This window comes from Malaclemys terrapin, chromosome 5 (genome assembly GCF_027887155.1).
Source record: "Malaclemys terrapin pileata isolate rMalTer1 chromosome 5, rMalTer1.hap1, whole genome shotgun sequence".
Lineage (NCBI taxonomy): Eukaryota > Metazoa > Chordata > Testudines > Emydidae > Malaclemys > Malaclemys terrapin.
Window position 1 is genome coordinate 141,879,427 of NC_071509.1, and position 71,929 is coordinate 141,951,355.

The window sequence follows — 71,929 nt, forward strand, 5'->3', positions numbered from 1 at the left end:
TTGGGCTCCATTCCCCAGCTGTACAGTGATGGGCTCTGGCCCCAAGCTCACCCGCCCATCAACCCTGGCCCCTGCTGCCTCCCCCAATGTCCCATCGCCTTTGGCCCCCACTGCCTCCGTTCTGACCTCCTCATCCAGGACTTAATCTGTCCCCAGGCTTGCTGGGGCTGAGTAAGCCTGCTGTTAAAATAGGGTTACCATATTTTGTGCCTCCAAATGAAGGACACTCCACGGGCCCACGGCCCCACCCCCTCCCCAAAGTCTCCGCCCCCTCCCCTGCTTCCCGCGAATATTTGATTCGCGGGAAGCCTGAAGCAGGTAAGGGGGGTGTGGTGGGAGGAGGCGCGGCCCAGGCTGGCCCCCCGGCGTTTCCAGCCTGGGTCGGCTCGGGCCCTGGGGTGCCGGCCCCGGCCCCTGGCCCGCCCAGCACTGGCGGCCCGGCGCACCCCCCGGCTCGCGGGCCCGGCTCCCCGGCTCCCAGCCCGGCTCCCCGCCCCGTGGGCTCAGCTCCCCGGCTCCCAGCACCGCGGGATCGGCTCCCCGGCTCCCGGCCCGGCTCCCGGCCCCGGCTGACCGGCCCCGCGGCCCCGGCTGACCGGCTCCCCGGCCCTGCGGGCCCGGCCCGGCACCACGCCCCCAGCTCCCCGCCCGGCCCCGCGCCCGGCCCGGCACTGTGACCCTGGCCCGGCACTGCGCCCCTGGTTCCCGGCCCGGCCCCGCACCGCCGGCCCCGCACCGCTGGCCCCGGCCGAGCACCACCGAGCCCTCCTGATTTTCCTGGACATGCCCGGCTTTTGGGGATTTCCCCCCGGACAGGGATTTGAGCCCCCAAAAGCCGGACATGTCCGGGAAAATCCAGACGTATGGTAACCCTAGTTAAAAGTAATATTTGCACGTTTGTTAATATCAGTTTTCACAGCAGACTGAGTAGCCAGCAAGTTGGGTTTTTTTAAAAACAACCAGAAAAGCAAAAGAAACAAGAACAAAGACAAGAATGTGTAAAGCACCTTCTTTGTGTTTCTATTCTGTTTAGGTCCAGTAAAGAACAGAGACAACTGTACATTATTTTTATTGACAGGTTTCAGAGGAGCAGCCGTGTTAGTCTGTATCCGCAAAAAGAACAGGAGTACTTGTGGCACCTTAGAGACTAACACATTTATTAGAGCATAAGCTTTTGTGGACGACAGCCCACTTCTTCGGATGCATTTATTAGAGCATAAGCTCTAATAAATGTGTTAGTCTCTAAGGTGCCACAAGTACTCCTGTTCTTTTTATTATTGAGGCTGCAAAAATAACCCCACATAAATAAATTACAACGCTGCTTAGCGCTTCCCCACTGCCCCAGCTGGGGTCGGGGCCGGTCCGCACCCCCCAGAGGGCAGCCCCTGGGCCTTACAAGCCCGGATTTGCAGCCGGGGGAGAGGAGCGAGGCGAAGCCGCTTGCCGGGCGCAAGGCGCCGGTGTGGGGCCCAGTCCCGCCCGGCAGGAGGCGCTGTCTCGGGCCGGGCTCTCCGCGTGGCCGGGGCCCGGGGAACGGAGCCGCTGCCTCGCGTCCCACATGCACCGACTGAGCCGCGCGCTGCTGGGGGCCCTGGCCCGGGCCCGGGCCCCGCCGCTCCGGCAGCCCCCGGGCCTCGGCCGGCTCCTGCCCGCTGCCCTGCGGCCGGCGAGCCCGGGCGGCCTCTCCACCCGGCCCCGGCGGGAGCCGCCCGCCGCCGCGCAGCGCCCTGCGGCCCCGGGGCCGGACAGCGAGGCGGAGCAGTTCGTCTTCCCCGAGTACGTGCCCGAGCCGGGCCCGGCGCCGGCCGCGGAGCCGCCCGCCGCCCCGAGCCGCCCGGAGAGGAGGCCGCGGGAGAAGCGGCAGCACCGGGTGACGGGGCGGCCGGACCCGTCGGTGCCGCCCAGCGGGGTGAGCTGCTCGGGCTGCGGGGCGGAGCTGCACTGCCGGGACCCCGCCGTGCCCGGCTACCTGCCCAGCGAGAAGTACCGCCGCCTGATGGGCGGGCAGCCGGGGGGCTCGGAGGGGCAGGGGGCCTTGGGGGGCTCGGAAGGATTGGGGGTTCAGGGGGCCCTGGGGAGGACGGGGGCACAGGAGGCCCGGGGAGGCTCGGAAGGATTGGGGGTGCAGGAGGCCCTGGGGGGCTCAGAAGGATTGGGGGTGCAGGAGGCCCTGGGGGGCTCGGAAGGATTGGGGGTGCAGGGAGTCTTGGGGGGCTCGGAAGGATTGGGGGTGCAGGAGGCCCTGGGGGGCTCGGAAGGATTGGGGGTGCAGGGAGTCTTGGGGGGCTCGGAAGGATTGGGGGTGCAGGGGGCACAGGAGGCCCTGGGAGGCTCGGAAGGATTGGGGGTGCAGGGAGTCTTGGGGGGCTCAGAAGGATTCGGGGTGCAGGGGGCCCTGGGGAGGTCAGAGGCGCACCGGGCCCTGCAAGGGGTGGTGTGTCAGCGCTGCTGGCTCCTGGTCCATCACCAGCAGGCGCTGCACATGGAAGTGTCCCGGGAGCAATACCGCAATCTGGTGAGTGCTGCCCTGCGCAGCCCCCCACGCCATGGACGCCGCCCCCTGGTGCTATACATGGTGGACATGCTGGACCTGCCCGACTCAGTGCTACAGGACCTGCCTCAGCTGGTGGATGCAGGGTCCAACATCCTGGTGGTGGGCAACAAGGTGGACCTGTTGCCTGGGGACTCTCCAGACTATCTGAAGCGCTTTCGAAAAGAGCTGCTGAGGAGCTGTGCCCGTGTGGGCATCCTCCCTGCAGTCCAGGGCACGGGGGGCCAGGTTGGCAGGACTGCGAGCCAGAACTTGGTGGATGTGCACCTGATCAGTGCCAAGACAGGCTATGGAGTGGAGGAGCTGATCTCCAAACTGCAGCACTCCTGGAAGTGCAATGGCGATGTGTATCTCGTAGGAGCTACCAACTCCGGCAAATCCACACTGTTCAATACCCTGCTGCAGTCTGACTATTGCAAGTCCAAAGCCTCGGAGGTGATCAACAGAGCAACAATCTCGCCCTGGCCAGGTGAGAGGGGCATGGTTGGGGACTTTTATCAGTATCTGTTTGGACTAAGCTTTTCGGGACAAGGAGTGTCTCTGAGGCTTTTATGTAGGGGCTTATTCCTGATTGTGGTCTCCTGGGTGTTATGTATATAATAACTATTCCGTAAAAAAGTTGGTAAAAGAACTTTTAAGGTTGAAAAATCAAGCACTCCAAAGTTAACAAATGTCAGCTGTCCCTTAATTCGGTCTCCTTGTGCATTTGTATTATGATACAGGCTTATTAAATGGCACAAACCTTTGTTAACATAGAGTTACAGTTGTCTGGTGGTAGCTCAGGCCTTTCCAGAACTTCAAGTTCAGCAAAACTCAAACCAAGAAATACAGCCTTAACTCAGCCCTGTGAAGCTGGCAATAGCCACTGGAAATCATCTGCATACACTCTAAGCATTAGGTGTAGCTGTATTTAATGGGGGAGGAATGAGCTGGGACAGTTGGAAGAGCTGTGATTGTGATATGAGGAGATTTGCGGCTGAGTACCCCCATGTGGGTTTTCAGAAGAAAGAGATGCGGGTTCCAGTCTGCATCCATTCAGTACAGCATTTTGTAGGTTGTAGCAGGGCAGTGGAAGCTTCTTGACATGGGCATTGTCAGTGGTGAGATGTTATGTGAGAGCAGCTGTGTGTGGATTTAATGATGGGTAGGGGAAAGTCCAGGTTTGGGAAATATCCTGTGTGCAAGTGTCAAGGGATTGTGAAAGGGTATGAAGCAGTTGTTAAATTTCACAAGTGTGATATTCTGTTAAGGGAGTAGGCTCATGTTTGAGCATAGGGTAAGTGCAGATAACACCTGTCTATTAGAGGAAAGGCAGAGTGCCAATATTTGTGTTACTGGTGTGTTGGGGCAGAGTTAAGGGTGTGTGGGGTTTTACCTTAGAATCATAGAATATCAGGGTTGGAAGGGACCTCAGGAGGTCATCTAGTCCAACCCCCTGCTTTTGTTTCAGTCTCCTTCAAGTATCCGGGGGGGAGGGTGGAGAAGCTCCTTCTTTAGCCAGCTGAAGACCAAATGGAGGGGTCTCCCACGGGTTTAAATAGACTCTTGTGGGTGGGGACCCCCCTCCTCCCTCCTATGCAAAGTCCAGCTCCAAGATGGAGTTTTGGAGTCACCTGGGCAAGTCACATGCCCCTGCATGACTCAGTCTTTACAGGCCGACGCCATTGTCCACATGGTATCTTGCATGTCTCCAGGAAGACTTCCCATGTGGATTGGAGCATTCCAAGATGCATTGTTCTCCAAGTGTTTCCTGATCAGATACTTAACCTGGCGAATTCCTTCCTAAAGAAGCTGACCAAATGCCTCCCAAAGCTTACTTAGAAACCAAGCCAGCATACAGCCCATATTCTTCACCTCAAGTAGAAAATGATATATATGTACCAATAAGATGAATAGATATAGTAGACCATAACCTTTACGGAGATATGTTACCTGGCACAGGCAGCACAAAACATATTCCAATTATGTCATACATACATTTATAAGCACCCCCTCCCCATAAAGCCTTATGGGGTACACTGGCACATCCACCACCTCCCTAGGTAACGCATTCCAGTGCTTCACCACCCTCCTAGTGAAATAGTGTTTCCTAATATCCAACCTAGACCTCCCCCACTGCACCTTGAGACCATTGCTCCTTGTTCTGTCATCTGCCACCACTGAGAACAGCCGAGCTCCATCCTCTTTGGAACCCCCCTTCAGGTAGTTGAAAGCAGCTTTCAAATCCCCCCTCATTCTTCTCTTCTGCAGACTAAACAATCCCAGTTCCCTCAGCCTCTCCTCATAAGTCATGTGCTCCAGACCCCTAATCATTTTTGTTGCCCTCCGCTGGACTCTTTCCAATATTTCCACATCCTTCTTGTAGTGAGGGGCCCAAAACTGGACACAGTACTCCAGATGAGGCCTCACCAATGTCGAATAAAGGGGAAGGATCATGTTCCTCGATCTGCTGGCAATGCCCCTACTTATACAGCCCAAAATGCCGTTAGCCTTTTTGGCAACAAGAGCACACTGTTGACTCATATCCAGCTTCTCGTCCACTGTGACCCCTAGGTCCTTTTCTGCAGAACTTGTACCTAGCCATTCGGTCCCTAGTCTGTAGCAGTGCATAGGATTCTTCCGTCCTAAGTGCAGGACTCTGCACTTGTCCTTGTTGAACCTCATCATGTTTTTTTTTTTTGGCCCAATCCTCTAATTTCTCTAAGTCCCTCTGTATCCGATCCCTAGGCTCCAGCGTATCTACCACGCCTCCCAGTTTAGTGTCATCTGCAAACTTGCTGAGAGTGCAGTCCACACCATCCTCCAGATCATTAATAAAGATATTAAACAAAACTGGCTCCAGGACCGACCCTTGGGGCACTCCGCTTGAAACCGGCTGCCAACTAGACATGGAGCCATTGATCACTACCCGTTGAGGCCGATGATCTAGCCAGCTTTCTATCAGCTTACAGTCCATTCATCCAGCTCCTACTTCTTTAACTTGCTGGCAAGAATACTGTGGGAGACCGTATCAAAAGCTTTGCTAAAGTCAAGGAATAACACATCCACTGCTTTCCCCTCATCCACAGAGCCAGTTATCTCCTCATAGAAGGCAATTAGGATAGTCAGTCATGACTTCCCCTTGGTGAATCCATGCTGACTGTTCCTGATCACTTTCCTCTCCTCTAAGTGTTCCATAATTGATTCCTTGAGGACCTGCTCCATGATTTTTCCAGGGACTGAGGTGAGGCTGACTGGCCTGTAGTTCCCCGGATCCTCCTTCTTCCCTTTTTTAAAGATGGACACTACATTAGCCTTTTTCCAGTCATCCAGGACCTCCCCCGATCGCCATGAGTTTTCAAGGTTGATGGCCAAAGGCTCCGCAATCATATCCGCCAACTCCTTTAGCACCCTCGGATGCAGCGCATCCGGCCCCATGGATTTGTGTTTGTCCAGTTTTTCTAAATAGTCCCGAACCACTTCTTTCTCCACGGAGGGTTGGTCACCTCCTCCCCATGCTGTGCTGCCTAGTCCAGCAGTCTGGGAGCTGACCTTGTTTGTGAAGACAGAGGCAAAAAAAGCATTGAGTACATTAGCTTTTTCCACATCCTCGGTCACTAGGTTGCCTCCCTCATTCAATAAGGGGCCCACACTTTCCTTGACTTTCTTCTTGTTGCTAACATACCTGAAGAAACCGTTCTTGTTACTCTTAACATCTCTTGCTAGCTGCAACTCCAAGTGCAATTTGGCCTTCCTGATTTCACTCTTGCATGCCTGAGCGATATTTTTATACTCCTCCCTGGTCATTTGTCCAATCTTCCACTTGTTGTAAGCTTCTTTTTTGCGTTTAAGGTCAGCAAGGATTTCACTGTTAAGCCAAGCTGGTTGCCTGCCATATTTACTATTCTTTCTACACATCGGGATGGTTTGTTCCTGCAACCGCAATAAGGATTCTCTAAAATACAGCCAGCTCTCCTGGACTCCTTTCCCCCTCATGTTATTCTCTCAGGGGATCCTGCCCATCTGTTCCCTGAGGGAGTCAAAGTCTGCTTTTCTGAAGTCCAGGGTCCGTATTCTGCTGCTCTCCTTTCTTCCTTGTGTAAGGATCCTGAACTCGACCATCTCATGGTCACTGCCTCCTAGGTTCCCATCCACTTTTGCTTCCCCTACTAATTCTTCCCTGTTTGTGAGCAGCAGGTCAAGAAAAGCTCTGCCCCTAGTTGGTTCCTCCAGCACTTGCACCAGGAAATTGTCCCCTACACTTTCCAAAAACTTCCTGGATTGTCTGTGCACCGCTGTATTGCTCTCCCAGCAGATATCAAGGTGATTAAAGTCTCCAATGAGAACCAGGGCCTGCTATCTAGCAACTTCTGTTAGTTGCCGGAAGAAAACCTCGTCCACCTCATCCCCCTGGTCTGGTGGTCTATAGCAGACTCCGACAACGACATCACCCTTGTTGCTCACACTTCTCAACTTTATCCAGAGACTCTCAGGTTTTTCTGCAGTTTCATACCGGAGCTCTGAGCAGTCATACTCCTCTCTTACATACAATGCAACTCCCCCACCTTTTCTGCCCTGCCTGTCCTTCCTGAACAGTTTATATCCATTCATGACAGTACTCCAGTCATGTGAGTTATTCCACCAAGTCTCTGTTATTCCAATCACATCATAGTTCCCTGACTGTGCCAAGACTTCCAGTTCTCCCTGCTTGTTTCCCAGGCTTCTTACATTTGTGTATAGGCACTTAAGATAACTCATCGATCGTCCCGCTTTTCAGTATGAGACAGGATTCCTCCCCTCTTGCGCTCTCTTGCGCGTGCTTCCTCCCAGGATCCCATTTCCCCACTTACCTCAGGGCTTTGGTCTCCTTCCCCCGGTGAACCTAGTTTAAAGCCCTCCTCACTAGGTTAGCCAGCCTGCCTGCGAAGATGCTCTTCCCTCTCTTCATTAGGTGGAGCCCGTCTCTGCCTAGCACTCCTCCTTCTTGGAACACCATCCCATAGTCGAAGAATCCAAAGCCTTCTCTCCGACACCGTCGGCGTAGCCATTCGTTGACTTCCACGATTCGATGGTCTCTACCCAGGCCTTTTCCTTGCAGAGGGAGGATGGACGAGAACCTTAACTCTGTATTAACTGATTATCAGAAGTTTGAGTTTTGCTGAACTCAGCTTGTGTCCCTCCAGAATGCTATCGCCAGATAACCTTAATTCTGCGTTAACGAAGATTTTTGTCAGTGAATTTCTTAGTTTTTTAAACGGAAATGTTTGTTGGTAGGAGGCAGTGGTCATTTGGGCAGTTGTCGTTTTCACTTAGGTTTGCAGTTGATATGCTACTGTGGTTAATAATAAAAAGACTTAGCTTTTATCTAGTGGTTTCATCAATAGATCTCAAAGAACTTTACATATTCCCATTTCACAGATGAGAAACTGAGGCACAGAGATTAAGTGACTTTCCCAAGATTACCCAGCCAGACGGGGCAGAGCTAGGAATAGTCCCAGTCCAGTGGTCTTTCCACTAGGCCACTCAGTTGCTATGTGATTCCTCAGTGCTCCTCCCCGCTCCTGTACGTTTTGTTGTAGTGGAATGGGGATAATGGTCATGCTTTGAAACATTTGCAGTGTGTAGCTGCTAACAGGGCCAGCGAGAGAAATCTCATCCGTGTTCTATGTCCCAAAATCTTGACAGTTTTATGACATGGTTGTTATAGCAATTTTAAGCATGTGAGGGAAGACTCGTGTGTCTCTCTCCTTCTCTGCCCCCTGCCACAGCATTCCCTGCAACATACAGTACCCACCCTCAACATTTCCAGCTCCCCCTCCCATCCCATCAAGCCAGCAGATGGCACAGCATGCCAGTTCTCAGGGCCTCACCTTTGTCTCCTCAGTGTGTTCTTGGCAACAGAGGGTCCTGTGGCATCTTTGAGACTAACAGAAGTATTGGGAGCATAAGCTTTCGTGGGTAAGAACCTCACTTCTTCAGATGCAAGTAATGGAAATCTCTAGAGGCAGGTATATATCAGTGTGGAGATAACGAGGTTAGTTCAATCAGGGAGGGTGAGGTGCTCTGCTAGCAGTTGAGGTGTGAACACCAAGGGAGGAGAAACTGCTTCTGTAGTTGGAAAGCCATTCACAGTCTTTGTTTAATCCTGATCTGATGGTGTCAAATTTGCAAATGAACTGGAGCTCAGCAGTTTCTCTTTGGAGTCTGGTCCTGAAGTTTTTTTGCTGTAAGATGGCAACCTTTACATCTGCTATTGTGTGGCCAGGGAGGTTGAAGTGTTCTCCTACAGGTTTTTGTATATTGCCATTCCTGATATCTGACTTGTGTCCATTTATCCTCTTGCGTAGTGACTGTCCAGTTTGGCCAATGTACATAGCAGAGGGGCATTGCTGGCATATGATGGCATATATAACATTAGTGGACGTGCAGGTGAATGAGCCGGTGATGTTGTAGCTGATCTGGTTAGGTCCAGTGATGGTGTTGCTGGTGTAGATATGTGGGCAGAGTTGGCATCGAGGTTTGTTGCATGGGTTGGTTCCTGAGTTAGAGTTGTTATGGTGCGGTGCGTGGTTGCTGGTGAGGATATGCTTAAGGTTGGCAGGTTGTCTGTGGGCGAGGACTGGCCTGCCTCCCAAGGTCTGTGAAAGTGAGGGATCATTGTCCAGGATGGGTTGTAGATCACTGATGATGCGTTGGAGAGGTTTAAGCTGAGGACTGTAGGTGATGGCCAGTGGAGTTCTGTTGGTTTCTCTTCTGGGCCTGTCTTGTAGCAGGAGGCTTCTGGGTACACGTCTGGCTCTGTTGATTTGTTTCTTTATTTCCTTGTGTGGGTATCGTAGTTTTGAGAATACTTGGTGAAGATCTTGTAGGTGTTGGTCTCTGTCTGAGGGATTGGAGCAGATGCGATTGTACCTCAGTGCTTGGCTGTAGACGATGGATCGTGTGGTGTGACCGGGGTGGAAGCTGGAGGCATGAAGGTAGGCGTAGCGGTCGGTGGGTTTTCGGTATAGGGTGGTGTTAATGTGGCCATCGCTTATTTGTACGGTGGTGTCCAGGAAGTGGACCTCCCGTGTAGATTGGTCCAGGCTGAGGTTGATGGTGGGGTGGAAGCTGTTGAAAGCATGGTGGAATTCTTCCAGGGCCTCCTTCCCATGGGTCCAGATGATGAAGATGTCATCAATATAGCGTAGGTAGAGAAGGGGCATGAGTGGACGGGAGCTGAGGAAGCGTTGTTCCAGGTCAACCATAAAAATGTTGGCATATTGTGGGGCCATGCGGGTGCCCATAGCGGTGCCACTGGTCTGGAGGTATATATTGTCACCAAATTCGAAATAATTGTGCGTGAGGATAAAGTCACAGAGCTCAGCAATAAGTTGTGCTGTGTCATCATCAGGGATACTGTTCCTGACAGCTTGTATTCCATCTGTATGTGGGATGTTAGTGTAGAGAGCCTCTACATCCATGGTGGCTAGGATGGTGTTTTCTGGGAGGTCACCAATGCATTGTAGTTTCCTCAGGAAATCTGTGGTGTCACGGAGATAGCTGGGAGTGCTGGTGGCGTAGGGTCTGAGTAGGGAGTCCACATATCCAGACAGTCCTTCAGTGAGAGTGCCAATGCCCGAGATGATGGGGCGTCCAGGACCCAGTGTGTTCTTGGTGCACGCACCCAGCATGCCTTTTTAAAGCTCTCCACCCAGAAGGGCAGCGGGGCTTCCACAGATCCTGGCTTACATGGCAGGGCAGAGGGGCAAGAGAAAGGGGCTAGACGCCTCCAGAAAGGTAAGAGGTCTCCAGAACCTGGTTCATATGCGGAGGCAGGGAGAGGGGTCAGACCACCATAGATGGGCTGAGCCCCTAGATCCTGGTGCACACACATAGGAGTAGAGAGAGGGGCTCAAACAACATTGTGGGGACAGGACATCCAGGTACCAACTCACATAGAATCGTTGAAGATTAGGGTTGGAAGAGACCTCAGGAGGTCATCTAATCCAACCCCCTGCTCAAAGCAGGGCCAACCCCAACTAAATCGTAGTGGGGTGGACCCTCACATCCTGGTGTTCAGACATGGAAGGGGATAAACCTCTGCCCTATTCTTCCCCATCCCTCTGCCACTCATTCTCATATCCCCTTCCCATTGTTCCTCTCCTGGTCGTCCCCCCCCCAGTCTCCCTCAATTCTTCTATCACCCATCCCCATTTCCCCCCCCCCTTTGCTGCAGCCCTAAGCCCCTCACTCTTATTTCCCCCTCAAATGCCCTTCTCCTGCCTGCAACCATTCACATTTCTATTATTATTATTTTTTTTAACAAAACTGCTTTGATTACATTCCCCCAATATAAAAAACAACCAATTGTGCCTCTCTGGTGACACAAAGCAGCTGTTAGACCTGGTTTAACTGGCCAGTTAAATTAGCTTTGCATCTAGTTTGCTTCACTCTGGTAGCTGGAATAGGCTAGTGAATTTGCCTTCTGAAAGGAATTTACCTTTCTTGATTTCCATTGGTATGTTGTGGTGGTGCTCAGAGCTGTTTACCTTACAGTGGAGAATGATGTCAGTCTTCAAGCAGTGGCACATCTGTTAGTTGTAGTCCAGTGCAGAACTTTTACATTTCTAGAGGCTTTCTTGACAAACTGAAAAACCAAAAATTAGCTCTTCTCTGCACCCAGCACGGGTGGCTTATGGGTTTCTCTGCTGTCAGTTCAACCATTATCAAATTTGCAGGTGGCATCAAAATTGGAAAAGGGCTAAGCAGTCAGGCAGCAGGACAGAACCAAACTGCAAAGTGACCTGGAGAGAACAGAGTACTGGCGTCATGTATTTTACTGCTAGCCCTTGTGGTTTGCAAAATATCAGACGTTAAACCTCTTCCTGGTCCTTCAGTCTAATGGGGCTCTTTTTGGCACTGGCCTAGGGCTGAATATAGCAAGTCCTGTGTCAGTGTTATTGTCAGTTTCTCAATATATTCATAACTCTTAAACTCCAGTTTATATAATTTGGCCAAATATTTGTCTCAAAATCTCTTTGGGAAAAATAATGTTTTGCGGTCTTGTCCAATACTGAGTAATATTCATTGAAACAGAGCTGCCTAGCTTTCAGTGTCATTATTCAGTGAATCTGGCACCTCTGGAAGGTGACCTTAGCAGTGGTGGCAGGAGCCTCCTGTTGATATGCTAGAGGCACAAAAGTAACAACTCTTGACGCTCTTGTATTGACCCTCCTCAAGGGGTGAAGTTAGTTCAGTCTTCATGCTCATTGATGCCTTTGCCTCTCTGCTAAGACCATCAACAGTAGTTAGAGATAAAATAATTTGGCTGACCTTCCATTCCCCCATAAACTTCACCTTTGCCAGCTAATACATTATAAATTATACAATTGCATGGTCTACACAAAGGTTGTAAAATGCATTCCAGTGTGTTAGGTAACACATTTTTAAAAAACATCTTCCTTCCTAGCCTCAACAAGGCCGTGGTGTCTTCCAGGAAAAAAACTGTAAAAAAGACGTGAATTTCTAAAGTTTAAAAAAAAAATCAAATTTAAATGTCCACAGCCCTATTGTTTTCTTTGCACATCACCTTTAAAGGGCAAATTGAAAGAAACACCAGGTTTTACTCTTACAAAATTCTGTTTGCTTTCAGTAGTCCTTGAAAGACATTTTTCACATATAGTTTTTATATTTTTTTTTTCAGTAAATGGAGAGCCATAAATAAGAATCATAATAGCAAAATGGGATAGGTCTTAATTGTGAAGTAAATAAATATCACTGCAGAATTTTGCCGGTTTTCATGCAATTACACAAGTAAAGTTTCTTTGCAAAAGAATGTGTTCATAGGCATAATCCTTTCATATCTTGCTCAGCACACTCTCTTCCTAGAACTCCTGTTATTCCAATCCCGTCCTTCATTCCTTTCTCCAGTCCACCTCACACACGTTCAGTGTTCTGATACTAACAGAAAGGTAATGCTTTAAGGATTTGGCTGAGCCAACACCATGTGCACTGCACTTGTGGCAGCAAGAAAAATGTAAATCACTTTGCTGCAGTTGTTGAGAGAGACTTTCATTTCTAACCAGCTGTTCAACCCAAATGCTATTGACCTAATTCTGGGCCTTTAAAATTAAGAAGAGTTTTGCCCTTGGTTTTAATGAGACCAGGATTTGGTCTCCAGTGGCCTAGTCTACACTATGTCTGAGTACAGTTGCCAAAAATTGTGTTTTGTGACTCGAGTCTAAACATGTTTTGGCAATTTTTAATCGCGATGAGCTGATGCAGTGCTGAATGTGGTTTGCTCTTGTCTGCTCTGCATGCTAAGTAGTGTTCATCATCAGTTCAGCAAACACGACCGCCGACAACCGCTGTCCAACATCACAGTGAGGTCCTAGCCACTATGGCAGGTAATTTCTGAGAAGAGCCATTAGCTTAGCAGTTGACTTTAGTTTTGTTGTTGTTGTGATTGCTTTTCTGTTTCATAACGAAGAATGAGGCTGTCATACAGCCTGTGAACTTTCTTCTGCATGTGGCTTTTTTCATTGTTTGAACCTTAACATATAATTGCTTTTATATACACTGTGTTCAGTTTGCATTGTCACAGACCTGGATAATGTTGGAATTTGTTTTCCAGGCACAACTTTAAACCTCCTGAAATTTCCAATTATTAACCCCACATCTGACAGACTGTTCAGGAGACAGGAGAGGCTAAAAGCAGATGCAGAAAAAACGGAAGAACAACTTAGTGATGATGAACAAAAATATCTTAAATGCCTTAAAAAGCAAGGTTATTTAATAGGTGAGTATTACCTGAGGAAGTGTGTCACCATTTGTTCTCAGATGCAAATACTGCATTATACAAAAGACTCAATTAAGCTTTACTGTATGGTAAGTCAGTGTCTACAGTGAACTCTTAATTGGTAAACATTGCTAGCCAACATACATTTATGATACATTCTAATTTGGGTTACTAGCGTACGTGATAGTAGAACAGCATATCAGAGTAAGAATTCTTTCAAATATATATTAATAATCTTCTGTAAATCCTTATTCTTGATCTTATTAACAAAAAGCTATCTTAACAAAAAGCAGGTTAAGGGCCGACTTGATTACAGTCTATAAGTACCTACATGAGGAACACACATTTAATAATGGGCTCTTCAATCTAGCAAAGAAAGTTATAACATGATCCAATGGCTGGAAGTTGAAGCTAGACAAATTCAGACTGGAAATAAGGCATAATTTTTTTGACAATGAAAGTAATTAACCATAGGAACAATTTACCAAGGGTCATGGTGGAGTCTCCATCACTGCAATTTTTAAATCAAGATTGAATGTTTTTCTAAAAGATCTGCTCTAGAAATTATTTAGGAGAAGTTCTTTGGCCTGTATTATAAAGTAGGCCAGACTAGATGATCACAATGGTACCTTCTGTCCTTGGAATATGTGAATATCTAATATACAGGAACTCTGACTTTCTAAAAGTCATAACTTCAGATTTTTTTTTTATGTCACCTGCTTTCATTCTACCTGATAAGAGGTACATAAGTTTCTCCTGGACACCACACCAATGCATCAATTCAATTCAGTCCTTGTCCTTCTGGTGTAGGTGGCTTAATGGATTTCCAGGATTGCATCGCAACTCTTTCTCCTTTTCCAAAATAAAAAAGACTAATACACTTAATTGTATTGGCTATTCATTGGTAATATGCAAACTGATAGTGTGCCTTGTAGAAATGAGCTAAAAGACTACAATTACCTTCAAAGAGAATGTCGTCCAAAGACACTTTAATATAGCTGGAGATAGGCCCAGCTACTGAGTTAGGTTTTAGATTTCCAACAAGTGCAGAAATGTTCAGATCTGGAGTTTTCGTTCAGGCATATCCCTATGTGACCAGGGTTCTAGGGGGGCCACGCTGAGATCGCTCAATCAGGGCAAACTGCACAGAAGGGGGCAGATGATCCCCCAAACTGGTAGTTATTTCTAATACTTAGATTCACCAAGCCAGCAACAAAACAGCTTCTACGATACCTAACTGGTTACCCAGAAGCCAAAACATAGCTCCCTTAAAGCAACCCAGCCTTGAGCTCCCACCCAGACAGCCAGTTCAAATATTATGATGATTACTGAAAATCATCTTCACCCTATAAAAAGTTATTCCAATCCCAAAGGATCAGATACATCACCCACATGGTCAGTGAATATTTCAGATCTTACCCAAATACACACTTACCGCCAATTCTTATTAACTAAACTAAGATTTATTAAAGAACAGAGAGTGGATATTGGTTAAAAGATCATCCTACACACAGACTTGAATAAAACTCTTAGGTCCGTTTCATAATAGAGATGGTGAGCTTTGCAGTTGCACAGAGTTCTTTCAGAATTAGTCCATAGGTTACAGTCCACTGTCCAGTATCAGGGAGATCCCGATGGGACTGGAGACCTCAGTCTTGGGACTCAACTTTCCCCTGACAAGCTTAAGCAGAACTGAGATAATAGGGTCAGGGCTCAAGAGTTCTTTTTATAGTTCTTTGGCAGCCTCTTGACAGCCTGCAGTCCTTGGGTGAACAATAGTGGCTTTGAAGTAACCTCCTATTTCTTAAGCATAATCAGTAATTAGCTACATGGATTAATGTAAAGCAGCTACCTATCTCCCGCCAATTACAGGTAGTTTACTACATACTTCAAAGAGAAATTAAGACAGTGATATTACTACATTCATAGTTCATCTAAATGTTAACATCGTCTTTTGGTCTCTGAAGTAACAGAATACAGCGATAGGAACCATTTAGTTACATTGTCAACTTCTAACAATATATTTGTAAACATATACAAAAACACAACTATTATCTACTAATTTATCTCTAAACGTTTAATCTGGGTCAATTAGCCTGCTAGTTCTGTAACCCTTTCTGGTGCTGTGTCACACCCTAATTAAAACACTTATTATTAATGCTATATAGAGAGCGAAGACTTAGAAAACATAAAAGAAACAGTTGTGTGCAAATGGATATATACTATATATATGTGGGCTTTCTTGATTGTAAGTCTGAACTAACAGTTATAAAAAAGAAAGCTAAGGAGGATAGTTAATGTTTTTCAGTCTTAAATTACCATATTGGGGGCCAACTACACCACAGTTGCAACCGAGTTAGGAACCCAGTTGTAAAACTGTTCCAGTTTCTAGTGTAGGCAAGATCTCCAGCCATGTTCCAAAACTGGGCTCCCATTTGAAAAGGCTCACAGTGAGATGGCGTATGTAAGTAAGGTGAGTAGAACATGGACTTGAGTTAATACTATAGCTACATGAAAGGCTTACACTGTAGAAAACCTTCTCCATAGAGCGATCTCAATACAGAAGCAGATTCTGTATTGAAATCTCTGCTTTTGCAGAGCTTATAGCTCTGTGCAGTTTGTAAGACTGTAATTGCTGCAAACCAAGGGCCTTATCCTGCAAAGATGCGCATGCTTCCATTTATACAAGCAGTTCCATCCAAGTAAATACTCTCACAAGTGGAGTTAAGCACATGCATAAGTGTTTGAAAGATCAAGGTCTTAAATATCAAAAAAAGACAATCTAATTTACAAAGTGTTTTGTGCAATGCCTAGAACAATGGGAACACAATTGGGGTCCTTAGGGTTACTGTAATACAATAATAGCACATTATAGCGGGTCCGTGATCTGGGGGACTGCTAATAGCACTGGATTTCTTGTTTTTTGTTGGACAAGAAGGAAAATTTAAATACAGAAACCTAAGTCACTTTTTAACATCCTGACTTTTGAGCATTTAAATTTGTACACCTCAATCACATTTATATTACTTTATCATATGTATTTTATTTATTTTTAAGTGTGTAAGAAGGAAAAATTTCCCGTTGAAGAAAATGTAAAGTAACATAAATTATTAAAAATACTTTTCCTTTTTAATGTAGGAAGAGTTGGAAGAACATTTCAACAACAGAAGTCAAAAGCTGTCATTGACTTTGATCCTGATGAGCTCTCTTTTAACATGGAAGAGGAGCCTGTCTTTTCATCCAACAAGCCTAAAGAGAGAGTGGAATTTACATACAATGAACTGAAAGATGCTCGCTGGTTTTTTGACACGCCGGGGATTGTAAAAGAAAATTGTGTAGGTGCTCTGTCTGCGTTTGAGAAGATCGGTATTTGGGAGAGGGAATACTGTCTTAGCTAACTGTGAGTGCAGGAATAGAGATTTTTTTATATCCTTATGAAATAAAAGACTCTCACATTCAGGTAATTATTTAGTGCCACCCAATGTATCAGAATATTGTGCAATGAATAGAGCTGAGTGAATAATGGATTTTATTTTACTTTATTTTTATTTTTTGTTCAGAGCTGAACCAAAATTTGTTGGGGGGGGGAAAGCCATTTTGAATCCCGTTTTATTCAAAAGTTTTCATTGAATCAAAAAACTTGAAATAAATTTGTTGCTAATTGACTGAAGTGTTTTGGTCAACTTGAAACAAATGTTTTCTAGTTTTTCAATTCAGCCATATTTACGGGGTTTTCACTCTTTTTCATTCATTTTGAAATGGTCAAAATGAAATTTTTTAACTTTTTTTTTTATATTTTTTCTTTTTTCAGCCAAAACTATTCATCAGATTCAATCTGAATTTGTAAATTGTTTTAGAGCCTCGAAAACTTCATTGTTTAGGATAAATTTCTATTTCCCCAAAATAATTCTCCGACTTCTAGTAATAAGGCCTGTTTTATATAGCAGAATTTATCACACTGGTTGGTTTTGCTGTAGCAAGTAGTGCCATAACCATCTTACAACACGGGTATTTACCAATGTAGATAGGACTAAGCACTATTTATAAGCATGTTAGTGAACTGTTTACAGACCAGTTTTTTGTAGATGAGCCCTGAATGTGTCTCTCTGTAGTAGTACATTTCTGTAGCAGGAATGAATGAGTCAGAATATTGAAAACGGGATCTGGTGGCAGGATATAAGATTATACCTTTAGCTCTGGTTTTGAGTGAGAATCAGATCACAAGAGATTAAAGGCTTGTCTGTTCTAAAAAAAAATTATATTGGTTTAACTGAATTGATTTAAAATCCATCTAGTTAAACCAATGCAACCCCCTAATGTATAACCTGTTAACCATTGCTTAAATAAATTTGCTTTGCATTGGTAATTTACCAAATAGAGCTAATCCCATTTAAGTGCATCTACATTAGGGGTTATTTAACTAAATCAATTTTTAAATAGATTTTAATGTTTAAACAGATACGATTTTTAGTATAAAAATACCTAGGACTGAGACTTTCAAAGCTGCTTAAAGGGTTTGAATGATAAATTCATGGGAATAAGAAGTTCAAATACCCTAGATGGCTTTGAAAGTTTTGGCTTTAAAATTAATAGAGCCACTGGAAATATGCTCTGTAGAAATCCTGCAGAGTTCTATGGAGTTACGATCTGTCTATGGATATAACTGTTTTCTACAGAATTGAAGTTAAACTTTAAAAAAAAAAAAAAAAATAGTCATAGTGGTTTGACTATCTAAGGCTAGTCTACCCCCAGATCTTGTACCAGTGTAACTCTTTTGGTTCGAGAGATGATACTTTTTTTTTTTTTTAACCAAAATAGCTAAACCAGTACAAACCCTAGTGTAGACACAGCTATATCAATAGAAAGGAGCCTTATACTATTATAGCGTACTCCCCAACATATAGGGGAATGAGTTTTATTGGTCTAAGCACCTTTATACCAAGATAACTATAGCCACACTAGGCAGTTGGTACTGCTTTAACTATACCACTATAATTAAAGTGGTTCAACTTCTATGTAGACACAAGACCTAATTGTGGGGATAGACTTTCAAATAATGTTAGACTGACTGACCCAAAAAACTCTGAGAGGTGTGAACTGCCCCATTCATCTCAGTAGCATCCTCAGTCAGACTTCAAAATTATTGTCTTGTTGAGATGTATAAAGGAGCTCACACCTTATTGTTACTCTCAGCGTCAGCCAGGCTCCGGGACTGTAATAACGTGGTTAGGTGTCTCCTGCCTCAGCCATCTCAACAGGGTAAAGATTCTGAAGCCTAATGCAGATGTCAATTTCACTGCTGGTCAGTTTAGTATATACATCTAGCTCAATCACAAGTTATGGGCTTGATGCCTGAATTACCAGGTGAAATTCTCTGATCTGTTTTATACAGGAGGTCAGAATAGATAGTTACATTGCTTCCTTCTGGCCTTAATATCTTTTAATTGAGTAGAAGCACCTAGCTAAGGTGTGTGGTTTCGATTCGCTTGAAACAATGTTTGATATGAGCAAGTTTTAAAGACACAAATGATTAATTGTACTGTGTCTAGCACAATGGGGACTTGATCATGATTCAGGCCTCGGGAAGGTAGTCAATAATGGCACACAAAATACTACATTGAAAGAGTGTTAAGGTTGCAAAATCAAGCATGCAAAAGTTTGGAAATGCCAGATTTAAGATTGCCCATGTAAACTTAATCCAGTCCCCTTGTGCGTATGCATTATAATCTGGTCTTTAATTACATGATCACACACTGTTTGAGCCACAGGACCCCACCTTATTCAGCATGTAAGTTGGACGGTGCTCAATGAATGAACAGCTTTTCTATTAATTTTAATTTTACCTTGGATGAATAACCTTCGATGAACAATGTGTGGCCCCAGGCCTTATTTACTGCACACTATTCCAATCCTGCTCTGAAGATAGGTTTATTAATTACCTTGTGGGCCTTTTCATCTTGCTCCTATAGTATCTGACTACTTCCACAAACATAAATTAATCTTCACAATGCCCCTGTGATGTAAGGGGGGGCATTATTCTAATTTTACAGAAGGGAGAACTGAGAGACAGAGGCATTCATATGAAAAATACACACTAAGTGGGATGCTCACTTTGAAATGTCTATGACCCAACTTTTCAGAGAACTTAGTGTTTTGTAGCACTTTATATGTTCGGAGAACAGTTGCAGTTGTGACCATTCAGCACGTCTGCAAATCAGACACCAGTAGTCTCAAGTTGGACACCCAGAACGTGAACGTATAGTTTTAGTGACCCCCTGTGAAAAGTTTGGATTAAGTGACTTGCCCAGTAGTTCATAGGACCTGTATGCCAGAGATGGGGAGAGAATCAGTTCTCCAGGGTGCTGTTCAGCTGCCGAAGCTATGACACCATCCTTACTCTTTCTGTCATCCATTGCTTCATGCACCTTCCAACTTCTGCAACAAATGAGGCAGGGGTCCTACAGACAACAGCTTCCTTCACTACATAGTGGTGATCATCCCTAAACACCATCCATCCTGTGCACTAAATGAGTCAGGGGTCCTGTGGAAAAACTAGTAAGTGATCATGGGATTAAATATTGCATCACAATGCATAGCTATAAGGGAGTCAAATTAAGGTTACACAAGCAATCTAAATTCTGGCATTTCCTAATTTTTGGGTACTTGACTTAGCAACCTTGACATTCTTTTAATATAGTTCTTGTATGTAATTTCCTAGGTTTTTAATATCAAACTGGGAGAAAAAAATGTCTCATGTGGAACCCTATTGGCTCCCATGTGGTTCATCAGCAGGATTCAGACCTTTAGAGCTACAGTAACTCCTCGCTTAACGGTGTAGTTATGTTCCTGAAAAATGTGACTTTAAGCGAAACGATGTTAAGCGAATCCAATTTCCCCATAAGAATTAATGTAAATTGGGGGTGGGGGGAGGGGGAGGGAAATTTTTTTCACCAGACAAAAGACTATATTTTATATATATGTATACACAGTATAAGTTTTAAACAATGTAATACTGTACACAGCAATGATGATTGTGAAGCTTGGTTGAGGTGGTGGAGTCAGAGGTGGAAGAGGGTGGGATATTTCCCAGGGAGCCTTACTGCTAAATGATGAACTAGTACTCAGCTGAGCCCTCAAGGGTTAACACACTGTTGTTAATGTAGCCTCACACTCTATATACAGCACGAATGGAGGGAGGGGAGACAGCATGGCAGACGGAGAGAGAGATGTGCATTGCCCCTTTAAGTATGCTGACCCCACTCTAAATACACTGCTTTTTTAGATCAGGAAGTTGAGACAGCAGCTGCTGCCTGCAAGCTCCCTCCAGCCTGAGCCCTGTCGTCTACCTTCCCCCTCCCCCCCGGCGCTATGGAGATAGGGTAAGCGGGGGGCAGGAGCAGGGGGGAGGGGGACACCCTGATATTAGCCCACCTCTTTCCCGCCTCTCCCACCCGCACAGCAAGCAGGAGGCACCCGGGAGCAGCTCCAAGGCAGAGGGCAGGAGCACCACAGGGCAGTGCGAGGAGGGACAGCTGAACTGCCGGCAATTGCTAGCCTGCTGGGTGGCTGCCGCACAGGGAACTTAGGGGAGCGGAGAGCTGATGGGGGGGCTGCCGGTCTACCCTGGTTCCAAGCCCCCCAGCAGCTAGCTGCAAAGGACTGCTCTTTTTGCAAGCAGTGGACAAAGCAGGTGGCTGCCAAACAACGTTATACGGGAGCATTGCACAACTTTAAACAAGCATGTTCCCTAATTGATCAGCAACGTAACAACGTAAACCGGGATGACTCTAAGTGAGGAAAATGAACGAGGAGTACTTGTGGCATCCGATGAAGTGGGTTTTAGCCCACGAAACCTTATGCCCAAATACATTTGTTAGTCTCTAAGGTGCCACAAGTACTCGTTCTTTTTGCTGATACAGACTAACACGCTACCCCTCTGAAAGCTGTCACCATTTAAGTGAGGAGTTACTGTACAGCACAGACCTCTGTGACTTGAGCTAATGGAGTAATTGATAGATGATGACAACCTACTACTGCTATGTGGACCATTTACAAGAGCAGGGGATGAGACATGTTTTGCCAGTGGGTCTCGCAACTATTTGCTGACAGCAGAGAAACATGGAGACTCAGAAATCCTAGGTTATTATATGCCAGGTTCCAAGAGAAGTGTGCTTTAGTGGTTACAGACCCTTCTGTCTCTAGCCAAAGCACCCGCCAGGCCTAGCTCCTCACCTCTCTGCATCCAGTCATGCTGATTGCGCCTCCTCATTACTGCCAGGGTGCAGCAGCAGGAGCATTGGGAGCTCAGAAGAATCTCCCGGCTCTCAGTTCCAGCTTCCTAGTGGTCCCTGGCTGCCAGGAATTGAATGAGCATAGGAAGTGAATGGACTTACTCGTGCTCAGTAACTTCCTGTAGATAGTTCTCATTTTGATTAAGCTTGGTGTGCCTGTGAAGTGGGGCAGGTATGAGACATGCCAAAGTTCGGATTGAATTTCCACTTGTCACGCTGTTCGTTTTGGCTGGAGAGGAGGAGGGGTTGTCTGGGCACCAATTTTGGGATGTGGAGCAGGAATTTTCAGTCTTTGCTTTCTGTACATTTTTGTGAGGGTTCGATGACATAGATAGATTTGCTAGTTCAGTCTAGAATTACTAAAGATGTTCGGCTTTATAAGGGAGCAAGAGAAAATAACTAAACTTCTAGAAACTGAAAGAAAGGGTTTTTGATAGCTGTCAAATTTAGCACTAAGCATTATCTAATACTCTGGAATATTATCTGTGGAGCTTGCAGTCTGCAAGGCTCCTACTGTTTCAGAATTGGTGCAAAAGTTGCTAAGATTTTCAGACTAAAGTTGACTCCATCTACACTACAGAAAGAACAGGAGTACTTGTGGCACCTTAGAGACTAACACATTTATTAGAGCATAAGCTTTCGTGGACTACAGCCCACTTCTTCGGATGCATAGAATGGAACATATATTGAGGAGATCTATATACATGTACAGAGAGCATGAACAGGTGGGAGTTGTCTTACCAACTCTGAGAGGCCAATTAAGTAAGAGGAAAAAAAAACTTTGAAGTGATAATCAAGCTAGCCCAGTCCAGACAGTTTGATAAGTGTGAGAGTACTTACAAGGGGAGATAGAGTCAATGTTTGTAATGGCTCAGCCATTCCCAGTCTCTATTTAAGCCTACGTTGATTGTATCTAGTTTGCATATCAATTCAAGCTCAGCAGTTTCTCATTGGAGTCTGTTTTGGAAGCTTTTTTGTTGCAAAATTGCCACCCGCAGGTCTGTCATTGCCTGACCAGTCAGGTTAAAGTGTTCTTCCACTGGTTTTTGAATGTTATGATTCCTGATGTCAGATTTGTGTCCGTTAATCCTTTTGCAAAAGAGATACACAGAAAGAGTGTGTGGAGACCCAGGCACACTATAGTAGTTGCTGACACAATTACAAAACAGTTCTGTCTTTTAATGCAGAGTCAAGACCAAACCATGTTGTAACCATGTTGCCAAACTGTAGTACACATTTGAATGTTAGCGAGGCTGTGGAATGACTTAGGCGCATGGTTAGAAGAGTTTGGTTCTGTTTGTGCTGAAAATTTCAAGTGTGTGAGACAGGGATGCTGTCTATTTGGAATCTAGTTAGTGCTTTAAAGTTAAAAGTTATGTTGGGTACTGCACCTGGGCCTGGATCCCACTGACATGTTTTGTGCCTTTCCAGTCACTTTTTCCTCTTTTTAACATGTTTTTCCTCTCTACTGTTCCTGTGTGTGAAAGACCCACATAGACAGGGGAAGCTCACTGTGTGGGGTTGGGGGGAAGTGAAACTGACTGCACACATAGTCCCATTAAATGTACAAAATATGCTGGAAAGTACCTTTCAGTTATAGTCACCATAGCATTACTTATAACAATAGTAGGAAAAACATTTCAGGCAGAAGTTTATTTTTTAAGCTGGAGTCTCTCACTGTGCCTGGGGCACTTTAGTGACACATCAGACACAGTAGTTCCTGCTTTTTAGGTGGGAACTCTGTTGCACATAAACCTATACTGAGGAGCTAATCTCTTAGTTATATTTCCTGAGAATTTATTCGCAAAGTATTTTTCCGTGGTAGAGGTGGAGACAAGAGATCTCTGAAACCTTAGTCAGTTTAAAACGATTTACAGTTTTATAGCAGAAAGCTTGCTAATACCTGAAATATCCTCCTTAAACTCAGAATTGCCATAATGCTAACTGTAAGAAATATTGATCCAAAATTCTGTTTAAGATACCTTGAACTGCTGGCACATTAAGCTTAACAAAATCTGCTGTGGTAGAGCAGGAAACAATTGGCTGATTATTATTAGTGGCTTCATAATAAAAGTGATGAATAGTAATTCCTGAATGGAGACAGTGAGAGTTCAGCACAATTGCAACATGTTTTTACTCTGGGGATCTCAATCTCATTTTAGGTTGTTCCACAAATAAATAGTATTTGTGTAGAAACATAGCAGGAACCATCTGCAATCTTCAGTGGTTAAGCAGCAGTTCTGCAGAAAAGGACCTGGGGATTACAGTGGACGAGAAGCTGGATATGAGTCAGCAGTGTGCCCTTGTTGCCAAGAAGGCTAACGGCATATTGGGCTGTATTAGTAGGAGCATTGCCAGCAGATCGAGGGAAGTGATTATTCCCCTTTATTCGGCACTGGTGAGGCCACATCTGGAGTATTGCGTCCAGTTTTGGTCCCCCCACTACAGAAGGGATGTGGACAAATTGGAGAGAGTCCAGCGGAGGGCAACAAAAATGATTAGGGGGTTGGGCACATGACTTATGAGGAGAGGCTGAGGGAACTGGAGTTATTTAGTTTGCAGAAGAGAAGAGTGAGGGGGGATTTGATAGCAGCCTTCAACTACCTGGGGGAGGGGGGTCCAAAGAGGATGGAGCTCGGCTGTTCTCAGTGGTAGCAGGTGACAGAACAAGAAGTAATGGTCTCAAGTTGCAGTGGGGGAGGTTTAGGTTGGATATTAGGAAACACTTTCACTAGGAGGGTGGTGAAGCACTGGAATGGGTTACCTAGGGAGGTGGTGGAATCTCCATCCTTAGAGGTTTTAAGGCCCGGCTTGACAAAGCCCTGGCTGGGATGATTTAGTTGGGGATTGGTCCTGCTTTGAGCAGGGGGTTGGACTAGATGACCTCCTGAGGTCCCTTCCAACCCTGATAGTCTATGATGTAACACAAAGTAGCAGTAAGCGGATTCTGTGAACGTTGCAGAGACAAATTGGCTTGGGCTGTTTAGACTGTAAAGCCTTAAGACTCATCTTGTTAGTTTGGAGTGTCCATGTTACAAGCTACTTTACGTCTGTATGTGTGAATTGTTAAAAAAGATGAGCCCTTTCTTGCCATGGCTGAACTGAATATGCAGTCCTACTTGTCTGTAATTTCTGTCTGAGATCATTTGAGACAGATATTCTCCATTCAAGGTATTTGGTCATCTTCCTTTTTCCCCATAAAGCAAGAGCATTGGTTTCATTGTTTTTGTAAAAGCATCCAAAATGAGTTATGGTTATCCAATTTGCTTTGCAGGTTTTAAATCTTCTAACAGAGAAAGAAGTAAAGCTCGTCTTGCCGACACATGCCATTGTTCCACGGACCTTTGTACTTAAGCCTGGAATGGTTTTGTTTCTAGGTGCTTTGGGACGCATAGACTATTTGCAGGTAAGGGAGAGTGGATTTTGTAATGTTCTGTGAATAAGATCTTGTTTGCGTTTTGTGGTGTTATAACAAGTTACAAAACACCTTCACCATCAGGCGATTTGTGTAGCTCTCGTCACCATTTCTTTGGCAGCGGCTGCTCTTAAAATTTCCACTAAGGAAACACAAACCTCGTTGTGTAAAGTAAAAAATGCTTTTGAAAAAGGCTGTGCCATATGATAGCCCAAAGTGAAGATTTTTGTACTGTAAAGGAGCATCTTGCAGCGTGTTACCAAGAGGTCCTGAGCTTTGTTCTAAACGAAACCGGAGAATTGCTTTGAGATTGACGGGTCACTAACAGAACAGGGGTACAAATCCTTGCAAGGTGGCTAACGGTGCTGGAGTGTAGCCAAAATTAATCCACTTTAAAGGGACAGTGTCCAGTGGTTCCATGAAAGAGCTACATAGGTAGGGAAATGAATTAAGGGCATTTCTGCTTTTCCCTCAACATTTATAAGAATTGTTTAGTCAAGGGAGAAAGGAAAAATGATGACACCAAACACTATCCAACAAACAAAGTAGAAAAAATAAACTGGAGAAATACTGTTCTTTGCTAATCCTTTTCACTCTCGGCAGTTCTGGGTAAAACCTCCTTCATATAGACGTGTGATTCGTATTGGGATGATTTCCCTGAAAGTTATTTCTGTTAGGTGGTGGTTGAGTCACGTTATGTACTTGTGCTAATTTCCCTTAGTGATGCTTTGCTTCATTTTGAAAAGAAAGGCTATTAGAACAGGGCAAGGAGTGAGATTTTTCAAAAGTTATTGTAGAAAAAAAGTTGATTAGTATTTCCTCCAGGTTTAAAGAAATATCTAATAGTAAAGGGCAGAGCAGAGGGGTGTATGTGTCTGGGGTCCATTCTCCCCTTTATGCACTTGCATTATTAATGGAACTTTTATTTATTCCATTTCTAAAATACAGCTGTCGATGCCCATCCAGTGCTCTGCATGCCTAGCACATAAATAAAAAATAAAAAAACCCACCAAAGACTGCCCATAAATAGATCCACCTCAGCCAACCCCTCCCCAACAGCCTTAGGCAAGATCTACTAGAGCGCTTTGCCTGTATAACTATATCCGTATACTGTCCAGGCAAAGCGCTCCTAGTGTGGGTGCAGCATGTACAGGCAAAACTGAACTTTTGCTGGTATAGCTTATTCTAGGCCCCACCATCCCCACCCCGAGTGAAATAAACTATATTGGTAAAATCACAGTTTTGCTGATATAATTGCCTCTGCACTAGGGGCTTTTGCCAGCACAGCTATGTCAATCGCAAATCTTCATACCCTTGATCAACATATCTGAGCTGGCAAAAGTGCGTAGTGTAGCCTTGGGCTTGTGGGGGGAGTTGTATCCATGCATCAGTAGGAGACTAGATTCCTTGGTTTGGATTTGATGTAATCCTGTTTTCCCACTGCAGTTTGGATGTACAATTCATTATAGTAATTTTCATGCTTAAATTTGGTTTTCATAGATTCATAGATGCTAGGACTGGAAGGGACCTCGAGAGGTCATCGAGTCCAGTCCCCTGCCCGCATGGCAGGACCAAATACTGTCTAGACCATCCCTGATAGACATTTATCTAACCTACTCTTAAATATCTCCAGAGATGGAGATTCCACAACCTCCCTAGGCAATTTATTCCAGTGTTTAACCACCCTGACAGTTAGGAACCTTTTCCTAATGTCCAACCTAGACCTCCCTTGCTGCAGTTTAAACCCATTGCTTCTTGTTCTATCCTTAGAGGCTAAGGTGAACAAGTTTTCTCCCTCCTCCTTATGACACCCTTTTAGATACCTGAAAACTGCTATCATGTCCCCTCTCAGTCTTCTCTTTTCCAAACTAAACAAACCCAATTCTTTCAGCCTTCCTTCATAGGTCATGTTCTCAAGACCTTTAATCATTCTTGTTGCTCTTCTCTGGACCCTTTCCAATTTCTCCACATCTTTTTTAAAATGCGGCGCCCAGAACTGGACACAATACTCCAGCTGAGGCCTAACCAGAGCAGAGTAGAGCGGAAGAATGACTTCTCGTGTCTTGCTCACAACACACCTGTTAATACATCCCAGGATCACGTTTGCTTTTTTTGCAACAGCATCACACTGTTGACTCATATTTAGCTTGTGGTCCACTATAACCCCTAGATCCCTTTCTGCCGTACTCCTTCCTAGACAGTCTCTTCCCATTCTGTATGTGTGAAACTGATTTTTCCTTCCTAAGTGGAGCACTTTGCATTTGTCTTTGTTAAACTTCATCCTGTTTACCTCAGCCCATTTCTCCAATTTGTCCAGATCATTTTGAATTATGACCCTGTCCTCCAAAGCAGTTGCAATCCCTCCCAGTTTGGTATCATCCGCAAACTTAATAAGCGTACTTTCTATGCCAATATCTAAATCGTTGATGAAGATATTGAACAGAGCCGGTCCCAAAACAGACCCCTGCGGTACCCCACTCGTTACGCCTTTCCAGCAGGATTGGGAACCATTAATAACAACTCTCTGAGTACGGTTATCCAGCCAGTTATGCATCCACCTTATAGTAGCCCCATCTAAATTGTATTTGCCTAGTTTATCGATAAGAATATCATGCGAGACTGTATCAAATGCCTTACTAAAGTCTAGGTATACCACATCCACAGCTTCACCCTTATCCACAAGGCTCGTTATCCTATTAAAGAAAGCTATCAGATTGGTTTGTAGAATTCTAGGCATCCCAAGCAGAGTCTGGTAAACAAGAGGGATATTTTACTACAGGATCTGGGAAATGGTCTGAGAGGATCAGCTGGGCAGGAGAAGTCTGTCACACCATCCAGAAATAAGCCTGCCAGTTTTCTTCACACAGGCAGTACTTTCAGTATTGTGAACTAAGCTAATGTAGAGATCAGGGTGGGCAAACTTTTTGGCCTGAGGGCCACATCAGTGAATAGAAATTGTATGGCAGGCAATGAATGCTCACAAAATTGGGGTTGGGGTGCGGGAGGGGGTGAGGGCTCTGGGGTGGGGCTGGGCAGTTTGGGGTGTAGGAGGGTGCTCTGGGCTGGGACCGAGGGGTTCAGAGGGTGGGAGTGGGATCAGGTCTGGGGCAGGACTGCGGGAAGCTAATATGAGGGGGCAAGGCGTCCAGGAGAGCTGGCTGTATTTTAAAGGAGCCTTATTGAGGGCGCAGGAACAAACCATCCCAATGTGCAGAAAGAATAGCAAATATGGCAGGCGACCAGCTTGGCTTAACAGTGAAATCTTCAGTGAGCTTAAACTCAAAAAGGAAGCTTACAAGAAGTGGAAACTTGGACAGATAACTAGGGAGGAGTATAAAAATATTGCTAGAGCATGCAGGGGTGTAATCAGGAAGGCCAACGCACAATTGGAGTTGTAGCTAGCAAGGGATGTGAAGGGTAACAAGAAGGGTTTCCACAGGTATGTTAGCAACAAGTAGAAGGTCAGGGAAAGTGTGGGACCCTTAATGAATAAGGGAGGCAACCTAGTGACAGCTAATGTTGAAAAAGCTGAAGTACTCAATGCGTTTTTTGCTTCGGTCTTCACAGACAAGTCAGCTCCCACACTGCTGTACTGGGCAACACAGTATGGGGAGGAGGTGAACAGCCCTCAGTGGTGAAAGAACAGGTTAAGGACTATTTAGAAAAGCTGGACATGCACAAGTCCATGGGTCCAGATCTAATGCATCCAAGGGTGCCGAGGGAGTTGGCTGATGTGATTACAGAGCCATTGGCCGTTATCTTTGAAAATTCGTGGCGATCGGGGAAGGTCCCAGATGATTGGAAAAAGGCAAATATAGTGCCCATATTTAAAAAAGGGAAGAAAGAGAATCCAGGGAACTACAGACGGGTCAGCCTCATTTCAGTCCCCAGCAAAATCATGGTGCAGGTCCTCAAGGAATCAATTCTGAAGCACTTGGAGGAGAGGAAGGTGATCAGGAACAGTCAACATGGATTCACCAAGGACAAGTCATGTCTGACCAACCTGATTGCCTTCTATGATGAGATAACTGGCTCTGTGGATATGGGGAAGATGGTGGATGTGATATATCTTGACTTTAGCAAAGCTTTTGATACGGTCTCCCACAGTATTCTTGCCAGCAAGTTTTTAAAAAGTATGGATTGGATGAATGGACTATAAGGTGGATAGAAAGCTGGCTAGATTGTCGGGCTCAACGGGTAGTGATCAACCGCTCGATGTCTAGTTGGCAGCTGGTATCAAGAGAATTGCCCCAAGGGTCGGTTCTGGGGCAGGTTTTGTTCAACATCTTTATTAATGATCTGGATGATGGGATGAATTGCACCCTCAGCAAGTTTGCAGATGACACTAAACTGGGGGGAGAAGTAGATACGCTGGAGGGTAGAGAGAGTGTCCAGAATGACCTAGACAAATTAGAGGATTGGGCCAAAAGAAATCTGATGAGGTTCAACAAGGACAAGTGCAGAGTTCTGCACTTAGGACGGAAGAATCCCATGCACCGCTACAGGCTGGGGACCAACTAGCTAAGCAGTAGTTCTGCAGAAAAGGACCAGTAGCGTAGCTAGTGGAGTGCAGGGGAAGCAGCCGCTTCCCCTCAGCACATTTCCTAAAAGTGGCACCTGCCGGCCCGGCGCTGGGGGCAGCACGGCCGGAGGAGCCATGGTGGGGAGCGGCGGCAAGAACACGGCCGGAGGAGCGAGGGGGGCCGGCTCCTTGGCCGTCGCGCCCCCAACATCGCCGCAGGCACAGCCACCTCCAGGGGCGGCTCAGGGCTCGGCGGCCAAGCGCTCCCCGAGCCGGAGCCGGAGTTGGGATCCGCCTGCAGCGCGGGGCTGGGATCGGCTGGGGACAGGCGGCAGCGCATGACAGAAGGTGAGCGGCGGGGGTCCGGTGCCTTGCACTGGGGAGTCCTCTCCGGGCGAGGGGCTCCCCGGGGCCAGGCCCGCAGGACAGGGGCGCAGGCCGTGCTGTGTGGACGGGGGGCGCAGGAGCCTGGAGCCTGGGGCAGGGGGGACGGGCGGCGAAGCCCGGCGGGTGACACCTGCAGAGCGGGCTGGGCAGGAGAGATTCTCCTGGGACCGCGGGGGGACGGGGGTATCCGCACCCCCAGGAAGCCTGCAGGCGTCCTGAGCCGGGCCCCGGGGTTAATCTGGGGGCGGAGGATGGGAGGAGCCATGGGGGGCATGGCCAGAGGAGGAACCGGGCAGGGGGTGCCTTTTTTATTTTTGCTTCCCCTACACTTAGACCCTGGCTACGCCACTGAAAAGGACCTGGGGATTACAGTGGAAGAGAAGCTGGATATGAGTCAGCAGTGTGCTCTTGTTGCCAAGAAGGCCAATGGCATATTGGGCTGTATTAGTAGGAGCATTGCCAGCAGATCAAGGGAAGTGATTATTCCCCTCTATTCGGCACTGGTGAGGCCACACCTGGAGTATTGCATCCAGTTTTGGTCCCCACACTACAGAAGGGATGTGGACAAATTGGAGAGAGTCCAGTGGAGGGCAACAAAAATGATTAGCGGGCTGGGCCACATGACTTAAGAGGAAAGGCTGAGGGAACTGGGCTTATTTAGTCTGCAGAAGAGAAGAATGAGGGGGGATTTGATAGCGGCCTTCAACTACCTGAAGGGGTTCCAAAGAGGATGGAGCTCGGCTGTTCTCAGTGGTGGCAGATGACAGAACAAGGAGCAATGGTCTCAAGTTACAATTGGGGAGGTCTAGGTTGGATATTAGGAAACACTATTTCACTCGGAAGGTGGTGAACCCATTCACTGGAGTGGGTTACCTAGGGAGGTGGCGGAATCTCCTTCCTTAGAGGTTTCTAAGGCCCGCCTTGACAAACCCCTGGCTGGGATGATTTAGTTGGGGTTGGTCCTGCTTTGAGTAGGGGGTTGGACTAGATGATCTCCTGAGGTCCCTTCCAACCCTGATATTCTATGATTCTGTTATTCTAAGGGGTGTGGGCTCCGGCTGGGGGTGCTGGCTCTGGGGTGGGGCTGGGGATGAGAGGTTTGGGTGCAGGAGGGTGCTCTGTACTGGATCAGGGGGTTTGGAGAGCGTGCAGGGGGTTGAGGCGTGGGGAGAGTCTCGGGTGCAGGCGCTTACCTCAAGCTGCTCCCAGAAGCAGTGGCATGTCTCTTCTCTGACTCCTATGCATGTAGCGGCCCCTGACTCTCAGAGCGGAGCCATGCGGCTGCGTCCGGGAGCCATGTGGTGTGGTTCCAAAGCCTGCACCCCGGAGCAGGGCCATGCTGCGGTTTACGGGCGCCACGTGGTGCAGCCCCTGACCCCGCTCCCCAACGGGAGCTTGCGGGCCGTAGTTTGCCCACCCTTGGTAAAGATACACATTCTGTAACATTTGACTATCATTTTATTTGGATGACCTGAGTGTAGAACAGATTGTTCTGGTTTTGTTTGTTTGTTTAAATGCCATTCCAATTATCCAAATTCCTTTTCTCTGAAAATCCACAGTGTGTCCCCCATGAAGCCACTTGTTAGTTAATAGCATTTCCATTTATCTGAACACACAGTTATCCATGCCATAGGGATAAATGTGAGTGCACTGTATTTGTATTATAGTAGCACCTAAGTATTGCGCTGTGATGCGGAAGCTCTAGAATCAGGAAGGTTCTGGGCTTGCTTTAGGACTAGAAACTTTGAGGTGGCACACTGTTGTATGTTTGTATTGAAAGCTCAGCTCCATTATTTATCATAGAAACAGTACAGATGCATTCCGAAGACTAAGACCCTGGCTATCTAGATGAGAGAGAATCATGTAACAGAACTACTTTTAAACAGAAGGTGGGGGAAGGCTGGACAGTAACTTGTAAATATCTTTACAGCATTTCAGTTTAACAATCACCCCTCATTAATTTTAGGGAGCAAAATCCTCCTGGTTTTCTGTTGTGGCTTCTAACCTGCTGCCAGTCCATGTTACTACCCTGGAGAAAGCAGATAGCATCTATCAGAAGCATGCTGGAAAAACATTACTGAAGGTAAGAGGAGACCTTCTCTATGGTGTTCTGGTATGTGTAAGGAGTAAGGTCATGTGATCTCTCTCGTAGCTCAACAGGCATCCCTTACTGGTTTCCCCATGCATGACACAACAGAGACTTTGTTAGGTCCTCGCTAGAACTCTTTATGCATTGTCTTGTCAGTGATTCTTCCCCTTTCTGGGAAAACCAAATAACAGAGATATGCATCATTCCTCCCCTGACTGTGGGAAACAGCTATTGCCAGTCACAACACACATTTTTCCTGTTTAAAATTAAACTAACTCAGCAAGAGGGAGCTCCCTCTGTGCATGGACAGAGGAACATGGCATGGGCAGAGGTTAGGACTTTAGCCTGGGGCTTTGGAAGACCTGGATTGAATTCCCTGCTCTGCTTGTGTACAAGGGACCATATTAGTACATTAGACAGCCTTGTAAGTAGGGATATAACTTTTTTTTTTTTTTTTTCAGAAGCACACAAACTCCTACTGAGCAGTCTTCATTAAAATTAAAATTAAAAAATGGCTGGTGGGGTTTAGGCTTATGCTTGCCAAGGCATCATATTCTGGCTAAGGGAGAAAGCCCCTCTTTCTGCAGCGCTGATGAGGCAACATCTGGAATACTGTGTTCTCAGCTAGGTCCACTGATGCCAGGAAGACATTGACAAATTGGAGCTACTCAGGCAGGAGTTCAGAGACAAGCAACAAAAACTGAATGTCTGCTATGGAAAGATATAAATTGGCAAAACACAAAGGGAGAGAAATATAAAAGGCAGAGAGGTCAAGAACTACAAATAGGAGCAACAAGGTGGAATTAAGAAATAGAAATACCTGGAAGTGGTGTAGATCCCATCATTTGGGACTTCTGAAATTAGATAGGGGGGAGATTGACACTTAGTTCCATAGCACTTCTGTAGCAAGACCTGTATGTCTTTTAATATATTTACATTTTATTTTCTATATCTTATATTTTAAGCATGCAGTTTGATAGTATAATTTGAAATGATTTTGACTAGAATTTATTCGATGCATGGTGTGGAAATATTTGTTTTAAAAAAAAAGCAATATTCTCATGATTTAGGCTTTATCTAGAAAGATGTGGAGTTAGCACATTGGTTAATGTACTAGGTAAAACATTCAGAAGTCTAGCGTAGACAATCTGTGCATACTTTAACATATATTAGCTGATGAAGTTAAAAATCTGTGTTGCCCCCCTCTCCTCTCCGCTCCCCCCTGGTTTGCCTCAACCAGCTAACATGTTAATACTTGCCCTTTCAACACTAGGATTTTAAATGTGTTAGCTATCATGTTTTTAAAATGCATCTTTTTGTCTTCCTATAAGCAGGGCCTCTGTGTATATATATGTGCGTATCTTGATGTGTTTTAACTTGTTTCCTTGGCAATACCACTAAAACTGAAACACTCTCTGTAGTAAATATTAAGGATCCCCTAGCTACATGGTACATTTTCCACTATCTGAAGCAGTTTAAAGCTGTCTCTTCTGGTATTGCTCTTCACTTGCAAAGCAACAGTACAACTCACTGCTCATGCTGAATTCGCTTTATGAATTATTGTGCCATTTACAAAAATAAATGTTTCAGAGATTGTAGTATTAGTAACTTTTGCTATTTCATTGAACTAGCCTGGAACTGAATCCTGACACTTACCCAAATAGGACAATCTCTGATACTGTAATATCTACTTCTTGGCATCTCTAAGGCACCCTGGTTTGATATCTAAATGAAATCTTTATCACCTTGATATTTGTTTCTGGACAAACTGTCCCTTAACTGTACAAATGCCATTTTTAATAGAAAAGTTATGTGAGAGCAGTTACTCATTAAATGTGTCCAGTGTTTGAGTCGGTTAGAATAGAATCAGTTAAGTTGCTGCATTTCACTTTGTAACTTATTCTGTAACTTGAGAAGTTTAAAGTTGTCTTTCTCGTCAGCTTTTAACTCCGTTCTCCTGTATTTTATTGTTAGGTTCCCATGGGGGGTGAAGAGCGAATGAAGGAATTCCCACCGCTTATTCCTCAGGAAATTACGCTGGAAGGAATTGGCACCCTCGAGGCAGTGGCTGACATAAAGCTGTCCTCTGCTGGTAATTCTGTGTTTCCTCCTCCACATGCAGGGTATCAGCTCATGCTGTGCACTCTTGTTCTTAGATGTAATCATGTGACTTGCAAAGGTCTTGTGACTAGGAAAGGTGACACAGAGTCAACCAAAAAGCCTGCTGCCTTGTATGTGATTATGAACAATTGTTTTCTGCTTTGGTGGTAGATTTTCAAAAGTGCTTGGCACTCAGCAGCTTCCGTTCTTCATCTAAATGGGATCTGTTGGGTGCTGAATCCGTGTGGAAAATCTGACCCTTTGTCTTATTTAAATTGGTGTCCCTTTCCATTTTCAAAATTTGATACAGTTGATTTTCATTTTGTTTGAAAGAGGTTGTAACTAACTGGATTCTGTTCTGGTATCTGCACAGGTTGGGTTGCAGTAACTGCTCACTTGGAAGACAAACTACAGCTGCGAGCCTATACTCCTGAAGGGACAACACTGATGATACGTAAACCTCCTCTGTTGCCACATATCGTTGACATCAAAGGGAACCGCATCAGAGGAAGTGCGTCCTATAGAACTAAAAAGCCACCTCCCCTAGTGGAGAACTTAAAGGCAAATGGAACAAATAAAAAAAGGGGTATCTAAAATTTAAGAAGTACAGGAGCTGGGAAGCCCTTGGACATACGTGTTGCTTACAGAAAATTACGAAAACAATTATTCATAGAGAACATACATTCTGATTTTAAGATTGGCTTCTGTAAAACGCGTTTGAAAGACCTAGCAAATGCAGATTTGAAGTTTGTATCAGGCTACTGCATAGTGCAGCTCATGGGATCATGTGATTTGCAGTCTCTACTTCCCATTACCAGATGGCCTGCCTCATTCAGACTCGAGTTCTGCATTCGACAGACAGAGGTGGCATCACTTCACGTTATTGCTGGTTCCCCTACAGTGAGTGGAGTATGGCTGCCGTCAGGATGGGAGGGTAATCTCAGTTACAGCAGGAGAGATTTAGTGAAGCTGTCAAAACATGTAAATCTTTCTGGTTGCTACCGATATTTGGACAGGAGACACATTGCTTGTTTTTTGGCTTTTCGCATGAAATTAGTGATAAAGATTTCAGAAAGAAGCCCCTAAAGACCATCTGTAAGGGTACGGACTCACCCCTGCGGCACCCCCTACTGGTTGCTTCGGGGAATCAGCTCGTCCAGCATCTGGAGCGCCCTCTACAGGCCGGCGATTCACCTTGTCCCTCACACTGGCCCCCCATGTCCTTCCCAGGAACCCGGTGCCCCTTGCTCTGGGTTCTGCCCCCTGGCAGTACCCCATAGATCTTGGTCTCCCCTCCCTGGGGAACCCCCACCCACTATCCCCACCTTGCCTCAGTACTAGGCCACTGCCAGTCACCAACTAGCCCCTGCTCCCTGGCGCAGACTGCAGTATAAGCCACTCATCATCGGCAAGGTTGGGTTTGGACCTGCTGCCTTGGCCTAGCCCTGGGTTGCCCTCTACAACCCCCAGTACCCCTTGGCCTTCTCCTAGGCCGCAGCCTGGGGCTTTCCAGGCTGGAGCTCCCCAGCCCTGCTCCACTCAGGTACCCTGTCTCTGCTCCCTGCAGCCAGACCCTTCTCTCTCTCTGAAGGCAGAGAGAGACTCTGGCCTGAGCTCCTGGCTCCCAGCCTTTATAGGGCCTGCTGAGGCTGTTTGGGGCCTGGCCCCAGCTGCAGCCACTTCCCCTAATCAGCTCAGCCTTCACACTGCCTGCTCCCTGGGCTATCTCAGGCATTTCCAGGCAGGAGCAGGCGTCCACCCTGCTACACCATCCTACTAGGCTCTTTGCAATAATGTGGAACTTTAAAGATAAGCAGACAACACCTAAGGGAGCACTGTGTATAGCTGAAGGGAGGAAATCGGACTTATGCCTCAACTGAGAGCGCCTGCAAAACATCCCCATGCTGTGATTTGCCCTAAATGTACAGTCATCTGTCTCTTCATCATGACAACTGTGACAGGTTGGACCCCTTGGGAAGCCACCTGATGTGCTGAGATACCACGGAGTCTACCTGTTGTGCCAGCCTGGGCCCCCTTTCACCTGTCTTGCTGAGCCAGGTTCTTAAAACCTCCTCTAACCCACACACAGGCAGGACCACACCCAGCTGCAGATCAGGTCTGGGAAGACTCAGCTTCAAGGACTTGCTGTAATGTCCCTTATAGATGTTTTTGCAAAGTTCTGGGTTTCTGTTCCCACGTTACCAGAAAATATCTTGGTGTGTAGCATTGTGTACATAGTACAGATGTCAATATCTTTTAAAGTGTAGGTGTCTTGGCATTTAGCCACCAATGCTATGAGACAGCGTGCCTCAGTTTCCCCTTCCACACTGCAGTCTAGATCCGCTGTGCCAACCTCTAAACCTGTCTACAGGTACTAGCTGAGAAGCAGTATTCTCATAGGACTTTCTTGTTACTACTCCTAGTCTGTACCAAAGATTTTTCCAAAAATCATGCATCTTACACATTTTTTAAAGTATTTACCACCAGTATCAAATTCTTTCTTAACCCACAGTGTGTGTGTAGTAAGAGACATAAAGTTACCAAGACATTCATGACCGAGAGACGCTTCCAAGTCTGATTATCATACCATGCCTTCTGTCTAAACAGATCAGTTTGTTCAGCATTTATTATATTTCTCATCACCTCAGTGAAGGTTCTTACTTTGGGTATGTTTTGGGGGTTTTGGCAAGGAAAGGGTGTAAGGAGACCTTGTATGTTACTGGCCCACTCCCTGTGGAGTTGCATTTCCTCCCCAGGGCTAAGCCCAGGGGAAGAACCCGAAGAACCTGCTCTCCTGAGATTCCTTTGTGTTGTTCACCCCCATCAGTCACTGTCTGATGCTTAGCTGTGGGGAGGGGTTTACCTGCCCGGGAAGTGGCTGTCTCTGCCCCTTCATCTGGTGGATCATTAGCATGTTCACAGACACCAAAATGCTTGGAAGAAACCTCCCCCTTCCCCGCCGCCTTAAAGAGATAGTTAGTTTTCACAAGTACTGCAAAAAAAAACATTTTGCAAAAGTGGGGCCTGGATTGGGGAACCCTCTGTCACCTCTCTCACTGTTGCCAAGAGGTCAGCTGTATGGCTGCTCCCCTCAGAGAGAACAGATACACAGTTCCCCCTTAAAACCTGAGCCACAGGTGAGGTGCCTGGGATTACAGATGCAGATACAGCAAATTTCTCCTGGGCAAACCCTTCCCTGCAATGAGTGGGGAGACATTCCTATACTCCCCCCCTGTTCCCTCTTAGCCTCTTTCTCTGCCCCCCCCCCCCCCCCCCGCCAGGACACACACCCCTGAGCTCCCTGGAGGGCAATCTGTCCCCTCTCCAGCTGTGGGCTCACAGCTACCAGCCATGACCGACCCTTCACTGGCAAGCCATGTACCCTCCTCCGTCTTTGAATTGGGCTGGCCTCCTGGTACAGAGCCCATGGAATCCTCACCCCCTGCAGCAGTTTCTCAGATACCATCTTCCCCCTCTAAGGCTTCTTCCAGGACACATTTCCCTATGCATCCTAGAGCAGGATCTGTCTCTTGCTTAACTACAACTTCCTGGCAGCCAGCCACCTGGACAGTCTCCTTACCGTCAGGCAAAACATTCCCCTCCCCTGAGGGAACAGCCACTGGGCTGGAGCTGGTTCTACCCATCCCCACCCCTTGTGGCCATTTGATTTGCAGGGCAGTAGAGGAATTAAAGAGACTTATTTACTCAGCAGTTTCTGTAGCTTTGCTCCTTCCCACTGGGGTTCCTCGCTGCTGACAGACCCCTGTATAGCCCTAGCCACATTGAAACAGTCGTTACCTGAAAGAATTTGTGTTGGGTTATGACAGACTGCAGCCACAGTTAACTCAGTTTGCAAATCCCCAGCTTCTATGTGCATTTTAGCCAAAGGCACAAGGATTTTGTGACCCCCTATTAACAGCAGCTCTGCCATCTGTCCTGGCAGTATGTCTTCCTCCTGACCACAGAGATTTCTGCACCAGTATCTCTCCATGCAGGGAGTTCCTTGCCATTTACTCTGACAGCCTTCGTGTGCTTACTGCCTGGCTGTGCAGTGGCAACCTTTACAAATCCTGTGTGATAAGTGGCAATTTCCTAAGATGTCTCTGTGCTCTGGGTAGCAGCATTTCCTGCTGCCTGTTCCCACTCAGCACAGGGCATTTATTCCTCAGGTGCTCAGTGGAATTACAATGATAGCACCTTCTGGGCTGTTCTGGTTTTACAGAAGATTTGGGACAAGGACTGGAGGAGTGAACTTGGGGAGGTGAGTGTCCAGCCTCCCATCCACTCTCCTTCTGCACAGGGGTAAAACGGGGACTTTGCTTCTCACCAAACTTAAACCCCTCTGCCTGTGATTTATTCCTACTAGGTGCTTGGGATTGCTCAAATTTATCTGCAAAAACTGCAAGTTCATTGACTGTTTCCACCTTCTTATCCCATAAACACTGTTGTACATCATCACTAGACATATTCAGGAACTGTTCCTGAGCAATCAAATCACACATTCCTTCCAACCTTGAAATACCTTTTCCCCTCACCCACTTATCCAGTAAATCTCATATTTGGTTCACATAAACCACATTACTTAATCCAGCCCCTCTCTTAAGGTTTATAAATTTTACTCAATAAATTTCAGGTGTAATCCGAAACTGTTTGAAAACCAAATCCTTAAATTTACCATAATTGTAAGCATCACCCATGGGCATCTTATTGAGTATGTCCAGAGCTCTCCCAGTCAATTTTGCACCAAAGTGGTCATCTTTTGATCATCAGGAATGGCATGGAGCCAGGGCTGGCTCCAGGCACCAGCCCACCAAGCACATGCTTGGGGCAGCACCTTGGGGCGGGGCGGCGCTCGGGTTTTTATTTATTTATTTATTTGGTTCGTGGGGCAGCGCTGGAGGGTTTTTTTGTTTCCACGGTGCGGTGCTCGGGGGGGTGGGGCTTCGGGCGGCACAGCTCTCGGACGGGGCGGGGGCTGGCACAGTGCTCGGATGGGGGGTGGGGATTGACGCGGCATGGCGCTTGGAGGGGGGCGGGGGCTTGGTGTGCCACTCAGAGGGGGGCGGGGGCTTGGCACGGTGCTTGGATGGGGGGGTGGGGGTTGGCACGGCACGGCGCTCGGAGGGGAGCGGGGGCTTGGTGCGGCGTGGCGCAGCGCTCCGAGGGTGGCAGGGGCTGGCACGGCCCAGTGCTCGGAGGGGGGACAGGGGCTTCAGGCGGCGCGGTGCTTGGAGGGGGCGGGGCTTCAGGTGATGTGGCACTGGGGGAGCGGGGGCTTGCACGATGCTCGGGGCGGGGCTTCGGGCGCGTGGTGCTGGGGGGCGGGGATTTTGGCTCCGCAGCGCTGGGGGGGTTTGGCTCCGCAGCCCTCGCGGGGGGAGTATGGCGGCGCTCGTGGGGGGGGTACGGCGGGGCGATGCTCTTCTTTTCTGCATGGGGCGGCAAAAAAGTTAGAGCCGGCCCTGCACGGAGCATACATAGTCTCTCAAAGATGATGAAATATTCAGCAATGTCACCAGATTCATTATATGGTGGACACAACCGCTCTCACTTGTGGATTTTTGGAGAGGTGGGATTCTGTCTCCTCCACTCCATTTCAGCCAGTTCATGCTTCATTTCTTTGTCTCTCAGTTCCATGGCTTGCTTCCGAGCCTCAGTTTCTTTGTCTTTCAATTCCAGGGCTTGCTTCTGGGCTTCCATTTCTTTGTCCGCCTCTAGCTGTCTCAGTTCCATGGCTCTCTCATGAGCTGCTTTCTGCTCATCAATTTCCATCTGCTTCCATTCCAGCTGTCTCTGGTATATTTTTTTCATTTTCCTCTACCTGCAACCTGTAGAGCTCCAACTTCTTGGTAGCTTCACTTTCACTCATTTTCATACTTTTCTGTCCCTACTTCTCTTGCCTGAAATAAGCAAACAGAAAATAAGAAACCAGTAACCACTTTGTCGGTTCTCTAGTCACCACACTTTAAACTCACTTAAAATCACCAGCAGTGTTTCAGGGCAATAAGCAGTGCACACTATCCTGCCCGACTATGCCACTCTGACGGGTTGGACCCCTTGGGAAGCCACCTGATGTGCTGAGATACCACGGAGTCTACCTGTTGTGCCAGCCTGGCCCCATTTCACCTGTCTTGCTGAGCCAGGCTCTTAAAACCTCCTCTAACCCACACACAGGCAGGGCCACACCCAGCTGCAGATCACCTCTGGGAAGACTCAGCTTCAGGGACTTGCTCTAGCACTCAGATATACACCTCCCTTGGAGTTTCAGAGTAACAGCCGTGTTAGTCTGTATCCGCAAAAAGAACAGGAGTCCTTGTGGCACCTTAGAGACTAACAAATTTATTAGAGCATAAGCTTTCGTGGACTACAGCCCACTTCTTCGGAATGCAGATCCAAAGATATATTATGAAATTCGCTCCCTCCCTCAATGTGGAGAGAGGTGTGCACACTTCTTGCCCCTCCCCCCGGTTAGAAATTACACATTATTGAACCCAGTTCAATAATATAAATTTTATTAATTATGAAAGGCAGATTTTAAGTGGTAAAAGGGGTAACAAACAGAACAAAGCAGATTACTAAGCAAGTGAAATCAAACATGCAAACTAAGCTAGTTTCACAAAAGAAATTGCTTACAAATAGTATTTCTCCCCCTAGATATTGTTGGAGGCAGATTGCAAAGTTTCTGTGGTTCAGAGTTCCAGTTATATTCCTTTTCAGACGTCCCCTGTGTCAGTCTGGACTTCCCCCTTGCCTTCCCTTTTGCAGTCTTTCTTCTTGGGCAGACAAGCCATGGAGAGGAGGAGTCCTGTTGCCTTCCTCCCCGCACTTAAATAGGATTTATATAAGGCAGGAATCCATTGTTTCCCAAACTTGACACACACACACACTTCCCTTACAGTGGAAAGTTACAAGAAGTTCTAGGTATGTTTTAGAATCAGGTGACAAGACCACCTGACTCGGTAGGATCACAGCGTTCATGAGTCGGGGCAGTATGGAGCGTTCACAGGAGGGCCAAGCTTTTCCCAGTCCATTGTCCTCGCTGATGGGCCATCCGCCCCGTCTGGCTTTTCCACTTTTGTACCTGAAGTGTTAGCAGGGGGCGTCACCCAAAGTAGCATAGTTGAAATACAGATACCTAGTCAATATTCCTAACTTCAGATACAGAAATGATACAGGTATACAAATTGGATAATCGCATTCAGTCCAGCATAACCTTTCCAATGAGCTCTCACATGAGCCATCTTGCATAAAGTATATCTGTTATGTCACATTCATATCATAAGCATATTTTCATAAAGACTATGGAGTGAAACGTCACAACAATGCTCTAAAGAGACATGTAATATCAAAACTGATCTCACCAATCAAATACAGCTTTTTGTGACGAGGTGACTGATTGGCCCAGTTGATGTCCCATTGAGCTAGAATGTTGAAATTTGGGACCCTCTACGGTATTTGTCACTCTGCACAGAATGCCAAAGACAGACGACCTTTTGAACAGGGGTCATCAAAAGGCCTTTAATCTTACTAGATTAATGAATCATCATGTGCCCTTTTGAGCTACAGGCTTGAAATTTGGTCACTACATGCCACTGCCAGCCATCAATTAGCACCCCTGAGTTCTGCTTAGCCAGCAGGGGAGTGGGAAAGAATATGGCTTCTACTGAGAAGAGAGAGCATTTGAGAAGCTGCTGTTTGGAATGTTGGAGGACAAGAAAATTCCCTGACACTTGAGGAGTAGACTGGAATGAGAGCGCTCCTGGGGTGAAAAGGGGCATAGGCACATCGAGGGAGAGGGGAAATCCTTGTTTTGGACTTTGCCCTTTCCAGCATTGGTTACCAAAAGGTCAATAGTTTGTAACGGTTTACTGATCTGATATCCATGTTTGCCGAGACAGCCATGCTGGAGAGCGGGCCTCCAGTCTGCAGAAAGAAAATCAAGGGCAGTTATGAGTGGGTGCAGTGCAAGGTGTCAGCATTGCAGTCTGGGAACCTAAGCTCTTATTGCTACCTGATCTTCTTTAACATCAGGCATAGGGAATTATGTAGCAAAACCACTTTATTAAAGGCAAAATAATTTCACGAGTGGATACTAAACTTTGTGATTCTGACCATTTTGATTTCTGAGCTTACATGAAGATTTTTGAAAGCATGAGTGTATAATGAAAACCTGGTTTCTAAGATCTTTACCATTTGGTTGCAGTTAAAAATACTGGCAAATGATCTTGTCTACTCTTCAATGGATACACATATTTTATAAGATATCCCACCTAGTAAATATATAAACACGCTTTCAGGTTGTCACGGTCTGGAAAAAAGCACTGCAGTTGGAAAATGTTTCAAAACCAGCTCTTCCTATGTCTTGGGTGCAGCTCCTAGACAATTTAGCACCACTAATCTGCAGAAAATGGGCACTAGTTCAATCTTACCAATCATGAATTTATTCCAAACCAAAATGAACTGTGTAAAACTGGCTTTCACTTCACAAATAAGCTATTATACAAATACACAATATTTTATACTATCAGTGTAAGGACTATGTGAATCAAAGCTTTGAGAAGGCATTTCAACCAATGGATTTAAAAAAAAAAAAGCTCTCATAATGAACAGCCTCTTTATTGGTCAGGCCTCAACAAGAAGAGTTACAATAAAGCAGGCATGGAAACGGCCCATGGCTCAATAAACTAGCTTAAAGTGAGAAACCGAAAAATGGGTTTGCCTGCATTAAAAACTGATTTAATAAATGTAAAACAGACATGAAAAGTCCAGGAAAAAATTCAAGTGGGGAAAGAGCAACAAACCCCCAACTAAACTATCCACCTAAACTATGGCAAAATAGAAGTAAAGCGAGCCTGCACAGTGCTCCATTTCTGTTTCCAGGCGGTTGAGAAGGAACTGAGGGTGGTTTGCCCACGTAGCCTTCTATATTCTTGGTATGGGCCATGAGGATGTGTAGGGTGTATGGCTGAAGAGGCACTGCTACCAAAAATCTCCGATCAAAGGTAGGTGGAAGTGCATGTGTTCCTGAAGTGGAGCACCAATAGGGGGACACACATCTCGAAGAGCCCCAGCTACTGCACAAGGTGAGTAACCTCTCCTTTTATAACAGTCCCCAAAGACCATAAGTCTGCTAAAGATACAAACCAAATGATGAGCTTGTCCACATGCTGGAATAATAGTTGTGAAATTTGTCTCTTGTGTAACGCTGGCCCATCTTCTCCCGCCCGCCCCCCCGCCCCCAGCCCCATGGGTATTTGCTAGTGTAGTTGTCCTATCTCAATATGATATGAAAAATGTTTTATGCAGCTAGTCCATTTGCTTCCAAATTGCAGCCTTACTTTACAACCATCAACAGTGAAACAATGGATGCGGTGTATACCGGGAGTTCTTCTAAGGGGAAAGACTTGCTATCCAGCAAGTGGGCGTGCTGCAGATTGTGACCAAATTTGGTCCCCATTCACTGAGTATTTGAAAATTAATTACCCAGCGCAAAAAGGAGAATCAAGATCATATAGTTGCTTAAGGGGCGTGGTTAAATGTTCAGAAGCACCTAAGTCCCATTGATGTTCAGAAAGACAAAGGCTCCTAAGTGACTTTTGAAAATGGGATTTAGGCACTTTTGAAGATTTTCTCCAATATATACTGGCTCCAAAGGATAAGAAGTCATTCTCAGCAGAGCTGTGCGCTTTTGTAATAAAGGCAGAGTCTGTAGTATTTTTATTCCAGATTACAAATAGACTTTAAAAGCTGGTATTTCTCCCCTGGCATTTCAGTGTTTGAATATTGGTTTTAAAAGTTAGTTACATTCCTGAATATATATGTCAAACTTGGTATCATGGTGGACTGCAGTGTGGAAGCAATTATGCCTGGAGAAAGTATGCAATGTCTTTTATGAGCCTTCTTGTGACTGAATTCAATTGAAGTTGACTGCCTGCTCTGAAATGCTTCTTTCAGGAAGGGTTTTATGATTGTTTTACACTTGTGGCAGAGAATAAGAGGAGCGAGATAATGTTTAACATGTCTGTGTAGGCAATAGTTATGTTAATTCTACTGTAACAGCCCGTTGGGAGCAGACAGGTTGACTGTCAAGAATGAGTCATGGGGCATGGATGATGGGTGCGGAGCACTTTGAAAATATGGCCTTAAATGATTTCTTAATATGACCTTCATAGCTGACCCAGGGATGCCATGGGATTATGAATGGGAGAGGAGGTGGTTTGTGTAATTGTGAATGGGAGGAGAGGAGGGATGGCCTTGAGACAGTCTCCCCACTAAACTGTGGTTTGACCTATCTGTCTGAGGCCAGTCCCATGGGAATGATTGAAAACCCCTGTGATAACACATCTTTGGCCCTCTGTAATGCACTCCTCTTGATACAAACCAGCACCCTATTGGCCACTTTTATGGCTGCTGCACAGTGTAACAAGAATTTCGATCTACCACTACGATTAGGTCCTTTTCTCGACCATCACACACTGCTGTCCAGACTTTAATTAGCTTAAGTATTATCTCCATCTAAACACACGCATAAGAAAAAGCTTTGAGAAGTTAACATTAAAAAATGAAGCTGAGATTACCCAGAGATCTTAGTAAGAACCTGTTTATTGCGTGGGATGGAGAGTAAAACCCAGGGAGATAAAGCTAAACTTCTAAAGAGGAGATTCAAACAAGATATTAGCAAGGGCTTTTTCACCCACATGATTGCTGGCTTGGGGTGCAGTCTATTTAAGAGAGGAACACAGAAATAACCTGATGGGGCTTTTCTATATCTTATCTAGCCCAACCTCCCTAGGCCAGTAGGAGTTTGTTTTGTGCAGTATTTTCTATGGGACTTCTCTTTTAGGGTGAGATTTCAGACTGTAACATACATTTCAGTTATACTGACTGAGAAGCAGATTAGTCCTGCCAGGAGGAAGTGACTAGACTTGCTGGGTCTGTTATTGTCTTGAAGGGATGACTTTTATGCCAAGCATAATTACCAAGAAAATATGCTGACATTCTGTAATGTATCTTTTAAGTTATTTGTACTAAATACCTATACATCAGTCTGATGAAATCCTAAAAGCATCTCAGTGTATGTTTGTAACTGATCCACAAATAACTCATGTTAAGGAGAAAGACGAATGGCAAGAGTGCTGTTGTGTATTGACTTGGACATCTAGAGCAGTGGTTCTCAACCCGGGGTACACATCCCCCTGGGGGTAGCAAAGATCTTCCAGGGGGTACATCAACTCATCTAGATATTTGCCTAGTTTTACAACAGGCTACATAAAAAGTACTAGCGAAGTCAGTACAAACTAAAATTTCATATAGACAATGACTTGTTTATACTGCTCGATATACTATACACTGAAATGCAAGTACAATATTTATATTCCAATTGATTTATTTTATAATCATAGAGTAAAAATGATAACATGATTTTTCAGTCACAGTGTGTTGTGACACTTGTATTTTTATGTCTGATTTTGTAAGCAAGTCGTTTTTAAATGAGGTGAAACTTGGGGTACACAAGACCAATCAGACTCCTAAAAGGGGTACAGTAGTCTGGAAAGGTTGGGTGCCACTGGTCTAGAGAAACGAAACAGATAAATAAACTTTTTCTGCTGACCAGCAAATCAGATTATGCCTGACAGCACGATGATAAAGGGGATTTTATTCCATCCCCGGTAGCTTTACAGCTTTCAGCAGGGCTCCGCTTTTAGTCCGTGCAGTCGGTGACTAGTATAGAAGGAGAGGGTGAGCCTGCGAATGGGAGGGTTCTTCAGATAGGGAAAATCCAGGGGTCACATTGTGACTGTATTGGGGGAAATCGTTAGAACAAGGCTTTCTGTGTGGCCAAATGGAAGAACAATATTTCATCCTGCCATGGGGGATCTAGACACAACTGAGCTGGACCTGTTAGCCGTAGGGGGTGAGACAAGATGGGATTCTCTGTCTAAAAGATGTGCTGTAGCTCAACCAGAAGTTATGGGCTTGATGCAGGAATTGTTGCGTGAAATCCTCTGGCCTTGTGCTATGCAGGAGGTCAGTGTCAAATCAAAATGGTCCTTTTGAGTCTTAAAACTGATGAGTAATGGAAAAACTCCTATTACCTTCAGCGGGGCCAGGATTTCACCAGATGAGACACTGTCAGACTTGACCAAGAGCTTACATACCCGTAGCTATCTACAGCTGATTTGTTGTTGCTGCTGTAATTAAGGCTGCACACCTGGCCCTGTGCTCACCCCCGTTTTCAGTCTCTCTCAGCTTTCACCCAGCTGGCTGATGGTTCCTGGCTTGGTCTCTGCCCACTTGGATTTTATTTTTTTTTGAGCCAGTGGGTCCCAGAGCCAGAAGGAGGCACAACCCCTGAAACTGAGATTAGTGCTGGTATCAAAAAGGTCCTCCTTGGGGAGGATAGCTCAGTGGTTTGAGCATTGGCCTGCTAAACCCAGGGTTGTGAGTTCTATCCTTGAAGGGGCCATTTAGGGATCTGGGGCAAAAATCTGCCTGCGGATTGGTCCTGCCTTGAGCAGGGGGTTGGACTAGATGACCTCCTGAGGTCCCTTCCAACCCTGATATTCTCTGATTCTATGACTGCCAGGCTGTGGGACATACAGACTGTAATGAGCAGCTGGAGCACACATGAACCAGTGCCCTAGCACTGATAGGCTTCGTGTCTCCCCTCACCACTCTGGAAATCAGCCAGCCCCTCTGGAAGCAGGGGTTGTCAAACCATCACTAGAGTGGTGCTTCCTCCCAGGACAGCGAGTGCAAGAGCAGGAACCAGAAGCACCGTTAGGACGCTGTCAGAGATGGCAGCCACGCCCCAGGCAGCGAGTGCCGCACCCACAGCTGTGTCTAGTTATGGGAGGATTGTGTTGCTTCACCCTATCTGCAAGCTGAGACGTGCCGTTCCAGATGGCAGCCTGTCATCCTTTACTTTGGAATGCTTCCCACTTGGCTCTGACTATCCAGGAGCAGAGAGAACCGTTTCCTGTCTCTCTCCAGCACAGCCATGGCTCCTGCCAAGCATGCTGCGTGCTGCACCTTTGGCTTGTTCCACCAGGTACATGCTTGTTTTCCAAAACCACAGTTCACAGGAGACTCCTGACTTGGAAATGGATTGGAACAAATAACGCCTAAAGCCGTTGCCTGAGCCAAGACCCAGTTCTGACATCACAAGCAGCAGGCCCGTTGTTTGTTGGACATGAGTGGCAAATGCTTTTCAATAGGACTTCTAGGTAGGCCGGTCTGTGTGTGGCCCCATCAGTCAGGGATCAGCCCTTCAGTCATTAACTAATCTAGGAGCTCACTGCCCCTTCAGGATAGGCAAGGAGCACTACCCCCATGTTACAGACAGGGAACAGGCACAGAACAATTAAAGTCTTGTCTAGACTAGGAAAAAAGCTGTTGTTAATGCCATGTTAGCTAACCCACTTGGGTAGCCACCGAGGACCTAGTGCACAGATCCAGCAGTGGCTGTTAGCCAGGATGGGCAGGGATGGTGTGTCCCTAATCTCTGTTTGGCAGAAGCTGGGAATGGTCAACAGGGGATGGATCACTTGATAATTACCTGTTCTGTTCATTCCCTCTGGGGCACCTGGCATTGGCTACTGTTGGAATACAGGATACTGGGCTAGATGGACCTTTGGTCTGACCCAGTATGGCCGTTCATATGTTCTTATGCACTTTAGAACCAAGTTAGCTGATCACTGGGGACTGTAGTGGCAAACCTAGGATTGAACCTGTCCAGTTAATGCAGTTTTAAACAGTATCTACAGTGGGGTTTAAGTGATGTTAGCTAAGACACTCATTTTCCGAGTCTAGACAAAGCCTAAGTGATTTGCCTAAGTTCACATGGGGAGCCTGGGAGCCAGAAATCAAGTCCAGACTTCCTGAATCTTAGTCCAATACCAGAGCCACAAAATAGCCTGTATCTAGTGTGACAGGCCCAGAGCAGTGGGGTACAGGAGTCTGGTAGAAGGCAAATATACTGGCCACTGGATGAGTAGTTCTTCTTCGAGTGATTGCTCATATCAATTCCAGTTAGCAGGTTGCGCGCGCCGCGTGCACGGATGTCGGTAACTTTTACCCTAGCAGCTACCCGTCGGGCCAGCTGGGGAGCCCCCTGGAGTGGCGCCGAAATGGCCATGTATATAAGCCCCTGCCGGCCCGACCCCCCTTCAGTTCCTTCTTACCGCCTGTGACGGTTGTTGTCTTATCAAGTGCTCCACTTATCCCTAGCATTCTCTTATCTTGATTGTTGGTTAATTGTTAGTAGTTAGTGCTACGTGTTAATTGTTTTTCTATAGTGTTAAGTGTAGTTTAGCTGTTGAGGGCAGTCTCGTCAAGGACTGCCCTGCGGGGCCCTGGGGCATGCCATGATGTTTCAGGGCTTCAAGCCTTGCAAGTCTTGCAGCAGGCCCATGCCTACGGGTGACCCCCATGATTCCTGTTTCAGGTGTCTGGAGGAGGGCCATCAAGTGGACAAGTGCAGAATTTGTAAAGCGTTCAAACCTCGGATGCGTAAAGAGAGGGAGATTCGTCTTAGGCAACTCCTCCTGGAGTCGGCCCTGCGGCCCTCTCAAGACACGGGCCTGAGTGCCTCGGTGCAGAGCACTCCTCCAGCGGTACTGTCTTCGGCACCGCAGAAGATCCCGCGCTCATCTCGGGACCGGCGATCTCCCGGGCCCCAAAAACATCCACCTCGGCACCGCTCCCATTCCCCGGTTGCTGCCAAGAAGCAAGCCATGGGAAGACCCCCTGTTAGGGTCGAGACAGTTACTATGGTCCGGACGGAGCAAGACCCTAACCAGGCCTTTAAGCAGGCCGCCATGCCTAGATCTCTTCAGGCCAGCCCTGCACACAGGACGGTGCAAGTAGAAGAGATCACTTTACCGTCCACGCCGGACACCTTCGAGGCAATGAGAGGTCTCATTGAGATGACGGCTCTAGTGCCTCCGGTCCCAGCACCGGCCCCAGCACGAGTCCCGGTGCCATCCAAGGGCAAACAGGCAATGTTTGGACTGTCAGCCCTCAGGCCAGCATCTCCTTCCCGCTCGGAGTCCTGGCACCGCCTCAAGTACTGGTCTGACTCGCGGCACCGGTCAGACTCGCGGCGCTGGTCCCGCGGTCCCGAACCTCGGAGCCGTTCCCGCTCCAGGTCGCTTTCGACTGCGCGAACATGGTCCCGCTCCAGGTCCAGGTCACGATCAGCGACCTTGTGGCACCACTCGGACCGAGGCGGTGCGGGTCCCCGATCGCCATGGCACCGGTCTGCAGTCCACTTCCGATCAGATTTCTCGGCACAGTTCTCCATCGCGACATCGCTCCCCATTGTGGCACCGCTCACCGTCGCAGCACTGCTCAACATAGTGGCACCACTCGCCATCACGGCACTGGTCGCGATCAGCCTCACGGCGCCGATCCCTGCGTGACCTGTGCCTCCCAAGAGACTCGGTGCCTTCTTTGATCCACCCCTGCACCGCCCCTCCTTGGCTGTCGCAGTCCCGATCCCCCTCTGGCAGGTCGGAGAGAGCTTCAGGGGTCTCAGACATCCCTCATTCTGGCCCAGGGACCCTCAGCCAAGATCCACCAGTGATCCACTGGCAACCCCAGTGGCAATTTTGGACACCCTGGGCATACCACCAAGCCCAGGTCGCTCCCACAGCTGCCCGGCCACCATCTCAGTCGAGCGCCGGGCCTCCCGAGGCAACTCTCAGCCGTCCTCCTCCTGACCCGGACCAACCTGCGGAGACAGCGCCTGCGATAGGGGCTACCCCACATCCCCAAGAGGAACCACCAATGGCCGACCAGGATACTACATCTGAACCAGCCCTCCCAGTGGAGTCGTCCTCGTCCTCCCCTGATGAGGCCGTGACTGGCACGTCCATGTCTGGGCCACCCCCAATGGACTTTAGGGTCCTCCAAGAACTATTGAGGTATGTGGCTCTTAATATGAACCTCCAAACTGAGGAGGTTGTGGAGGACGAGGACCCCATGGTGGAGATTCTAGGCCCAGAAGGGCCCTCCAGGGTGGCCTTTCCCATGAATAAAAACATTCAAAACAATGCCAAGACTCTCTGGCAAACCCCGGCCTCCATTCCCCCCACAGCTAAGAGAGTGGAACGGAAGTACTTTGTCCCCACCAGGGGTTATGAATACCTTTTTACCCACCCTGCCCCATGTTTGCTGGTGGTGGATGCAGTAAATGCCAGGGAGAGACAGGGACAGCAGGGGCCTTCTCCCAAATCAAAGGACGCGAAATGGCTGGACCTTTTTGGGGGAAAGGTTTATTCTACTGGGGGTCTCTCGTTACGGATCGCTAACCAGCTGGCGATCCTCAGCAGGTACAATTTTAACTCTTAGTCTGCAGTCCTCAAATTCCAAGATCTTCTCCTAGCAGAGGCTCGTGCAGAACTGGGGGCCATTGCTGAGGAGGGTAAATTGGTTGCTCGGACCTCCCTCCAGGGTTCCCTCAATGCTGCAGACGTGGCTGCACGCACTCTGGCGTCGGGAATCGCTGAGCGGCGGAATGCCTGGCTTCAGTCCTCTGGCCTCCCGCCCAAGGTCCAGCATACCATCCAGGACCTCCCTTTAGATGGCCAGGGCTTGTTTGCAGATCAAACTGACTCCCGCCTGCATACCTTAAAGGACACGAGAAACACCGTTAAGTCCTCGGGTATGCATACCCCGGCTAACCAAAGGAAGCCCTTTAGACCCCAGACCACCCAGCAACGTCCTTTCCCTCCTAGACCGAGGCAGGACTCTTCTTGTCGCAGAGGTAGATACTCTTGAAGTAGACAGTCTCGCCCCCCCCTCTGGACAAAGTCAAGGACAGTGTAAGCCACCCCCGGGCCCTAAGCACCCATTTTGAAGGTGCGCCAGAGGACGGACTACCCGTTCTCACCCAGGTCAGTCATCCCTTTCTAAACCGTCTATCCCGTTTCTACCATGCCTGGTCCCATATTACCTCGGACCGTTGGGTTCTTCGCACGGTGCAAACGGGATATTCTATCCAATTCTCGTAGGCCTGGGCCTGTTGCAGCCTAGAAATGGTCCTCACGGTCCCGACGTGCACACTCGACTCCCTGCTGTGGTGGCTGGACCCTCAGATGGTGGGTGCCGGGGTCCCGTTCCATCCCCCACAACCCACCCTAACCCTGGTTACAGACGCATCTGCCCTGGTATGGGGAGCCCACCTCGGCAGTCTGACAATGCAGGGCTTATGGCACGAGCGCGAGCTGTCGCTGCACATCAACATCAGAGAGCTCAGGGCGATCCGCCGCATCTCCCAAGCCTTTCTTCCCATTTGCAGGGCCACTCCATTGCAGTCCTAACGGAGAACAGCACGGCAGTGTTCTACCTGAACAAGCAAGGCGGAGCCCGGTCATCGCCGCTTTGCCAAGAAGTCCTCCTCCTGTGGGACTTCTGCTTAGCCCACTCCATCGACCTTCAGGCCTCGTACCGGCCGGGTGTCCAGAACGTTCTGGCGGACAGCTTGAGCAGGCGTTTTCTTACTCACGAATGGTCGATACGCCCAGATATCATCCATTCCATTTTCCACACCTGGGGGTTTCCCCGAGTCTACTTGTTCATTTTGTGGACCAACAGGAAGTTGTCACAGCCCGGGCTCCATAGCGGACGCCTTCCAGATCATGTGGTCGGGCCAGTTGCTGTATGCCTTCCCACCATTCCCGCTGGTTCACAAGGTGCTCCTCAAGGTCCGCCGGTACAAGGCAGATGTCATACTGGTAGCCCCTGCCTGGCCTCATCAGTGTTGGTACCCGACCTTGCTGGACCTGTCAATTCAGGCTCCCCTACGTCTTCCTCTCGACCCCAACCTCATATCCCAGAACCACAGTTGTCTCCTTCACCCGGACCTTCAGTCGCTTCATCTCACAGCCTGGAGGATCCGTGGCTGAACCAGGCTGAACGCGCCTGTTCGGATTCGGTAAGGCAGGTGCTTCTGGAAAGTCACAAGCCCTCGACTAGGCTTACCTACGAGACTAAGTGGAAGAGGTTTTCCAGCTGGTGCGCTCAGCGGCAGGTGCCCCTGCTCCAGGCTTCCATTCTGTGCATCTTGGACTACCTGATGTCCTTAAAGGACCACCACCTAGCCTTTGGATCCCTTAAGGTCCACCTTGCGGCCATTTCTGCATTTCACCCAGGCGCAGCGGGGCGCTCGGTGTTTGCACACCCGGTCGTGCGATGTTTCCTCAAAGGCCTGGAGAAAATCCATCCTCCAACGAAGCCACCCGTGCTTGCATGGGACCTTAACTTGGTCCTCTCCTGCCTTATGGGCCCTCCTTTCGAGCTGCTGGCCACCTGCTCTCTTCTCTATCTCTCCTGGAAGGTCGCCTTCCTAGTGGCCATCACTTCCACTCGACAGGTCTCCGAACTACGGGCTCTCACCTGTGAGCCGCCCTATACCATCTTTCATAAAGATAAAGTCCAACTAAGACCTCATCTGGCCTTCCTACCAAAAGTGGTGTCCCACTTCCATGTGAGCCAGGATATCTTCCTACCAGTTTTCTACCCAAAATCGCATGCTGACCTATGTGAACAACTCCTCCATTCTCTCAACGTTAGACGGGCACTCGCCTTCTATACAGACTGGACAAAGCCCTTTCGTAAAACAACTCAGTTGTTTGTCACCATTGCGGAGCGGATGAAAGGTGCCCCGGTCTCCTCTCAATTAATATCTTCATGGATCACCGGGTATATTCGTGCTTGCTATAACCTGGCAAACGTCCCTCCGCCTGCTGTTACAGCTCACTCCATGAGAGCTCAAGCGTCATCAGCTGCCTTTCTGGCACACATTCCTCTCCAGGAAATCTGCAGAGCTGCCACGTGGGCCTCGGTTCATATCTTCACGTCCCACTATGCCATCGTCCAGCACTCTCGGGATGATGCAGCTTTGGCAGAGCGATTCTTCAATCTGCAGTTCCTTGACTCCGACCCCACCTCCGAGGTAAGGCTTGGGAGTCACCCAACTGGAATTGATATGAGCAATCACTCGAAGAAAAAACGGTTACTTACCTTTCTGTAACTTGTTCTTCAAGATGTGTTGCTCATATCTATTCCATTCCCCCGCCACCTTCCCCTCTGTCGGAGTAGCCGGCAAGAAGGAACTGAAGGGGGGTCGGCACCACTCCAGGGGGCTCCCCAGCCGGCCCGACAGGTAGCTGCTCGAGTAAAAGTTTCCGACATCCATGCACGCGGCGCGCGCACACACCTAACTGGAATAGATATGAGCAACACATCTTGAAGAATAACAGTTACAGAAAGGTAAGTAACCGTTTTTATTTTTTTTCTGTTCCCTGAGTGACCAGAGCAGGGGCTGCCCTAGAGCAATCAGGAACCTGCTAGAACCAGTTAAGCCAGGCAAGCTAATTAAGACACCTGGAGCCAATTAAGCAGTTACTAGAATCAATTATGGCAGGCAGGCTAATCAGGACACCTGGTTTAAAAAGGACCTCCCATGAGTTAGTGGAGGGTGCACAAGGAGGAGGGAGCGAGAAGGTGTGCTGCTGGAGGACTGAAGAGTACAAGCATTATCAGGCTTCAGGAGGAAGATCCTGCGGTGAGGATAAAGAAGGTGCTGGGGGGACACCATGGGGAAGTAGCCCAGGGAGTTGTAGCTGTCATGCAGCTGATACAGGGGACATTGTAGACAGCTGCAGTCCACAGGGCCCTGGGCTGGAACCCGGTGTAGAGGCTGGGCTCGGGTTCCCCCCAACTCTTGATTGGACACAGGAGGAGTTGACCTGGTCTGTGAGACAAACCAGAAGGGAAGGTCTAATTTGGAAAGGGATCTGGCCTGTCCCCGACCCATTGGGTGGGACACCGAGACTGCAGGGATTGTTCTCCATTTCCCTTGTGCTGGCCAGTGCTGAGGTTAGCTGAGTGAGCGGCGGGTTTGAGTTTCTAGCAGAAGCTGCCAAACTGAGGGCTGCCTCTGAGGCGAGCAAATCCGCCAAAAAGCGCAGGACCCACTGAGGCAGAGGAGGAACTTTGTCACACTAGGGAAAGGTGCACTGAGCTGCGAGCCAGTAGACATAGATTCAGATCTCCTCTTCTGCTGACAATATTGTGTTTCATAACTGTTATTACGTCTTCATATTCCCACCCTAGGGTGCCATAACTATCATCTCCCCTCTCACCCATTTTGCATATAAGATGGCTGAGGTTGTACAAGGTCACTTATAGTGGAGTTGAGAATAGAATTCCGGCCTCTCACGTGGCCTCATTCTCGCTGCCTGAGGAGGTGGGTTTGCCTCAGCAAATAGTCATACATCATGGCATTTCAGTGTAGCAAAATAAGACACAGGCTGCTGTGGTGGTGGTGGTGGTGAAGTCACTGAAAGCAGGATTTTGGGAAAGAAGAGACATCCCATCCACAAGAGATTTAGGACGAAGGATGGTCATGTCATTATGGCACTAGAGTGAGACTCAAGAGATCAGTTTAGTTCCCGGTTCTGACACAGACTTGCCTATGTGACCTTAGCCAAATTGTTTAATCTCTCTGTGGCTCAGTTTCTAAATCTGCTTAGAGTTCAGGGAACACTTTTGATTGGTGCAGTGCAGGACCTTTTGGAGCAAGAGAGAAACCCACGGTTTAAATGGCTCTTGGAAGGCACTGGAACAGAGGGAGCATGTGCCACGGGGAAGGAAAAAAGGAAAATATTTGTTAAAAAATATAGGTCCCTTCATCTTCTAAAGATGACAGCTTGCACCTAAGGCTGGTGTGACACCACAAATGCCTTGGACAATACTTCGATTGCAATGCAGCAATATTTTCACTGACCCAGGAACTACCAGAAGGCTTTCTTCAGAAGGGGGATGAAAAAAAAAAAACCTTATCAGTATGCTGAATTTCTGCACCTCCCCCTTCCTCCTCCCCCACCTGTTGAGTGGAGGAACTCAGCACAGAAATCTGGACTGAAATCAACTTCCGTTTTGGCTTTGCAGTTCATCTGTGGAGATTGAGCCTACAAGTAAGTACAGCAAGTACCACGGACAGATCACAGAGAAAGCAAGTACGTACTAGACTGAGTGGGGAAAGAGCCAGTGATCAAAATGAAATAAATAATGAACTGGACACACTCAAGGGGAATTTGCAGCATTAATGTTCATAGGAATCATTCAGCTAAAGTCCAACCCGTCAACCCGCAGGTTGACCTCCCTGTTTTGCACAGTGGGGTGCACGGCCAGAGAAAATTTTTGCGTGGAAATGTTTGGAAAGAGGTGCGGATGGTGCCAAAATGCAGTAGATTAATGATCTCCAGCCTTCAGTGAATGCACCACTGAGGGCAGATTGGGTCCTGGGGGCACAGAACAAGTCTTTTGTGTATTGTATACGCAACACCCAGCTCAATCATCTTCCCTGATTGAAAAAAATCACTACCACCACCACCAATAACAAAAAATGTTGCTTTTAGCAGTGATTAGTGCAGGTTCATACTAGAACTGGAAATGCTACGGGGCAGCTAGAGTACTAGGGACTGGTCCTCCCCAGGAGCACAGGGTGGAGAAAATAAATTCAGAAAACCAAGGAAAGCACAATCTCTATCCTTGCATGATAGAAAGCTAAATAAAACAGTCTCCTAGAGGCGGAGGAGCAGCATGAAGAGTTTGAGGACAGAACATGGTGTGAAACAACAGACGCTCTCAAGAACACTAACGAAAATAACAGGAGAAGAATTTCAGCACTGCCTTCATTAAGCATATATAGTTTGAGGGCAGATAAAACATCCAGGTGAAGTCATCTGATAATGTAATATTAATTTAATGTTATGGTAGTTAGGCTCAGGCAGTCATCAGTTCTACAACAGGTCCGGCCATCTCTCCAGTGAATCGAATTAAAAGCTCCTTTAACGTATCCCCTCATTGCTCAGTTGGATTAACTCCTTGCAGAGCTGGTCAGGAAGTGGTTCCCCATCCAGGAAACATTTAGACAAAAAGTGGAAAATATTTACATTTTTCAGGCTTTTGGTTGCAGCAAAAATTTTCACTCAACCAGCCAAGATTTTTCATGCCCATGGAGTAAGTTAGGTCTGCACTGGGGAGCCCCACCTTGCCCTGAAGTTGGGATGTTCTGAATCAGGGAGCCACAACCCACTCCCTGCAGCTGTGGTCCTCTCCACTGACCGTGAATGCTCCTAGCTGGACTGGAGTGTCAGGGTCCACAACTCTAAACTCCAGCAACAGCTTGCTTTATCATTCATAAACCAACCCCCCTTTCATCTACAATCACTTCATCAGTCAACTTCTGGAAATCACATTTCCTAGGGACAGTCCAGCTGGTTTCCATGCGCACATTATACTAGGGATTAATCGCACTGTTAAACAATAATAGAATACCATTTATTTAAATATTTTTGGATGTTTTCTACATTTTCAAATATATTGATTTCAATTACAACACAAAGTGTACAGTGCTCACTTTATATTTACTTTTGATTACAAGTGTTTGCACTGTAAAAAGACAAAAGAAATAGTATTTTTCAATTCACCTAATACAAGTATTGTAGTGCAATCTCTTTATCATAAAAGTTGAACTTACAAATATAGAATTATGTACAAAAATACTGCATTCAAAAATAAAACAATGTAAAATTTTAGCACTTGCAAGTCCACTCAGTCCTACTTCTTGTTCAGCCAATCGCTCAGACAAACAAGTTTGTTTACATTTACAGGAGATAATGCTGCCCTCTTCTTATTTACAATGTCACCAGAAAGTGAGAATGGGCATTTGCATGGCACTGTTGTAGCCAGCGTCACAAGATATTTACATGCCAGATGCGCATGCTTCAACCACCATTCATGGGACATGCGTCCATGTTGATGACGGGTTCTACTCGAAAACCCTTCAAAGCAGTGCAGACTGACGCATGTTCATTTTCATCATCTGAGTCAGATGCCACCAGCAGAAGGTTGATTTTCTTTTTTGGTGGTTTGGGTTCTATAGTTTCTGCATCGGAGCATTGCTTTTTTAAGACTTCTGAAACATGCTCCACACCTCATCCCTCTCAGATTTTGGAAGGTACTTCAGATTCTTAAACCTTGGGTCGAGTGCCGTAGCTATCTTTAGAAATCTCACATTGGTACCTTCTTTGTGTTTTGTGAAATCTGCAGTGAAAGTGTTCTTAAAATGAACAAAATATGCTGGGTCATTATCTGAGACTGCTATAACATGAAATATGTGGCAGAATATGAGTAAAACAGAGCAGGGGACGTACAGTTCTCCCCCAAGGAGTTCAGTCATAAATTTAATTAATGCATTATTTTTTAACGAGCATCCTCAGCATGGAAGCGTGTCCCCTGGAATGGCGGTCGAAGCATGAAGGGGCATACAAATGTTTAGCATATCTGGCATGTAAAAAGTGCCATGCAAATGCCTATTCTCACTTTCTTGTGACATTGTAAATAAGAAGAGGGCAGCATTATCTCCTGTAAATGTAAACCAACTTGTCTTAGTGGTTGGCTGAACAAGAAGTAGGATTGAGTGGACTTGTAGCCTCTGAAGTTTTTTTACATTGTTTTGTTTTTGAATGCAGTTATGTAACAAAAAAACCCTATATTTGTAAGTTGTACTTTCACGACAAAGAGATTGCACTACAGCACTTGTATGAAGTGAATTAAAAATACTATTTATTCTGTTTACAGTGCAAATATTTGTAATCAAAATATACACTTTGATTTCAATTACAACATAGAATACAAGATATATGAAAAATATCTAAAATATTTAATACATTTTAATTGGTAGTCTCTTGTTTAATGGTGCAATTAAAACTGTGATTAATCACGGTTAATTTTTTTAATCACTATAAACATTTTTGAGTTAATCGTGAGTTAACTACGATTAATCGCCAGCCCTACATTATACACTAGCAAGACCTATGTTCACTTACACGTGCAAAGCCAAGATTTAAAAAAAATCAGAGCCTACAATTTCAGCTCCTTGCTCATTTATGCTCCTGAATAAATAAGTAATCTGATTTTTTAATACTGCTGAGCACCCAGCACCTCCTAAGGACCAGCTACAGAGCTCAGAGAAGAAGGGTTTTTGTCAAACCCCAGATTGATGAAGAGCGCATGTTACTTTAAATCATGGTGAAGAAGAACTACTGCTCCAGTAGGGAGAATCAGTGTGTTATTTATAAAGGGCAAACCCAACAGCCTCGTGTCTCTCCAACATGAAGCAAACAAGCAATCCCTGTGCACAGATTTATTACATGGGGGTCCAGTGTCTGGCTCATCTAAATCTGGTGAGCAGCCGCTTGAGCACAGCCAGGCTGTTACATGAAGCCTCCACCATCCCTCTTTGGCCTTGTGGCACGGACCTGTGCCAAAACACATACAGAAAGTGGCTTCTGCGTCCCCTCTGATCTTCTGATGAATAGGTCTGACAGGGCTCCCTCCCCACTCTGAACTCTGGGGTACAGACGTGGGGACCCGCATGAAAGACCCCCTAAGCTTATTTCTACCAGCTTAGATTAAAAACTCCCCAAGGCACAAATCCTTCCTTGTACCTTGGATTAGGTAACGCTGCCACCACCAAGTGATTTAAACAAACATTTAGGGAGGGCCACTGGGAGCCCTACCTTCCCCAAATATCCCCCCCCCCCAATCCCCTACACCCCTTTTCCTGGGAAGGCTTGAGAATAATATCCTCACTAATTGGTACAGGTGAACACAGACCCAAACCCTTGGATCTTAAAACAATGAAAAATCAATCAGGTTCTTAAAAGAAGAATTTTAATTAAAGAAAAAAGGTGAAAGGAGCACCTCTGTAAGATTAGAATGGAAGATCATCTCACAGGCAATCAGATTCAAAACACAGAGGGTTTCCCTCTGGGCAAAACTTTAAAGTTACAAATCCAGGAATAACTTCCCTCTAGCCAAGGAAAATCACAAGCCAAAATAAAAGTAAGCTAACGCATTTCCTTATTATTACTTACTAACTCTATAGGAGTTGGATTGCTTGCTTCTTTGATCTTGCTCCGGCCAAAGCTGCAGGGACCAGACAGACAAAAGCCTCCCCCCCCCCACCCCGCAGATTTGAAAGTATCTTGTCCCCTTATTGGTCCTTTGGGTCAAGTGCCAGCCAGGTACTTCTTAACCCTTTACAGGTAAGAGGATTTGGTGTCTCTGATCAGGAGAGATTTTATAATACTGTATACAGGAAGGTTGTTACCCTTCCCTTTATATTTGACAAGGTCAGCTGGGAGCAAAGCCAAAATCTGCCACTCTGCAGGCTACATGCTGCCAAAAGATGTGGGCATTTTCAAATGAAAGAATCACTTGACCGTATCTACGAGCGATATAAACCATTTTAACGTTTAGCCTGGTGGCATTCGACATGCACTAGCCTGCTCCTCTGACATTATTAGCTACCTACTCACGTGTGCACACGGGTATTACTTATTTCCCAACAGTATTGTAACATTTTGTGAAGTGAAGTGAAGGTTTAGCCACCAGATTTTCAGAGGGGGAAGTGTGGAAGAAAACCTCCCTCAGAATTAGTAGCCCAGCTGCTAGGGCACTCAGCTGGGATGTGGGACACCTGCTGGTTCAAGTCCCCCCTCAACCTGTGAAGAAGAGAGTTGAACTGGGATTTGCCACCTGATGAAGCAGGCGGGTTGCCCTCATCCCCGGTGAGGCCCCCAGCCACGGGGCTAACAGTTAGGAAGGAAGTGGTCCTCGCCCACCTGTTTTCTGTAAGTTTTACTATGGGGCGCGATCCAGCATGATTGTGAGCTCTGAGCGCACTTCCTGGCTCAAGCCCTGCAGGCACCTTAGGCAGGGGACTGCCTGCTTTTTCCTGGGTCATGCAGCGCTCTGGGACTGAGAGGCGTGACTGCAGGGTGCATGCTCAGAGGCAGAAACATAGGCACCTAGAGAAATTTTACAGCAAAAAATGTAGGTGCCAAGGGAGTTTAGGAATCAACAGGGTTTAATGGCAGCTGAGCAGGGGTTTTGTGAATCCCTGTGGGGCCTGATTCTTGGGTTTAGGCACCTAAGCCCCTTTGTGCCTTTAGCCCCAAGTCACCAACCTTCGAATCCTGGAACATTAAGTGGCCCAGAGCGGCTCCGCGCGCTCATTCACCTCCACAGGCCTTTTGAAGGAAAAATGCAACAGGCAGCTCATCGGGAGAACCCATCCATGTAATGACTGAGCCTCAAAAACTCCTTCCTGGCCCAGGGACGCAGTTATTCTTAGTGGCGCTGGGCTTATCCTAGTCAGGCCCCTCTAACCATCCTGTGTTGGCTAGCAGGAGGGGTGGGTTCCAGTCAGAGCCACGCTCCGGTAAGCAAACTGGCTTCTCTGCCCCCCATTTACAACGGGTTCAAGTCCAGGTGGCCAGGGAAGACCTTGGCTAAGCATGCTGCTCAGAAAAAGCCACTGATCCCCCACCCCCAACCTTTCCTGTGTTGTCCCAACAGCCCCGTTCCACATGTTGATTACAAGCCACGTCCCACCCCCACGCTGTCTGATTGCTATTTGCTGGTGACTATCCCCTCTGGACAACATGGTGACACCAGTGCTAAGCCAATGGCAGCTGCACTGAAAGTCCCCAATGCAGATGCACTCTCTGGATTGGTGACAAAGTATGTGTGCTGTCTTCTAACCTCTCCCCACTAGGCTCCTCTTTTCCCTAACCTCCCTTTTACCTTCTCTACCTTCTCATTTCACCACAACTAACCTGTTGCATCATGTCAGCCTCGCTGCCCGAGCCTAGGTAGCTCCATGACTGGGTCACTTACCCGGCTCAGAAAAAAATGAGATCAGAACATTAAATTTATCTTCATCCCTATGTAATGTGCCATTCCCAGCACAGGGTCTCCAGCCAACAGACCCCTATAGAGTCAGCGCCTCCACAGCCCCAGACTGTGAAGTGAATTCTCCACTGGGGAAAACCAAATAGCACGACTTCAGGCAGAGCAAGCCATTTGTGCAAACAACACAGGCTTCCAACAATGGCCTTGATTAAGAGCCACCTGTGGCTGGTAGGATCACAGCATTCCACCCTGCATTTCGTCACTTTTGAGCAGGGTGGATAAAATTAAATAAATAAATAAAATCCGATTTTTAAAATTTAAATCTGATTTTTTTTTATACAATACTTTTTGAGGAAAAAAACCTATCTAAAGATCGTTTTAATTAAGATACATTATAGCTCAAAGATATCTCATCAGGGAATAGGGATTATAAATCCTAATTCTATAGTATGAGACAATATATTCATGTAATGTTTAAGAAAAGTTTTGTAAATGAGTTCCAATAGTTCATGGATTAGGGACCCAATCGTATGGGGTTCCAGGGGCTTCTGTTTAGATTAAGCTTTCTATCTACCCAATGGGATTCAGTGCTCAGTCTAGAAGATACCATCAGAGATGCTTAGTTTTGCAGTTCTCAAAATGTGGATTTGTGTCTCCAGAGGTAACATGCTTGTTAACAGCAAAACTGTTTTGAAATAAATAAATAAAATAATATATAGAGGTGAGAAATAACAGACCTCAACCCTATTGTCCCCCTGCAAATTTGTGTACACAGAGTCAATCCCTTACCTCTCTCTAAAAGTGCAAAGTTTCAAAAAGTTCAATGAATAGAAGATAGTTGTGGGCAGAATAGCTCTGGACAAGGAGAAGAAGTCTGGAGATAAATGTGAGAAGGGAGGGACAGGCAGTAGAAACAAAAGTGCAACTGTTTGAGCAGCATATTCCAGAAGTCTTGAGGTCTTTCTGAGTGTAGCCTTCGTTGATTTGTAATCTACCATACAATTCTCTCACTAGAAGGGAAACCTATAATGGCAGCAGTTTGGGAATAAGAACCATTTAAGAAATATGTGTTTGCTGATGATGTTTTAAAGAAAGTCACACCAGTGAACTGGTGGAAGTCACTTAAGTACTTGGATTCAGAGACTGTTAGGGTTACCGTACGTCTGGATTTTCCCGGACATGTCCGGCTTTTTGGTCCTCAAATCCCCGTCCGGGAGGAAATTCCTAAAAGCCGGACATGTCTGGGAAAATAGGGAGGGGTCATGGGGCTTGGGTACGGGCTGGAGCCGCTGGGGCCGACCGCCGGCTGGTGCTGCTTGGCCAGGGCCGGGGCTAGGCCGGAGCCACTCGGCCGGAACTGGGGCCCGAGCCAAGCCAGGCTGGAGCTGCTGGGACCGGGGCTGGGGGTGCTCGGCCGGAGCTGCTCGGCCGGGGCAGGTGCCCCGGGGCCCGAGCCGAGCTGGAGTCGGAGACACAGAAGCCAGAGCCTCTTGGGCGGGGCTGGCTGCTGGAGGTAGCCGCTCGGTCGGACTGGGCTGCGCCTCCTCGCGCCCCCCGGCACCACCCCAGCTTACCTGCTGCCTGCCTATTTCAGGCTTCCCGCGAACATTTGATTCACAGGAAGCGGGGGATGGGAAGAGCAGGGGGCGGAGTGTTCAGGGGAGGGGGCGGAGTTGGGGTGGGGAAGGGGCGGAGTTGGGGCCCCGTGGAGTGTCCTCTTTTGGCATATTAAAATATGGTAACCCTAGAGGCTGTAGAAGTGATAATCTCACTTTTAACAGCAGTAGCTTTTTCTGCCAGTGTAGAAAGAATATTTTCTTCCTTTGGACTAATTCATTCCAAATTGAGAAATCGTTTGGTACCTGAAAAAGCAGGAAAGCTTGTTCATAATCTGGAATAGAAAAGCAAACAGGAAAATGAAGGTGAAGACGACTGAGTTAGCTGCAGCAGCCAATATTTTAAGTTTCTCATGGTGACCTGGCTGACAGTCGATTTATTTATTTATTTTTTAAAATTTCATTTAACTATTTTAGTTAAACACTTAACAAAAACCAACCTGATTTAAAAAAACTTGAATGGTTAACTAAACTCAAAAATTCATATGCTTATTTTGTTAAAATACTATATGTTGCTGTAGAAGAAAAAAAAATCCAGAATATGTAACGTTGTTGTTTTAGTTAAATAAAACAATTTAAATGTCTGTCTGGTGATGGTCTCCTAATACAGCATGGCAAGAAAATCCTCCAAATATTAATGATTAACCTGCTGAATTGGAGATAGTTCACCTCCCAATGACTTCATAAATATCTGTTTCAATTACCTTTGGTAAATGAAACAACCAAATACTCATTCATTTTCTGGTATAGCTGTAAAACTCATCTGAAAAGTTTTCAAAATAAATCACTTAAAAATGTATAGTGTGTACCTTCTAAAAATGAAACATACATCTATCTCTGAGTTGTGAAGAATATGTATTGAGGTTAAAACAACCAACAAGAATGCACTTTTATGTAGAAATCCATCATTAAATCTAGTCTTCCTGACTAGTGATTTAAATCAGGATTTAAATCGATTTGATTTAAATCAAATCCACCTGCTTCTGAGAGAGCAGCTAGTATTACTATCAAAATATACGCATGCACCTCAGCACTAACCGCTCAGTCCTGCAGGAAGCCAATGCTGTGGTGGTAGCCCTCTTTGGCATCGATGGGGGTTATCTGTGGAGGGCTACAAGCCCTGGGACCTGGGACAGTGTTGCACACCGCTCTTGCTGGCCGGCTGGCTATAAACTTCCCAGCCTAGACACCACTCTGAACAATTCCTTCCCTTTTTGTGTGCAAAGATGCATTTAAACTGAGAGCAAACAGCCTGCTTGGGATGTTTCCAGCAGCATCCTGAATGCACTGTGCGTTGTACACACACTTGGCCAGATGCTGTGCTAGAAAATGGGATTTCCAAAGGAGCCTATGGGAGTTCAGTGCCCACATTTCAGTGAGACTTGGGCAGTTAACTCCCTTTCATCCAACCTAAACAGGTTGGGTGATGTTAGGAACAAGTCTTGTTAGTAACTATTTTCTTCCCGTGCCAAACTATCCCTCCTTCTGTCCTGGTGCACCAGCCAATCTGCTTCTGCCACTCTGCTAGATACACCTCACAGTCAGGCTCAGTACAAAAGCCTGGGGAAGAAAAAAAGAAAGTGAAGAGCCAGGGAGGTCGTCTTATGTCAGTGAGTGCCTGAAATTGGAGGGACTCTCTAGGGATGGGGCATAGCCCTACATGGCTGCACTCTGCCATCACCGGCAGCTTTTGTTGCTCCAGGCGAGGGTGACAAACTCCCCAACGTACACAACATAGCTAATTCCTCGGTGAGGAAGGGCACAGCTTAGAATGTGCTGTGGTGTGTCTACTGTTTATGTAAAAGGAGTGAAGGATAGCAGATAAAGGAATAGTAGTCATTCCAGGATATGCCAGTCTCTAGAATTCTTTAGAAATTTCCAATGTGAATCTGACAAACTTCTCAAACAAGGCACATTCAAACAGACACAACATTGCCGAGGAGTTCACAGCCAACTTTGCATGGCCCGAGATTGAACAGGACCTTAGTGCTCGTTTAAAAGACAGCGACCTTTCCAATTACATATAACCCAACCAGCCTAGGAGGCAGTTAAGGCTATTTAAGCACTCAGAATGCCCAAACCATCAAATACAACTTAATAACATTGCATTCATAGGTCAGATAAGAGACATCATTACAAATTAACACATTCAAAATCTGTGAATCAGAATACAATGATGGATCTTCTCAGAAATGAAAAAAAAAATGCCATATAGCAGGATAAAGCCAAGTGTGTAATTTGCAAACTACCTCTATCAAATCATGTTTCTCCTCACTTTTGTAATAACAGCAGTCGAGTGATGATGTATTTAGAATCTGGAGGATGTTCCCTACCAAGTTATAGACAACTGCAAAGATAAGTCAGTCTAAGCCCCCTTGGCTGTGCCCCTTTAAATTGTTAATATTTTTAAACTAGTTTCAGAAGCAAGTTCTTCATAGTCTTAAAGGTGCCACCGGACCCTCTGTTGCTTTTTACAGATCCAGACTAACATGGCTACCCCTCTGATCATAGGGCAGTGGTTCTCAACCTTGCAGCCCAATTAGCACACAGCTGCAGCCCATGTGACATCCTCAGGGCCATAAAGGTAGTATATATATTATCTGGATGTGGCCCACATAACACAGACAGCTGCATATGTGGCCCAGAATGGTAAATAGGTTGACAACCACTGATTTAGGGGCAGTCATGGTCCTAGCGAACAGCCTGCGTAAGCAGGCTTCTGTGTTGGAGTTTTCTGAGGGCTTGAGGAGGGCATCCCTCAGACTGCAGCTCCAGATAGCAGTGGTTCTGTCTGTGGTGCTGTTCCCTTGTACCCCCTCTGCATGGAGAAAGGGAAAAAGGCTGGTGGAGCCAATCAATTGCATAACCATCATCCCTGTCTCCAGAAAAACCTGAAGAGCTGTGTAGCTCGAAAGCTTGTCTCTTTCACCAACAGAAGTTGGTCCAATAAAAGATATTACCTACCCATCTTGCCTCTCCAGAAAAACCTATACACTAGTGCATAAGGAGCCCGTATCCTGCCCTCACAACAGAACCACACGGTTTTACTGCAGTGGGGGCCCTCCTTGGCCACAGGGAGCCCATTGGCCCCATATAATGAAGCTGGTTTCCATATGAATGTTGCTAACTAATACTAGGGGTTATTTACAGACCGTTTTCATAGACAGCGAGATTGTTTACTAGCCGTTAATAAAAGGTAAATAAGCCACAAGTTTAATAAAGTTTATTTAATCATGACTATGCTTAGGAAAATACACTCATAAAGGTTAATATAATGCAATTTAGTTTAACTTTACACTACATTTTGGACAAAAGACTTGTACATAGTTTAGGTAAAATAGGACTTGTGATCTGGTTTGTCTTACATCTATTACAAATGTATAAAAGGTTGTCATGCACTACAGTAGATAAACAGCATGAGAAAAATTACCTTTGGTTTAATTCAGAAAATAATACAAGTATTGCACTGTAAAAGCTTCAAATGTGGTGCAACAAAACATTATAAAAATGTTTCAATGCCAGCTTACAAAAGTTCGTTAGCTAGTGTAATTTTAGAAAAAAGCATATGTACATGTGAAACAATTCCATTAGCTACCTGGATTCAGTTAATATTGTATGTAAATCAGGTATCTACACCACCAAGCTTCAAGAGATGTCTTGAATTTGGTTTAACACTTATCAGCTACATTATTACTCTGTTGAAATCAACAACGTTATCGGATGCTAACTGACCTGTCAGTTCAAAGGATATACAGTTCCAGCCTAGTTTATCAAAATTCAGAAATAGCAACTATGTTACCATGGATTACGAGTTCCTGGTTATCCACTTTTTAGATCATTTCTTGTGATGGTCACTTTTTGAGTGTACATTTCCATATATGTGAAAGCCCCAAACACCATGTTACTCAGTATGGGATTGGAAGTGTAGGATAGCATTACACGGAAGCCTGCAGTAATCCCTCCAGCCACATCTTAAGGTTTTGATGCCCAGAGAAGCCCTATGAGAGGGAAGAAGTACTGGCAACAAAGTATACAAAATAATTTAACGTTCTTGGAAAAGAAACACAATGTGGTACATATGTTTAAAGAGAGAGTTGAAAAATACATATTTTAGAATACACAAGGTAGGTTAACTAAGTTTTACACCCTATTTCAAATATTCATTAGCAACGTCTAAGCATATTGTTAGAGATGAGTGACATATTACATCTTTTGCTGCTTTACCTTAGTGTACTTCCAAATTCCTATCTTTAGCTCTATTAAAAGCAAATCAGAAAAATGGAAATTCCAACATGGTTTCATTCTCATATCTAAAGTATTTCAAGGCAAAAAGATCACATCTCTGGTATATTTTTAAGTAGGAAGAATCCACATTTTATTTTTGTTCATACTTAACACATTAATTTTCACTTTCAAATCTTGTGATAAGGAATATTGCCTAATATAGGCATTATTCTTTTCATGGAGTCCCTGTGAGCATAAAGTAAAAAGTATTCAGCTCGGCCCTTTTCCCAGCAGTCTACAGTATTTACTTGGAGAAACGTAAGTCTGCTTTTATTTAATGGCAAGTTGTTTAAATTTAATTCATGTCACTGCCATATTTTAACTTCCAGCTCAAAAACCAGGCTTGTCCAAAAACTTTATCTGAATATAATTAAAGTTCTTGAAATCTCTTGCAAGATGGTAATTGCTCTTTTAAAAAATATGAAGGTATCCATAAAACCTCTACACGTCACTGGAATTCCCAGCCTCTTTTCAAATCTCTTACACAAGATGGTAACATTTTATATATAAAAAGATAACACACTATTAACAAGAAAGCTATAGCTAAGACTATCACAACTGGTTGTTTAGGAAGACAATTCAACTAGGTTTATTTTCTTAATGTTTTAACATAAATATAGTTGCAACTTGATCTTCAGTTGACAATGATTGTCACAGCCAAGGTAAGCACTGAATACTATCTAATCACACACAAACTCTCTATACATTATACAATTTATTTCTGTCTTCAGGGATCTCCCCCGCCCACAAATCTTTGGCCGTCCACTACCAATCTCCCCCATAAGCAGAAGCAGTGTACTGTCTTTGTTCTCTATTCATTCAAGTTATATTTATGCACAAAGATGTGCAGTTTCCAGAACTAGTTATGTCTCTAGACAAAACAAGCAGTAATCAGAATAAATACGAACTCCGCTGTCCCCTGGGGGGAAGGGGGGGGGGAAGAATAGTAGGAGTTTATTTTTCATTCTTGACAGAATTCATATTTAGAGGACTTGTCACAAAATGCCTTGGCGGATGAGCTCACCCACTGGGGGCTCTATTCAGCTGACATTTGCATCCACAACTACTGCACCACAGAGGTCTAGCAAGCATTCAGGGCTAAAAAGCCAGGGAAGCTGCGCCCTATCCAAGAGACATAAATGTGGATTCCCCTGCTGCAGAGATGGGTTTTTTTGCCTATTTGTTTTTGCAACTGGTTGGCACACAACTAGCACACATGCAGCCTTCCTAGCACTTGCATGCCTCAGAAGATCATCTGTGTTTTGTTCTGGATGGAGCCCTGTATTCAAATATTACTTCTATGTCTTTCCTCGCATATCAGCATGAGTTTATAATATGGCCACCAATTTATTTATTTATGTCACCTTTAATAGATCAAGGCTATTTTGTTTAATTGTTGAATTAAATCTTGAATGAATAAAGAACAGAAAAGTCTACATCTTTCCTAATTCCAGGTTTGTTGCTTACCAGTCTTTTTTTGGTGCATGGGATTTTGGATTTGGATGATCTACACTTACATCAGTGCTACAATTAGTTTTAATCCTGTAGATTGGGAGTTGCCCACATTGAAATGGAGAAGAAAAAAAGAAAACAAGGTTTATAGAAATATGCAGTCTGTTTCCCTCTAGAATGAATATCCCGCTTTATGGTGAACCGAAGTTATAAATTAATTAAAATGAATACACTATAACTATTACAAATATCAGAAGTAATATTTTCATGACAAAATACAATGAAAATGCCATGAATACGGTTATTCAAAATGTTTTGAACCTGCATCAACATCCTTTGCCCAAAAAAAATACAATTTTAAAGCTACTTAAAAAATATAACCAAACACTCCATAATTTTACCAAATTCATGCACAACCAATAATACCCCACGAAAACAAGAAAAGCTGTAGCAAAGAGTAGCAAAGAAAACTGGCCCATGGTAAGCAACAAATCTGAAAGTTTCAAAATAAAGAAAAAATTACATGAACAAAACCAAACATGCATATATAGTGTACATATTCGGCACAAATGCTATTCCTAAAGGATTAAACTGCATAGGTAAAAATCAAAAATATAATGTGCAATATTTTAAGCCCTTAAAGCACAACCAAAAGTAAAGAATAAAAAAACATAACACTTGCTCCCCTCATAACTATGCCAATTACAACTACAGTTTCAATTAATATATTTACCAAGATACAGGTTCTGCAATCAAAAGTTGGAAATACTACTTTCAAATTTTGGCTTACTGCTCATGATTAGGGGATTTGAAATGTATATTCAAAATTACAATTATCCTCAAATGATTATGTTTATCTCTAGACAAATTTGATTTGTTTTACAAAGTGCTCTTTTTATGAACCAGAAGCCATCTTCCTTGTATAAAAATCAATTAGTAGTTGATACGAAGATATGTTAAGATAATCAAACTAAAACGTAATTTGAGAAAAACTGACTACTAAGAACAAAAAGGTTCTGATGGTTCAAAATACATCTGAATTATGCAGGTGTAGCTATAGTCTGTTTACTAAAACTCAATTTATAAAATAATTTGTGCATAAACGAACAGACTAGAGGCTTATGCTGATATAATAGGAAACAGCCTCACATACCCTACATACGTGCCTTCCTTAATCAAGAGATACAACAATTAATGAATTCAACATTACTCAAAACATTGGCAAAAGTATTTTCAACTTAAAAAAAATTAAACTAGACACTAATTAAAGCAAACCATGCTTTAAAAAGACTACAGCAACTGTACATAAACTGTGTAAGATCTTACATACAAAAGGAAAAACTTGCCATCAAACTGAAATTTGGTTATTCCTGCCCCTTTGTTGCCTTCTCAAGATAATACACGTTCACTAAGTGGCGATTGAGGTGCTTACTGTATTCGCCTTCTTTTTTAAATGAGCGGTCACAAAAAATACACACATAGTTCTCCTTTGCAACCTTGGCTTCTGCAGCTTCCTGTGATGCTTTGTTACTTGTTTCCTCTGGCACAGACCGAGCACCATTTAACCCGGAATCATCACTTCCTTCTGACATGTTGTCACTTATATCACTGCCATCATGACTGTGGATGCCTTCGTCCTCGTCAATTTCCTGAGATTCATTCACGGCCATGTTATCTGCAGATGACAAAGCCAGAGCTTCTTTAGGGTCTTGCTCACATTTTTCTGGTGATTGTGGTGGTGGTGGTGCTGGTTCTTCAGCTGGCAAGTCTGTTTTAGACAGATCTACTGGATCTGGATTAGTCACAGTTTCTGTCTCACAAGTTTTCACCAGCTCCAGCTGATGCGCCAAATCTGGTAATGCATCCTTTGGCACATCTAGGTTTTGTTGAGAGGACGATGTGCTAGGAGACTCCTCAGAGCAAGTGGCCTGCTCTTTATCTGGCTGTTCTTCAACTTCTTTCTGATAAACAGTTTCGTTATTCTCCTCCTCTAAAGTGAGCATTTCTTGGTCTTTTACCTCCGGCTCTACATTTTCATCCCGAAGCTGTGGGGGAAGTTGTCCCTGGTCCTGCACACATTCTCCATCAATAGTCTGACTTTCCCCATCAGGAATCTGGCTGTCAGTGTTCACTAACTGTGGACTAACAACAGGGTCTGGCTCCTTCTGCTCGTCATTCCCATCGCTGTCAGACTTCCCCTTTTTGTCCTGTTCTGGGAGAGGAGACTTTTCGGGGATTACCTCACCTTGGATCTTTTCCTGATCAAGTTTATTGCTTTTCTTACTATGCTTATTCTTCAAAGCTTTCTTCTTTCTGTTTTTCTTAAGGCAAGAGTTCAGTTTTTTAGGCACCTCCAATTTGACTTCACTCTTTTGAGCTTCCTGACAGTTTCTGGATTTATTTTCCACTTTCTTTTTCTTTTTTGCTATTGTTTGTGTGTCATTTTCAGGATCTTGCTTAGAGGAAACTAATGCAGCCTCTGCTTTTCTTTTAGTCTTCTTTGTTTTACTGGATTTCTCTGTACTTTTGTCACTTTTAATATCTACATCTTTGTTTTCAGAAGCTGATTTACGACTCCTGGTTGTCACCTGGCCTACACAAATACTGCTGGCTGGTTTCTTTTCTTTTGATAAGCTCTCTTTTTTCTCCACTTTTACAGCTCCCTCATTTTTCTTTTCAGATGAATCTCCTTTCATTTGCTCTTTCTCCATCTTGTCATTCACGCTTTCAGAAAAGTCAGTTTCACTCTTTTTAGTCCGTAGTTTCACTTTGGAAACATCCATTGTGATATCCGAACAATCAGGATGTCTGGATTTGATGTGATACTGCAGGTTACATTTCTTGGATGCAGCGTAATCACAGACAGGACAAAGGAACTGGCGTGGGTTGACATGGAGCTCTACATGCTTTTTGAAGTTACTTCGGTCAGCTGTTTTGTAGTCACAGTGTGGGCAAGTCAGAGGTTTGGGCCCATTGTGAACCTGCCTTGCATGACGAGTTACTTCATGCTGGTTTGAGGCCACATAGCTGCACTGATCACATTTAAATGGCTTCTCACCTGAGGAATGAGTGAGGAATTATGATTAATAAACACAGAAGAAACAATTACTCAACATTTTATAGGTGCATACATGAATTTTTTTAAATTGTTCATGCTCCTTTGTTAAAAGTATGTCAACTTAAGAAATCCAAAATCATAATTTTATAGTCACAAACACGTTCACAAAGACACCAATAACAACAAAAAGAAAAGAGAAGGAAAAACAAAACAACCAAACAAGCAGTAACTACATCACACTCTGTTTATGAATACATACCAGAATAGATCATTCTATAGTAATATTAGCAAATGGAATCCATACCCAACTGGTCCATTGAATGCATTGTAGAAAAATGGAAATTAACAGGTGATGAATAATCAATCGTCTTACACAAATATTTCCAAAAAAGTCCAACTTTACAAATGTTTAATATACTTTCTATTTGCACTGAAAATGAAATGGATGAAAATTGATTCTTACACATGGCAAGCAAAGCAATAAAGCACATTTTAAAAATAGTTTTTGGAAAAAATGTACCCCATTCAGATGATCATTACCCCTATTAATACAATTCTCTGAATTTTTACTTTAAATATTAAAATATTACTTTGTATTAAATATAATGTGCAAATCCTATTTGGTTTAAC

At 45.7% G+C, this 71,929-nt stretch overlaps 2 protein-coding genes across 3 annotated transcripts in view; one reads left to right on the forward strand and one right to left on the reverse strand.

Moving 5' to 3' along the window:
- Window positions 1-1,558: 1,558 nt before the first annotated feature.
- Window positions 1,559-36,766, forward strand: NOA1 (nitric oxide associated 1). Its single transcript, XM_054030787.1, has 8 exons — window positions 1,559-2,000; window positions 2,409-3,020; window positions 13,146-13,310; window positions 16,449-16,645; window positions 24,876-25,007; window positions 31,892-32,008; window positions 33,989-34,106; window positions 34,488-36,766. The coding sequence occupies exons 1-8, from the start codon at window positions 1,559-1,561 to the stop codon at window positions 34,706-34,708; spliced, it is 2,004 nt and encodes a 667-aa protein (XP_053886762.1). The 3' UTR covers window positions 34,709-36,766.
- Window positions 36,767-65,713: 28,947 nt separating this feature from the next.
- REST (RE1 silencing transcription factor) overlaps window positions 65,714-71,929 on the reverse strand; it is a 22,724-nt gene continuing 16,508 nt past the window's right edge. For both annotated transcript variants that reach the window (XM_054029313.1, XM_054029314.1), the window contains exon 4: window positions 65,714-71,299. In XM_054029313.1, coding sequence (XP_053885288.1) covers window positions 69,606-71,299 — 1,694 coding nt within the window. In that variant the 3' untranslated portion in view covers window positions 65,714-69,605. The remainder of the gene's footprint in view (window positions 71,300-71,929) is intronic.

Coding starts and splice junctions, on each gene's coding strand:
- NOA1 (XM_054030787.1), top strand. CDS start 1,559: ATGCACCGACTGAGCCGCGCGCTGCTGGGGGCCCTGGCCCGGGCCCGG. Junction 3,021..13,145: donor AACAATCTCGCCCTGGCCAG/GTGAGAGGGGCA, acceptor TTTGTTTTCCAG/GCACAACTTTAAACCTCCTG. Junction 34,107..34,487: donor CATAAAGCTGTCCTCTGCTG/GTAATTCTGTGT, acceptor GTATCTGCACAG/GTTGGGTTGCAGTAACTGCT.